Source organism: Trichomycterus rosablanca, chromosome 9 (genome assembly GCF_030014385.1).
Source record: "Trichomycterus rosablanca isolate fTriRos1 chromosome 9, fTriRos1.hap1, whole genome shotgun sequence".
NCBI lineage: Eukaryota > Metazoa > Chordata > Actinopteri > Siluriformes > Trichomycteridae > Trichomycterus > Trichomycterus rosablanca.
This window is the reverse complement of record NC_085996.1, coordinates 5,076,911-5,148,999: the sequence shown is the minus strand read 5'-3', so window position 1 is coordinate 5,148,999 and position 72,089 is coordinate 5,076,911. Positions and strand designations below refer to the sequence as shown.

General features: G+C 43.4%; 3 protein-coding genes across 3 annotated transcripts in view; 2 read left to right on the top strand and 1 right to left on the bottom strand.

Moving 5' to 3' along the window:
• Positions 1 to 2,197, top strand: part of crnkl1 (crooked neck pre-mRNA splicing factor 1) — a 10,141-nt gene extending 7,944 nt beyond the window's left edge. Inside the window, exons 13-14 of the mRNA XM_063001717.1 lie at positions 1,445 to 1,693; positions 1,787 to 2,197. Coding sequence (XP_062857787.1) covers positions 1,445 to 1,693; positions 1,787 to 2,116 — 579 coding nt within the window. The 3' untranslated portion in view covers positions 2,117 to 2,197. The remainder of the gene's footprint in view (positions 1 to 1,444; positions 1,694 to 1,786) is intronic.
• On the bottom strand, positions 2,194 to 37,996 carry naa20 (N-alpha-acetyltransferase 20, NatB catalytic subunit). Its single transcript, XM_063001718.1, has 6 exons — positions 37,888 to 37,996; positions 4,646 to 4,670; positions 3,968 to 4,058; positions 3,515 to 3,650; positions 2,535 to 2,680; positions 2,194 to 2,443 (listed from the first exon to the last, which is right to left on the bottom strand). Exons 1-6 carry the CDS (start codon positions 37,938 to 37,940, stop codon positions 2,358 to 2,360), a joined length of 537 nt encoding a protein of 178 aa, XP_062857788.1. The 5' UTR covers positions 37,941 to 37,996; the 3' UTR covers positions 2,194 to 2,357.
• A 5,935-nt stretch (positions 37,997 to 43,931) lies between these two features.
• cd109 (CD109 molecule) lies at positions 43,932 to 71,469 on the top strand. Its single transcript, XM_063001879.1, has 33 exons — positions 43,932 to 43,987; positions 44,816 to 44,982; positions 45,123 to 45,151; positions 47,724 to 47,960; positions 48,077 to 48,202; positions 48,551 to 48,590; positions 48,690 to 48,771; positions 49,409 to 49,499; positions 50,195 to 50,324; positions 50,795 to 50,904; positions 51,771 to 52,058; positions 52,992 to 53,090; positions 53,171 to 53,233; positions 53,452 to 53,628; positions 54,307 to 54,459; positions 54,921 to 54,998; positions 55,791 to 55,863; positions 56,923 to 57,040; positions 58,041 to 58,155; positions 58,415 to 58,528; positions 59,316 to 59,534; positions 61,085 to 61,226; positions 61,339 to 61,515; positions 62,294 to 62,375; positions 62,594 to 62,822; positions 63,407 to 63,578; positions 64,459 to 64,649; positions 65,307 to 65,459; positions 66,114 to 66,179; positions 68,008 to 68,144; positions 68,660 to 68,816; positions 70,369 to 70,471; positions 71,091 to 71,469. Exons 1-33 carry the CDS (start codon positions 43,935 to 43,937, stop codon positions 71,285 to 71,287), a joined length of 4,368 nt encoding a protein of 1,455 aa, XP_062857949.1. The 5' UTR covers positions 43,932 to 43,934; the 3' UTR covers positions 71,288 to 71,469.
• The last annotated feature ends 620 nt before the right edge of the window (positions 71,470 to 72,089 follow it).

The window sequence follows — 72,089 nt, the reverse complement described above, 5'->3', positions numbered from 1 at the left end:
GCCGGTTCAAGCCCCACCACTACCAGGTTGCCACTGTTGGGCCCTTGAGCAAGGCCCTTAACCCTTAGTTGCTTAGATTGCATACTGTCACAACTGTAAGTCGCTTTGGATAAAAGCGTCTGCTAAATGCCGAAAATGTAAATGTGTCTGTCTGTCTGTCTATCTAATCTGTCTATCTAATATACCTATTTTATGTCTTATCTAATCTATCTATCTAATCTGTCTGTGTCTGTCTGTCTATCTAATCTATCTATCTGTCTATCTAATCTGTCTGTCTCTGTCTATCTAATCTGTCTGTCTCTGTCTATCTAATCTGTCTGTCTGTCTATCTATCTAATCTATCTGTCTATCTAATCTATCTGTCTATCTAATCTGTCTGTCTCTGTCTATCTAATCTGTCTGTCTGTCTATCTATCTAATCTATCTGTCTATCTAATCTGTCTATCTATCTAATCTGTCTGTCTGTCTATCTAATCTATCTGTCTGTCTATCTAGTCTGTCTGTCTATCTAATCTATCTGTCTATCTAATCTGTCTGTCTATCTAATCTATCTATCTGTCTATCTAATCTGTCTGTCTCTGTCTATCTAATCTGTCTGTCTCTGTCTATCTAATCTGTCTGTCTGTCTATCGAATCTATCTGTCTATCTAATCTGTCTATCTATCTAATCTGTCTGTCTATCTAATCTATCTGTCTATCTTATCTGTCTATCTAATCTATCTGTCTCTGTCTATCTAATCTATCTGTCTGTCTATCTAATCTGTCTGTATCTAATCTATCTGTCTATCTTATCTGTCTATCTAATCTATCTGTCTCTGTCTATCTAATCTGTCTGTCTCTGTCTATCTAATCTATCTGTCTGTCTATCTAATCTGTCTGTCTATCTAATCTATCTGTCTGTCTATCTAATCTATCTGTCTATCTTATCTGTCTATCTAATCTATCTAATCTGTCTGTCTATCTATCTGTCTATCTAATCTATCTGTGTGTCTATCTAATCTGTGTGTCTATCTAATCTATCTGTCTATCTAATCTATCTGTCTATCTAATCTATCTGTCTGTCTGTCTATCTAATTTGTCTGTCTCTATCTATCTATCTATCTATCTATCTATCTATCTATCTATCTATCTATCTATCTATCTATCTATCTATCTATCTAATCTGTCTGTTTTTCTAATCTATCTGTCTAATCTGTCTATCTCTCTATCTAATCTAATCTGTCTATCTCTCTATCTAATCGGTCTATCTATCTAATCTGTCTACCTGTCTGTCTATCTAATCTACATATCTAATTTATCTGTCTGTCTGTCTATCTAATCTGTCTACCTATCTGTCCGTCCATCCATCCATCCATCCATCAGTTGTCCACATACTTTTGGTTATATAGTGTGAATAATTCCACCACCGTTCAGCAGCAGCAGCATCTTCGTCTGTTGTGTGCAGGTATGGATCAGTTACGCGCAGTTCGAGTTCTCTACGGAGGGCGAGGAGCGGCTGCAGCGGTGCAGGCAGGTGTACGAGGAGGCGAACCACGGCCTGCGTACCTGCGAGGAGAAGGAGGAGAGGCTGATGCTGCTCGAGGCCTGGAGAGACTTCGAGCAGGAGTTCGGAACCTCCGCCAACAAGGAACGAGTGAAGAAGCTCATGCCGGAGAAGGTGAAGAAGAGGAGGAAGCTCACGGCCGAGGACGGGGTAAGAAACCGTGTCACACGCCGAGCTGTCTGACCCCTCCCAGAGTGCGGCGGTATGAAGCTGTTCGTTTTAACGTTTCCCTTTTTTCCCCAGTCGGACGCCGGATGGGAGGAATATTACGACTACATCTTTCCTGAGGACGCCGCCAATCAGCCCAACCTCAAACTGCTGGCCATGGCCAAGATGTGGAAGAAACAGCAGCAGCAAGATGAACCGGAGGAACCGGAGACCGAATCGGGTGAAACTGAACAGCCCGAAGCAGAGGAGGCAAACAGTGCAGGAGCTCAGGAGCCCAAAGAGGGCGTGGACGACGATCGGGACGACAGTACGAGCAGCAGCAGCAGCAGCAGTGAGAGTAAAAGTGAGAGTGGAAGCGATAGTGACCATGATGAGAAGAAAACAGACGCCGCAAAGAAGGACTGATCTGTTAGCGATGGATTTTTGTGGACCTAAACCTGTTCTGAGGATCATTTTGTAACAAAATAAAAGAAAAACGTGAATAAATGTTGCATCCGTGTCTTTAATGGTTGATGAATTTACATCATGTTTATTTAGCAGACCTTAAATCTTGCAGCTCTTCGCATGATTACAGCTTATTTAAATATATTTACAAAACCGTGACCCCCTGACTATGACCGAAAGGCCAGGCAGTCACTCCTGACTGTTATTCTATATCTTCAGGTCGAACCGGGTGTGGCAGCGGGATGATAGATTTCTTCTCCGTGTCTCTGGACAAGGCTTTCCTCATATCTGCGAAGGAAGCAAAACCATCATCGTGATTTTAAACAATTACTTATTCTGTTAAATAGGTGTTGAGATGTGAAAGCGGAGCATTATTCACCGTAAGCGTCTTCGTCCGGCTCCCCGTTGCTGGCCGAGTAGTACTCGATGACCGTCCTGTAGACGCTGTAGCCCAGCTGCTTGTACATGTTCACGGCTACTTGGTTGGAGACGCGGACGAAAAGATCAACGAAGAATCCTCCTTTCCTACAGAGCAGAGATACGAAAAACATCCACAGTGAGCCAAAGTGTATTGAAGTATGTGGACACCAGACCACGAGCTTGTTGGACATCTTATTCCAAATCTGTAGGCATCAATTCTTCCTCTGCTCTGCTCTAAGGGCGTGGCACAAGGTTTTTAAGTGTGTCTGTTGGAATTTGTACCCACTCAAAGAGCGTTTATGAGGTCAGGATGAAGGGGTTAGTTGGGTCAGCACTATTTTTTTTTCCTTTATATTTATTTATGCTTTTTCTCCAGATTTAGCATAGCCAATTATTCTTCCGCTGCTGGGGATGCTGATAGCGTTTAAGGAGGGTATATTTGCCTGCTCCACACCCCCTCCGCCCCTCCGCCCCTCGACCCCTTCTTATTCGCCCGTACTTCAGTAGATTTGCACATGAGGCTCCTTCACTTCTGCACAGGTCTCGGCCTGCTAACCAGAGTCCTTACACAGCGTTTGAAGACCCCGCCCACTTGGCCAATCTTGTCTGCTTCAGGCACTGTCAATTGTGCCCGCTAGATGGTGCCCAGCCAACCGGTAGCAGAGCCGAGATTCAAACAGGGGGTGTTCCCGCTGCGCCACCTGGGTGCCTTGGCAGCACTCTAGTTTGATATCTCGGCTGTGCTATAGACCAGCAGGGTGGTGCAAGCGGCATGGTTCCACTGGGAGCAAATAGGGGGAAAAATAAATAAATGGAAATTAAATTGGCCTGATTTTGCTGTCAAGAACATAGAACCTAAAATCCAAAACACCAAACTGCTCACAAAAACAATAAATAGGTTAACAGACCACAGCTGAGTGAAGTGTAAATAAGCCGTACCTTTCTGAGATCTCCTCCAGCATGTCCATCAGTTTGGCCGCCAGACCCAGTCGTCTGAACTCGGGAGCCACCGAGAGGGCCGTGACGTGACCGTGCCACTCCTCCCTCGCCACTGAACCCTCGGCCTTTCCCATGACTGCACAGAGAGGAGGAACGGGGATCGAAATCGAATCATCCACCAGACATTTAGGATCAAGTGTCTGACCGACAGCCCAAACAACAAAGCACCCCCCCCCCCCCCCCCCCCAACAATATCTCAAAGATCTTCTCCCCCACCTTTCCCCTGCATTTGACCTTACATTACTTTTATTTTACTTCATTTTCTCTAGCTGTATTCACTCTGTGCTGGAGCTGCGGTAACACTCCCATGAGGATCAATGAAGGAATCTTATCCAATTCTAAGTTTAAACTTCGACATTAAAATTAAAAGCTGAAATAAATAAATAGACTCACTGTAGCCCATCAGCTCTCCGCCGGGCGCCTCTGCCACGATGAAGTACTCCGGCCAGTGCGCCAGGTACTGCAGGTAAAAGGGAATCCCATACTGTACGGTTCATGCTTAAGGACAAACACGTTCTGTTTCATTTTATTTATTTTAGAACTGGCTGTGTAATCCCAGAGCCCAGGTACCAAACCAGAGAAAACTTCTCGTCCAGTGACGACGTTTAGTGGTTTTTTTATTATTATTATTTCAGGGAAAGAACTACACAGATTTATTACTCATGAATAACACATCTTCTGGTTCATGCTGCCACATTGATACTGTGGAGTTTGGTTCTATAACCTGTATGATACAGACAGAATGGCGTAACTGGTCAGGTTTTCTGGGCGTTTGGGTGGCACATTACTACTGGAATCCAGGGTTCAAATCCCCAGCGGTGCTATAGGCCGGTCGGGTGTCTACATACAAACTCGATTGGCTATGTGATTCCAGGCAAGCCGGATTTACTGCAACCCTGACCAGGATAAAGCAGTGGTAAAAGATGAAACTGATGGTTTTAAATTACAAAATAATATATCACAGAGCCTTTTTGACACTAAAAATGAAACAAACGTGACTGATTAATTAGCACTTAGTTCCACAGTATAAACACATATCTCAAACAAGTAGGTGGATCATGAAAAGGATACAGTCTCTGTCAACGGGTCCAAATTTCTGTAAAAAAACAGAAGAATAATAGAAGTGTAAGTATAATAATAACTAGAGATGTGCATTTCCGGAGAAAATGCGAGTGTGATTGCCGTGTGCCGGTCGGGCGGGCGCGCGTAACCCAATGCTTTATCCAAGTTGGGGTGTCATCAGTGGGCTTTACGATTTAAAATTGGAACGGCGTCGATATCTCGAACTTTCAAAAAATGAATGGAAGTGAATGAGACCAAAAACGGGCGTGGCAGATGGGCGTGGGTTCGAATCCCCATGCTGTACCTGAGTCGGGGTTACATCAGGGGGCTTTACGATTTAGAGTTGGAACGGCGTTGATATCTCGAACTTTCAAAAAATGAATGGAAGTGAATGGGACCAAAAACCGGGCGTGGCAGGTGGGTGTGGGTTCGAATCCCCATGCTGTACCTGAGTCGGGGTTACATCAGTGGGCTTTACGATTTAGAGTTGGAACGGCGTCGATATCTCAAACTTTAAAAAAATGAATGGAAGTGAATGAAGCCGAAAATCGGGCGTGGCAGGTGGGTGTGGGTTCGAATCCCCATGCTGTACCTGAGTCGGGGTTACATCAGGGGGCTTTACGATTTAGAGTTGGAACGGTGTTGATATCTCGAACTTTCAAAAAATGAATGGAAGTGAATGAGACCAAAAACGGGCGTGGCAGATGGGCGTGGGTTCGAATCCCCATGCTGTACCTGAGTCGGGGTTACATCAGGGGGCTTTACGATTTAGAGTTGGAACGGCGTTGATATCTCGAACTTTCAAAAAATGAATGGAAGTGAATGGGACCAAAAACCGGGCGTGGCAGGTGGGTGTGGGTTCGAATCCCCATGCTGTACCCAAGTCGGGGTTACATCAGTGGGCTTTACGATTTAGAGTTGGAACGGCGTTGATATCTCGAACTTTCAAAAAATGAATGGAAGTGAATAGGACCAAAAACCGGGCGTGGCAGGTGGGTGTGGGTTCGAATCCCCATGCTGTACCCAAGTCGGGGTTACATCAGTGGGCTTTACGATTTAGAGTTGGAACGGCGTTGATATCTCGAACTTTCAAAAAATGAATGGAAGTGAATGGGGACAAAAACCGGGCGTGGCAGGTGGGTGTGGGTTCGAATCCCCATGCTGTACCTGAGTCGGGGTTACATCAGTGGGCTTTACAATTCAGAGTTGGAACGGTGTTGATATCTCGAACTTTCAAAAAATGAATGGAAGTGAATGGGGACAAAAACCGGGCGTGGCAGGTGGGTGTGGGTTCGAATCCCCATTCTGTACCCAAGTCGGGGTTACATCAGGGGGCTTTACAATTTAGAGTTGGAACGGCGTCGATATCTCAAACTTTCAAAAAATGAATGGAAGTGAATAGGACCAAAAACCGGGCGTGGCAGGTGGGTGTGGGTTCGAATCCCCATGCTGTACCTGAGTCGGGGTTACATCAGTGGGCTTTACAATTCAGAGTTGGAACGGTGTTGATATCTCGAACTTTCAAAAAATGAATGGAAGTGAATGGGACCAAAAACCGGGCGTGGCAGGTGGGTGTGGGTTCGAATCCCCATGCTGTATCTGAGTCGGGGTTACATCAGGGGGCTTTACAATTTAGAGTTGGAACGGCGTCGATATCTCGAACTTTCAAAAAATGAATGGAAGTGAATGGGACCAAAAACCGGGCGTGGCAGGTGGGTGTGGGTTCGAATCCCCATGCTGTACCCAAGTCGGGGTTACATCAGTGAGCTTTACGATTTAGAGTTGGAACGGCGTTGATATCTCAAACTTTCAAAAAATGAATGGAAGTGAATGGGACCAAAAACCGGGCGTGGCAGTTGGGCGTGGGTTCGAATCCCGATGCTGTACCCAAGTCGGGGTTACATCAGTGGGCTTTACGATTTAGAGTTGGAACGGCGTTGATATCTCAAACTTTCAAAAAATGAATGGAAGTGAATGGGACCAAAAACCGGGCGTGGCAGGTGGGTGTGGGTTCGAATCCCCATGCTGTACCCAAGTCGGGGTTACATCAGTGGGCTTTACGATTTAGAGTTGGAACGGCGTTGATATCTCAAACTTTCAAAAAATGAATGGAAGTGAATGGGACCAAAAACCGGGCGTGGCAGGTGGGTGTGGGTTCGAATCCCCATGCTGTACCCAAGTCGGGGTTACATCAGGGGGCTTTACTATTTAGAGTTGGAACGGCGTTGATATCTCGAACGTTCAAAAAATGAATGGAAGTGAATGGGGACAAAAACCGGGCGTGGCAGGTGGGTGTGGGTTCGAATCCCCATGCTGTACCCAAGTCGGGGTTACATCAGTGGGCTTTACGATATAGAGTTGGAACGGTGTTGATATCTCGAACTTTCAAAAAATGAATGGAAGTGAATGGGGACAAAAACCGGGCGTGGCAGGTGGGCGTGGGTTCGAATCCCCATGCTGTATCTGAGTCGGGGTTACATCAGGGGGCTTTACAATTTAGAGTTGGAACGGCGTCGATATCTCAAACTTTCAAAAAATGAATGGAAGTGAATGGAGCTGAAAAATGGGCGTGGCAGGTGGGTGTGGGTTCGAATCCCCATGCTCAGGGGGAAGTGAGCGTATCTAAATGCTGTATGTGAGTGGGGTTACATCAGTGGGAAGTGAGCGTATCTAAATGCTGTATAGAAGAGGTACAGTGTGTGTTTGGGGGATGGGGGGGTAAATACTTTATCTTTAAATCCTAGCTCTCGATTTGAGTCGAGGGCGGGTATAGGAAAATCCCATTCTAAAAAATGAATGGAAGTCAATGGGACCAAAAAACGCTACAAAAGCGGGCGTGGCTGGCGAACGGGCGGGCGGATCGAAAACCTGTATACAAGCAGTTGATTCCCGTATGGGCCGGACGATTTGGCGCTGGAACGGGGTCGATATCTCGAAAACTGCGGACGAAGAAAGGGAGACAAAAAACGGGTGGAATAATAATAATAACTAGAGAGTGCATTTCCGGAGAAAATGCGAGTGTGATTGCCGTGTGCCGGTCGGCAAGCGTGCGCAGGTCGGGGGTGCGCATGCGTTTAGAAGTGGTGCGGTGCGTGGGGTGTGAATACTTTCTCTCAGACAGGCCACTGTATCTGTGCACAAGCTGTGGTGTGAGCACAAGTTCACTCTGGGTGTGTTTGAAAAGCCAAACCTGTAAAAAAATGCATTTCTGCACGTTTGTACTGCTTACAAATCAGTACTCATTCATTTACATATGATTATCACTGCAGGGGCCATGGTATTGCGCAATCTATGATCGGCTGTGTCTCATTTACATCTTTCAGGCATAGTGCACTCAGACTTCGGTCCCTCTTTTAGCATTTAGCAATTCCCATTGATTTCAATGCATCCGTTAGCCTTGAAGCTAACGGATATAAATATCTTTGTTTCTGTTGCAGCGCGAACGATATGACGCTCACTGCCAAGTCTAACTGCACTATAATTTCATTCTGTGCAGCGTTTTCATCTTAAAAATCACTAATACTTTAGTTACAGACCAAAATAAGTCAGATTTTTTGGCGGCCGCCATTTTCTATTCTCAGAACGGCCTGAAGATGCCGCCTACGTCATCACGTTGACGTTCTGTGGAAAGCCAAAGGTGTCAAGATTTTTGTCCAAAAATTCGGGCAAAAACGGGCATAAATGCCACACGGATGGGCGTATCCGGATGATTTTTTGGATTTGGGCGCTAATTAATGACCCGGTCGATCAAGGGTTGGAACGGCGTTGATAGCTCGAAATTCATTTCAAAATGAATGGGAGTCAATGGGGAAAAACGGGCACCTTAAAACGGGCACTGTGCCCACAGTGTTGGTTCGATCCAAAAGCTGTATACAAGCGCTCTATTCCCGTATGGGCCGGACGATTTGGCGCTGGAACGGGGTCGATATCTCGAAAACTGCGGGAGAAGAAGCACGGACAAAAAACCGGCAGAATAAGAATAATATATTGAAAACGAAAATAACAATAACAATAGTGTGCTTGCATTCTGCAATCACACTAACTAGAGAGTGCATTTCCGGAGAAAATGCGAGTGTGATTGCCGTGTGCCGGTCGGCGGGCGTGTGCAGGTCGGGGGCGCGCATGCGTTTAGAAGTGGTGGGTGCGTGGGGTGTGAATACTTTCTCCCAGACAGGCCACTGTATCTGTGCACAAGCTGTGGTGTGAGCACAAGTTCACTCTGGGTGTGTTTGAAAAGCCAAACCTGTAAAAAAATGCATTTCTGCACGTTTGTACTGCTTACAAATCAGTACTCATTCATTTACATATGATTATCACTGCAGGGGCCATGGTATTGCGCAATCTATGATCGGCTGTGTCTCATTTACAGCTTTCAAGCATAGTGCACTCAGACTTCGGTCCCTCTTTTAGCATTTAGCAATTCCCATTGATTTTAATGCATCCGTTAGCCTTGAAGCTAACGGATATAAATATCTTCTTTTCTGTTGCAACGCGAACGATATGACGCTCACTGCTAAGTCTAACTGCACTATAATTTCATTCTGTGCAGCGTTTTCATCTTAAAAATCACTAATACTTTAGTTACAGACCAAAATAAGTCAGATTTTTTGGCGGCCGCCATTTTCTATTCTCAGAACGGGCTGAAGATGCCGCCTACGTCATCACGTTGACGTTCTGTGGAAAGCCAAAGGTGTCAAGATTTTTGTCCAAAAATTCGGGCGAAAACGGGCATAAATGCCACACGGATGGGCGTATCCAGATGATTTTTTGGATTTGGGCGCTAATTAATGACCCGGTCGATCAAGGGTTGGAACGGCGTTGATAGCTCGAAATTTTTTTCAAAATGAATGGGAGTCAATGGGGCAAAACGGGCACCTTAAAACGGGCACTGTGCCCACAGTGTTGGTTCGATCCAAAAGCTGTATACAAGCAGTCCATTCCCGTATGGGCCGGACGATTTGGCACTGGAATGGGGTCGATATCTCGAAAATTGCGGACGAAGAAAGGGAGACAAAAAACGGGCGGAATGGCAATAATATATTGAAAACGAAAATAACAATAACAATAGTGTGCTTGCATTCTGCAATCACACTAATAACTAGAGAGTGCATTTCCGGAGAAAATGCGAGTGTGATTGCCGTGTGCCGGTCGGCGGGCGTGCGCAGGTCGGGGGCGCGCATGCGTTTAGAAGTGGTGCGGTGCGTGGGGTGTGAATACTTTCTCCCAGACAGGCCACTGTATCTGTGCACAAGCTGTGGTGTGAGCACAAGTTTACTCTGGGTGTGTTTGAAAAGCCAAACCTGTAAAAAAATGCATTTCTGCACGTTTGTACTGCTTACAAATCAGTACTCATTCATTTATATGTGATTATCACTGCAGGGGCCATGGTATTGCGCAATCTATGATCGGCTGTGTGTCATTTACAGCTTTCAAGCATAGTGCACTCAGACTTCGGTCCCTCTTTTAGCATTTAGCAATTCCCATTGATTTTAATGCATCCGTTAGCCTTGAAGCTAACGGATATAAATATCTTTTTTTCTGTTGCAACGCGAATGATATGACGCTCCCTGCTAAGTGTAACTGCAGTATAATTTCATTCTGTGCAGCGTTTTCATCTTAAAAATCACTAATACCTTAGTTACAGACCAAAATAAGTCAGCTTTTTTGGCGGCCGCCATTTTCTATTCTCAGAACGGGCTGAAGATGCCGCCTACGTCATCACGTTGACGTTCTGTGGAAAGCCAAAGGTGTCAAGATTTTTGTCCAAAAATTCGGGCAAAAACGGGCATAAATGCCACACGGATGGGCGTATCCGGATGATTTTTTGGATTTGGGCGCTAATTAATGACCCGGTCGATCAAGGGTTGGAACGGCGTTGATAGCTCGAAATTCATTTCAAAATGAATGGGAGTCAATGGGGAAAAACGGGCACCTTAAAACGGGCACTGTGCCCACAGTGTTGGTTCGATCAAAAAGTTGTATACAAGCGCTCTATTCCCGTATGGGCCGGACGATTTGGCGCTGGAACGGGGTCGATATCTCGAAAACTGCGGGAGAAGAAGCACGGACAAAAAACGGGCAGAATAATAATAATATATTGAAAACGAAAATAACAATAACAATAGTGTGCTTGCATTCTGCAATCACACTAATAACTAGAGAGTGCATTTCCGGAGAAAATGCGAGTGTGATTGCCGTGTGCCGGTCGGCGGGCGTGCGCAGGTCGGGGGCGCGCATGCGTTTAGAAGTGGTGCGGTGCGTGGGGTGTGAATACTTTCTCTCAGACAGGCCACTGTATCTGTGCACAAGCTGTGGTGTGAGCACAAGTTCACTCTGGGTGTGTTTGAAAAGCCAAACCTGTAAAAAAATGCATTTCTGCACGTTTGTACTGCTTACAAATCAGTACTCATTCATTTACATGTGATTATCACTGCAGGGGCCATGGTATTGCGCAATCTATGATCGGCTGTGTGTCATTTACAGCTTTCAAGCATAGTGCACTCAGACTTCGGTCCCTCTTTTAGCATTTAGCAATTCCCATTGATTTTAATGCATCCGTTAGCCTTGAAGCTAACGGATATAAATATCTTTTTTTCTGTTGCAACGCGAATGATATGACGCTCACTGCTAAGTGTAACTGCACTATAATTTCATTCTGTGCAGCGTTTTCATCTTAAAAATCACTAATACCTTAGTTACAGACCAAAATAAGTCAGCTTTTTTGGCGGCCGCCATTTTCTATTCTCAGAACGGGCTGAAGATGCCGCCTACGTCATCACGTTGACGTTCTGTGGAAAGCCAAAGGTGTCAAGATTTTTGTCCAAAAATTCGGGCAAAAACGGGCATAAATGCCACACGGATGGGCGTATCCGGATGATTTTTTGGATTTGGGCGCTAATTAATGACCCGGTAAATCAAGGGTTGGAACGGCGTTGATAGCTCGAAATTTTTTTCAAAATGAATGGGAGTCAATGGGGCAAAACGGGCACCTTAAAACGGGCACTGTGCCCACAGTGTTGGTTCGATCCAAAAGCTGTATACAAGCAGTCCATTCCCGTATGGGCCGGACGATTTGGCACTGGAACGGGGTCGATATCTCGAAAATTGCGGACGAAGAAAGGGAGACAAAAAACGGGCGGAATGGCAATAATATATTGAAAACGAAAATAACAATAACAATAGTGTGCTTGCATTCTGCAATCACACTAATAATAATAACTAGAGATGTGCATTTCCGGAGAAAATGCGAGTGTGATTGCCGTGTGCCGGTCGGGCGGGCGCGCGTAACCCAATGCTTTATCCAAGTTGGGGTGTCATCAGTGGGCTTTACGATTTAAAATTGGAACGGCGTCGATATCTCGAACTTTCAAAAAATTAATGGAAGTGAATGAGACCAAAAACGGGCGTGGCAGATGGGCGTGGGTTCGAATCCCCATGCTGTACCTGAGTCGGGGTTACATCAGGGGGCTTTACGATTTAGAGTTGGAACGGCGTTGATATCTCGAACTTTCAAAAAATGAATGGAAGTGAATGGGACCAAAAACCGGGCGTGGCAGGTGGGTGTGGGTTCGAATCCCCATGCTGTACCTGAGTCGGGGTTACATCAGTGGGCTTTACGATTTAGAGTTGGAACGGCGTCGATATCTCAAACTTTAAAAAAATGAATGGAAGTGAATGAAGCCGAAAATCGGGCGTGGCAGGTGGGTGTGGGTTCGAATCCCCATGCTGTACCTGAGTCGGGGTTACATCAGGGGGCTTTACGATTTAGAGTTGGAACGGTGTTGATATCTCGAACTTTCAAAAAATGAATGGAAGTGAATGAGACCAAAAACGGGCGTGGCAGATGGGCGTGGGTTCGAATCCCCATGCTGTACCTGAGTCGGGGTTACATCAGGGGGCTTTACGATTTAGAGTTGGAACGGCGTTGATATCTCGAACTTTCAAAAAATGAATGGAAGTGAATGGGACCAAAAACCGGGCGTGGCAGGTGGGTGTGGGTTCGAATCCCCATGCTGTACCCAAGTCGGGGTTACATCAGTGGGCTTTACGATTTAGAGTTGGAACGGCGTTGATATCTCGAACTTTCAAAAAATGAATGGAAGTGAATAGGACCAAAAACCGGGCGTGGCAGGTGGGTGTGGGTTCGAATCCCCATGCTGTACCCAAGTCGGGGTTACATCAGTGGGCTTTACGATTTAGAGTTGGAACGGCGTTGATATCTCGAACTTTCAAAAAATGAATGGAAGTGAATGGGGACAAAAACCGGGCGTGGCAGGTGGGTGTGGGTTCGAATCCCCATGCTGTACCTGAGTCGGGGTTACATCAGTGGGCTTTACAATTCAGAGTTGGAACGGTGTTGATATCTCGAACTTTCAAAAAATGAATGGAAGTGAATGGGGACAAAAACCGGGCGTGGCAGGTGGGTGTGGGTTCGAATCCCCATTCTGTACCCAAGTCGGGGTTACATCAGGGGGCTTTACAATTTAGAGTTGGAACGGCGTCGATATCTCAAACTTTCAAAAAATGAATGGAAGTGAATAGGACCAAAAACCGGGCGTGGCAGGTGGGTGTGGGTTCGAATCCCCATGCTGTACCTGAGTCGGGGTTACATCAGTGGGCTTTACAATTCAGAGTTGGAACGGTGTTGATATCTCGAACTTTCAAAAAATGAATGGAAGTGAATGGGACCAAAAACCGGGCGTGGCAGGTGGGTGTGGGTTCGAATCCCCATGCTGTATCTGAGTCGGGGTTACATCAGGGGGCTTTACAATTTAGAGTTGGAACGGCGTCGATATCTCGAACTTTCAAAAAATGAATGGAAGTGAATGGGACCAAAAACCGGGCGTGGCAGGTGGGTGTGGGTTCGAATCCCCATGCTGTACCCAAGTCGGGGTTACATCAGTGAGCTTTACGATTTAGAGTTGGAACGGCGTTGATATCTCAAACTTTCAAAAAATGAATGGAAGTGAATGGGACCAAAAACCGGGCGTGGCAGGTGGGCGTGGGTTCGAATCCCGATGCTGTACCCAAGTCGGGGTTACATCAGTGGGCTTTACGATTTAGAGTTGGAACGGCGTTGATATCTCAAACTTTCAAAAAATGAATGGAAGTGAATGGGACCAAAAACCGGGCGTGGCAGGTGGGTGTGGGTTCGAATCCCCATGCTGTATCTGAGTCGGGGTTACATCAGTGGGCTTTACGATTTAGAGTTGGAACGGCGTTGATATCTCAAACTTTCAAAAAATGAATGGAAGTGAATGGGACCAAAAACCGGGCGTGGCAGGTGGGTGTGGGTTCGAATCCCCATGCTGTACCCAAGTCGGGGTTACATCAGGGGGCTTTACTATTTAGAGTTGGAACGGCGTTGATATCTCGAACGTTCAAAAAATGAATGGAAGTGAATGGGACCAAAAACCGGGCGTGGCAGGTGGGTGTGGGTTCGAATCCCCATGCTGTACCCAAGTCGGGGTTACATCAGTGGGCTTTACGATATAGAGTTGGAACGGTGTTGATATCTCGAACTTTCAAAAAATGAATGGAAGTGAATGGGGACAAAAACCGGGCGTGGCAGGTGGGCGTGGGTTCGAATCCCCATGCTGTACCTATGTCGGGGTTACATCAGGGGGCTTTACGATTTAGAGTTGGAACGGCGTCGATATCTCAAACTTTCAAAAAATGAATGGAAGTGAATGGAGCTGAAAAATGGGCGTGGCAGGTGGGTGTGGGTTCGAATCCCCATGCTCAGTGGGAAGTGAGCGTATCTAAATGCTGTATGTGAGTGGGGTTACATCAGTGGGAAGTGAGCATATCTAAATGCTGTATAGAAGAGGTACAGTGTGTGTTTGGGGGATGGGGGGGTAAATACTTTATCTTTAAATCCTAGCTCTCGATTTGAGTCGAGGGCGGGTATAGGAAAATCCCATTCTAAAAAATGAATGGAAGTCAATGGGACCAAAAAACGCTACAAAAGCGGGCGTGGCTGGCGAACGGGCGGGCGGATCGAAAACCTGTATACAAGCAGTTGATTCCCGTATGGGCCGGACGATTTGGCGCTGGAACGGGGTCGATATCTCGAAAACTGCGGACGAAGAAAGGGAGACAAAAAACGGGTGGAATAATAATAATAATAATAATAATAACTAGAGAGTGCATTTCCGGAGAAAATGCGAGTGTGATTGCCGTGTGCCGGTCGGGCGGGCGTGCGTATTCCAATGCTTTATCCAACTCGGGGTGTCGTAAGTCGGCTTTACGATTTAGAGTTGAAAGGGCGACATTATCTCAAACTTTCAAAAAATGAATGGAAGTGAATAAAGTCAAAAACCGGGCGTGGCAGGTGGGCGTGGGTTCGAATTCCCATGCTGTATCTGAGTCGGGGTTACATCAGTGAGCTTTACAATATAGAGTTGGAACGGCGTCGATATCTCGAACTTTCAAAAAATGAATGGAAGTGAATGGGGACAAAAACCGGGCGTGGCAGGTGGGCGTGGGTTCGAATCCCCATACTGTACCTAAGTCGGGGTTACATCAGTGGGCTTTACGATATAGAGTTGGAACGGCGTTGATATCTCGAACTTTCAAAAACTGAATGGAAGTGAATGGAGCTGAAAAATGGGCGTGGCAGGTGGGCATGGGTTCGAATCCCCATACTGTACCTAAGTCGGGGTTACATCAGTGGGCTTTACGATATAGAGTTGGAACGGCGTTGATATCTCGAACTTTCAAAAAATGAATGGAAGTGAATGGGGACAAAAACCGGGCGTGGCAGGTGGGTGTGGGTTCGAATCCCCATGCTGTACCCAAGTCGGGGTTACATCAGTGGGCTTTACGATTTAGAGTTGGAACGGCGTTGATATCTCAAACTTTCAAAAAATGAATGGAAGTGAATGGAACCAAAAACCGGGCGTGGCAGGTGGGTGTGGGTTCGAATCCCCATGCTGTACCCAAGTCGGGGTTACATCAGTGGGCTTTACAATTTAGAGTTGGAACGGCGTTGATATCTCAAACTTTCAAAAAATGAATGGAAGTGAATGGAACCAAAAACCGGGCGTGGCAGGTGGGTGTGGGTTCGAATCCCCATGCTGTATCTGAGTCGGGGTTACATCAGGGGGCTTTATGATATAGAGTTGGAACGGCGTTGATATCTCAAACTTTCAAAAAATGAATGGAAGTGAATGGAACCAAAAACCGGGCGTGGCAGGTGGGTGTGGGTTCGAATCCCCATGCTGTACCCAAGTCGGGGTTACATCAGTGGGCTTTGCGATTTAGAGTTGGAACGGCGTTGATATCTCAAACTTTCAAAAAATGAATGGAAGTGAATGGAACCAAAAACCGGGCGTGGCAGGTGGGTGTGGGTTCGAATCCCCATGCTGTACCCAAGTCGGGGTTACATCAGTGGGCTTTACAATTTAGAGTTGGAACGGCGTTGATATCTCAAACTTTCAAAAAATGAATGGAAGTGAATGGAACCAAAAACCGGGCGTGGCAGGTGGGTGTGGGTTCGAATCCCCATGCTGTATCTGAGTCGGGGTTACATCAGGGGGCTTTATGATATAGAGTTGGAACGGCGTTGATATCTCAAACTTTCAAAAAATGAATGGAAGTGAATGGAACCAAAAACCGGGCGTGGCAGGTGGGTGTGGGTTCGAATCCCCATGCTGTACCCAAGTCGGGGTTACATCAGTGGGCTTTACGATTTAGAGTTGGAACGGCGTCGATATCTCAAACTTTCAAAAAATGAATGGAAGTGAATGGGACCAAAAACCGGGCGTGGCAGGTGGGTGTGGGTTCGAATCCCCAGGCTGTACCCAAGTCGGGGTTACATCAGTGGGCTTTACAATTTAGAGTTGGAACGGCGTTGATATCTCAAACTTTAAAAAAATGAATGGAAGTGAATGGGACCAAAAACCGGGCGTGGCAGGTGGGTGTGGGTTCGAATCCCCATGCTGTATCTGAGTCGGGGTTACATCAGTGAGCTTTACGATATAGAGTTGGAACGGCGTCGATATCTCGAACTTTCAAAAAATGAATGGAAGTGAATGGGGACAAAAACCGGGCGTGGCAGGTGGGCGTGGGTTCGAATCCCCATGCTGTAGCTGAGTCGGGGTTACATCAGTGAGCTTTACGATATAGAGTTGGAACGGCGTCGATATCTCGAACTTTCAAAAAATGAATGGAAGTGAATGGGGACAAAAACCGGGCGTGGCAGGTGGGTGTGGGTTCGAATCCCCATGCTGTACCCAAGTTGGGGTTACATCAGTGGGCTTTACGATATAGAGTTGGAACGGCGTCGATATCTCGAACTTTCAAAAAATGAATGGAAGTGAATGGGGACAAAAACCGGGCGTGGCAGGTGGGCGTGGGTTCGAATCCCCATGCTGTACCCAAGTTGGGGTTACATCAGTGGGCTTTACGATATAGAGTTGGAACGGCGTCGATATCTCGAACTTTCAAAAAATGAATGGAAGTGAATGGGGACAAAAACCGGGCGTGGCAGGTGGGTGTGGGTTCGAATCCCCATGCTGTATCTGAGTCGGGGTTACATCAGTGGGCTTTACGATATAGAGTTGGAACGGCATCGATATCTCGAACTTTCAAAAAATGAATGGAAGTGAATGGGACCAAAAACCGGGCGTGGCAGGTGGGCGTGGGTTCGAATCCCCATGCTGTATGTTAGTGGGGTTACATCAGTGGGAAGTGAGCGTGTCTAAATGCTGTATAGAAGAGCTGTAATGTGGGGTGTCGGGTGGGTGAAGACTCACAGGCGTCTCTATCTGAATCCTAGCTCTCGATTTGAGCCGAAGGCCGGTATAGGAACATGCCATTCTAAAAATGAATGGAAGTCAATGGGACCAAAAAACGCTACAAAAGCGGGCGTGGCACGTGAACGGGCGAGCGGATCGAAAACCTGTATACAAGCAGTCCATTCCCGTATGGGCCGGACGATTTGGCGCTGGAACGGGGTCGATATCTCGAAAACTGCGGACGAAGAAAGGGAGACAAAAAACGGGTGGAATAATAATAATAACTAGAGATGTGCATTTCCGGAGAAAATGCGAGTGTGATTGCCGTGTGCCGGTCGGGCGGGCGCGCGTAACCCAATGCTTTATCCAAGTTGGGGTGTCATCAGTGGGCTTTACGATTTAAAATTGGAACGGCGTCGATATCTCGAACTTTCAAAAAATGAATGGAAGTGAATGAGACCAAAAACGGGCGTGGCAGATGGGCGTGGGTTCGAATCCCCATGCTGTACCTGAGTCGGGGTTACATCAGGGGGCTTTACGATTTAGAGTTGGAACGACGTTGATATCTCGAACTTTCAAAAAATGAATGGAAGTGAATGGGGACAAAAACCGGGCGTGGCAGGTGGGTGTGGGTTCGAATCCCCATGCTGTACCTGAGTCGGGGTTACATCAGTGGGCTTTACAATTCAGAGTTGGAACGGTGTTGATATCTCGAACTTTCAAAAAATGAATGGAAGTGAATGGGGACAAAAACCGGGCGTGGCAGGTGGGTGTGGGTTCGAATCCCCATTCTGTACCCAAGTCGGGGTTACATCAGGGGGCTTTACAATTTAGAGTTGGAACGGCGTCGATATCTCAAACTTTCAAAAAATGAATGGAAGTGAATAGGACCAAAAACCGGGCGTGGCAGGTGGGTGTGGGTTCGAATCCCCATGCTGTACCTGAGTCGGGGTTACATCAGTGGGCTTTACAATTCAGAGTTGGAACGGTGTTGATATCTCGAACTTTCAAAAAATGAATGGAAGTGAATGGGACCAAAAACCGGGCGTGGCAGGTGGGTGTGGGTTCGAATCCCCATGCTGTATCTGAGTCGGGGTTACATCAGGGGGCTTTACAATTTAGAGTTGGAACGGCGTCGATATCTCGAACTTTCAAAAAATGAATGGAAGTGAATGGGACCAAAAACCGGGCGTGGCAGGTGGGTGTGGGTTCGAATCCCCATGCTGTACCCAAGTCGGGGTTACATCAGTGAGCTTTACGATTTAGAGTTGGAACGGCGTTGATATCTCAAACTTTCAAAAAATGAATGGAAGTGAATGGGACCAAAAACCGGGCGTGGCAGGTGGGCGTGGGTTCGAATCCCGATGCGGTACCCAAGTCGGGGTTACATCAGTGGGCTTTACGATTTAGAGTTGGAACGGCGTTGATATCTCAAACTTTCAAAAAATGAATGGAAGTGAATGGGACCAAAAACCGGGCGTGGCAGGTGGGTGTGGGTTCGAATCCCCATGCTGTACCCAAGTCGGGGTTACATCAGTGGGCTTTACGATTTAGAGTTGGAACGGCGTTGATATCTCAAACTTTCAAAAAATGAATGGAAGTGAATGGGACCAAAAACCGGGCGTGGCAGGTGGGTGTGGGTTCGAATCCCCATGCTGTACCCAAGTCGGGGTTACATCAGGGGGCTTTACTATTTAGAGTTGGAACGGCGTTGATATCTCGAACGTTCAAAAAATGAATGGAAGTGAATGGGACCAAAAACCGGGCGTGGCAGGTGGGTGTGGGTTCGAATCCCCATGCTGTACCCAAGTCGGGGTTACATCAGTGGGCTTTACGATATAGAGTTGGAACGGTGTTGATATCTCGAACTTTCAAAAAATGAATGGAAGTGAATGGGGACAAAAACCGGGCGTGGCAGGTGGGCGTGGGTTCGAATCCCCATGCTGTATCTGAGTCGGGGTTACATCAGGGGGCTTTACAATTTAGAGTTGGAACGGCGTCGATATCTCAAACTTTCAAAAAATGAATGGAAGTGAATGGAGCTGAAAAATGGGCGTGGCAGGTGGGTGTGGGTTCGAATCCCCATGCTCAGTGGGAAGTGAGCGTATCTAAATGCTGTATGTGAGTGGGGTTACATCAGTGGGAAGTGAGCATATCTAAATGCTGTATAGAAGAGGTACAGTGTGTGTTTGGGGGATGGGGGGGTAAATACTTTATCTTTAAATCCTAGCTCTCGATTTGAGTCGAGGGCGGGTATAGGAAAATCCCATTCTAAAAAATGAATGGAAGTCAATGGGACCAAAAAACGCTACAAAAGCGGGCGTGGCTGGCGAACGGGCGGGCGGATCGAAAACCTGTATACAAGCAGTTGATTCCCGTATGGGCCGGACGATTTGGCGCTGGAACGGGGTCGATATCTCGAAAACTGCGGACGAAGAAAGGGAGACAAAAAACGGGTGGAATAATAATAATAACTAGAGAGTGCATTTCCGGAGAAAATGCGAGTGTGATTGCCGTGTGCCGGTCGGCGGGCGTGCGCAGGTCGGGGGCGCGCATGCGTTTAGAAGTGGTGCGGTGCGTGGGGTGTGAATACTTTCTCTCAGACAGGCCACTGTATCTGTGCACAAGCTGTGGTGTGAGCACAAGTTCACTCTGGGTGTGTTTGAAAAGCCAAACCTGTAAAAAAATGCATTTCTGCACGTTTGTACTGCTTACAAATCAGTACTCATTCATTTACATGTGATTATCACTGCAGGGGCCATGGTATTGCGCAATCTATGATCGGCTGTGTCTCATTTACAGCTTTCAGGCATAGTGCACTCAGACTTCGGTCCCTCTTTTAGCATTTAGCAATTCCCATTGATTTCAATGCATCCGTTAGCCTTGAAGCTAACGGATATAAATATCTTTGTTTCTGTTGCAGCGTGAACGATATGACGCTCACTGCAAAGTCTAACTGCACTATAATTTCATTCTGTGCAGCGTTTTCATCTTAAAAATCACTAATACTTTAGTTACAGACCAAAATAAGTCAGATTTTTTGGCGGCCGCCATTTTCTATTCTCAGAACGGCCTGAAGATGCCGTCTACGTCATCACGTTGACGTTCTGTGGAAAGCCAAAGTTGTCAAGATTTTTGTCCAAAAATTCGGGCAAAAACGGGCATAAATGCCACACGGATGGGCGTATCCGGATGATTTTTTGGATTTGGGCGCTAATTAATGACCCGGTCCATCAAGAGTTGGAACGGCATTTATAGCTCGAAATTTTTTTCAAAATGAATGGGAGTCAATGGGGCAAAACGGGCACCTTAAAACGGGCACTGTGCCCACAGTGTTGGTTCGATCCAAAAGCTGTATACAAGCAGTCCATTCCCGTATGGGCCGGACGATTTGGCACTGGAACGGGGTCGATATCTCGAAAATTGCGGACGAAGAAAGGGAGACAAAAAACGGGCGGAATGGCAATAATATATTGAAAACGAAAATAACAACTAGAGAGTGCATTTCCGGAGAAAATGCGAGTGTGATTGCCGTGTGCCGGTCGGCAAGCGTGCGCAGGTTTGGGGTGCGCATGCGTTTAGAAGTGGTGCGGTGCGTGGGGTGTGAATACTTTCTCCCAGACAGGCCACTGTATCTGTGCACAAGCTGTGGTGTGAGCACAAGTTCACTCTGGGTGTGTTTGAAACGCCAAACCTGTAAAAAAATGCATTTCTGCACGTTTCTACTGCCTACAAATCAGTACTCATTCATTTACATGTGATTATCACTGCAGGGGCCATGGTATTGCGCAATCTATGATCGGCTGTGTCTCATTTACAGCTTTCAGGCATAGTGCACTCAGACTTCGGTCCCTCTTTTAGCATTTAGCAATTCCCATTGATTTTAATGCATCCGTTAGCCTTGAAGCTAACGGATATAAATATCTTTTTTTCTGTTGCAACGCGAACGATATGACGCTCCCTGCTAAGTGTAACTGCAGTATAATTTCATTCTGTGCAGCGTTTTCATCTTAAAAATCACTAATACTTTAGTTACAGACCAAAATAAGTCAGCTTTTTTGGCGGCCGCCATTTTCTATTCTCAGAACGGGCTGAAGATGCCGCCTACGTCATCACGTTGACGTTCTGTGGAGAGCCAAAGGTGTCAAGATTTTTGTCCAAAAATTCGGGCAAAAACGGGCATAAATGCCACACGGATGGGCGTATCCGGATGATTTTTTGGATTTGGGCGCTAATTAATGACCCGGTCGATCAAGGGTTGGAACGGCGTTGATAGCTCGAAATTTTTTTCAAAATGAATGGGAGTCAATGGGGCAAAACGGGCACCTTAAAACGGGCACTGTGCCCACAGTGTTGGTTCGATCCAAAAGCTGTATACAAGCAGTCCATTCCCGTATGGGCCGGACGATTTGGCACTGGAACGGGGTCGATATCTCGAAAATTGCGGACGAAGAAAGGGAGACAAAAAACAGGCGGAATGGCAATAATATATTGAAAACGAAAATAACAATAACAATAGTGTGCTTGCATTCTGCAATCACACTAACTAGAGAGTGCATTTCCGGAGAAAATGCGAGTGTGATTGCCGTGTGCCGGTCGGCGGGCGTGCGCAGGTCGGGGGCGCGCATGCGTTTAGAAGTGGTGCGGTGCGTGGGGTGTGAATACTTTCTCCCAGACAGGCCACTGTATCTGTGCACAAGCTGTGGTGTGAGCACAAGTTCACTCTGTGTGTGTTTGAAAAGCCAAACCTGTAAAAAAATGCATTTCTGCACGTTTGTACTGCTTACAAATCAGTACTCATTCATTTACATATGATTATCACTGCAGGGGCCATGGTATTGCGCAATCTATGATCGGCTGTGTCTCATTTACAGCTTTCAAGCATAGTGCACTCAGACTTCGGTCCCTCTTTTAGCATTTAGCAATTCCCATTGATTTTAATGCATCCGTTAGCCTTGAAGCTAACGGATATAAATATATTTTTTTCTGTTGCAACGCGAACGATATGACGCTCACTGCTAAGTCTAACTGCACTATAATTTCATTCTGTGCAGCGTTTTCATCTTAAAAATCACTAATACTTTAGTTACAGACCAAAATAAGTCAGATTTTTTGGCGGCCGCCATTTTCTATTCTCAGAACGGCCTGAAGATGCCGCCTACGTCATCACGTTGACGTTCTGTGGAAAGCCAAAGGTGTCAAGATTTTTGTCCAAAAATTCGGGCGAAAACGGGCATAAATGCCACACGGATGGGCGTATCCAGATGATTTTTTGGATTTGGGCGCTAATTAATGACCCGGTCGATCAAGGGTTGGAACGGCGTTGATAGCTCGAAATTTTTTTCAAAATGAATGGGAGTCAATGGGGCAAAACGGGCACCTTAAAACGGGCACTGTGCCCACAGTGTTGGTTCGATCCAAAAGCTGTATACAAGCAGTCCATTCCCGTATGGGCCGGACGATTTGGCACTGGAACGGGGTCGATATCTCGAAAATTGCGGACGAAGAAAGGGAGACAAAAAACGGGCGGAATGGCAATAATATATTGAAAACGAAAATAACAATAACAATAGTGTGCTTGCATTCTGCAATCACACTAATAATAATAACTAGAGATGTGCATTTCCGGAGAAAATGCGAGTGTGATTGCCGTGTGCCGGTCGGGCGGGCGCGCGTAACCCAATGCTTTATCCAAGTTGGGGTGTCATCAGTGGGCTTTACGATTTAAAATTGGAACGGCGTCGATATCTCGAACTTTCAAAAAATGAATGGAAGTGAATGAGACCAAAAACGGGCGTGGCAGATGGGCGTGGGTTCGAATCCCCATGCTGTACCTGAGTCGGGGTTACATCAGGGGGCTTTACGATTTAGAGTTGGAACGGCGTTGATATCTCGAACTTTCAAAAAATGAATGGAAGTGAATGGGACCAAAAACCGGGCGTGGCAGGTGGGTGTGGGTTCGAATCCCCATGCTGTACCTGAGTCGGGGTTACATCAGTGGGCTTTACGATTTAGAGTTGGAACGGCGTCGATATCTCAAACTTTAAAAAAATGAATGGAAGTGAATGAAGCCGAAAATCGGGCGTGGCAGGTGGGTGTGGGTTCGAATCCCCATGCTGTACCTGAGTCGGGGTTACATCAGGGGGCTTTACGATTTAGAGTTGGAACGGTGTTGATATCTCGAACTTTCAAAAAATGAATGGAAGTGAATGAGACCAAAAACGGGCGTGGCAGATGGGCGTGGGTTCGAATCCCCATGCTGTACCTGAGTCGGGGTTACATCAGGGGGCTTTACGATTTAGAGTTGGAACGGCGTTGATATCTCGAACTTTCAAAAAATGAATGGAAGTGAATGGGACCAAAAACCGGGCGTGGCAGGTGGGTGTGGGTTCGAATCCCCATGCTGTACCCAAGTCGGGGTTACATCAGTGGGCTTTACGATTTAGAGTTGGAACGGCGTTGATATCTCGAACTTTCAAAAAATGAATGGAAGTGAATAGGACCAAAAACCGGGCGTGGCAGGTGGGTGTGGGTTCGAATCCCCATGCTGTACCCAAGTCGGGGTTACATCAGTGGGCTTTACGATTTAGAGTTGGAACGGCGTTGATATCTCGAACTTTCAAAAAATGAATGGAAGTGAATGGGGACAAAAACCGGGCGTGGCAGGTGGGTGTGGGTTCGAATCCCCATGCTGTACCTGAGTCGGGGTTACATCAGTGGGCTTTACAATTCAGAGTTGGAACGGTGTTGATATCTCGAACTTTCAAAAAATGAATGGAAGTGAATGGGGACAAAAACCGGGCGTGGCAGGTGGGTGTGGGTTCGAATCCCCATTCTGTACCCAAGTCGGGGTTACATCAGGGGGCTTTACAATTTAGAGTTGGAACGGCGTCGATATCTCAAACTTTCAAAAAATGAATGGAAGTGAATAGGACCAAAAACCGGGCGTGGCAGGTGGGTGTGGGTTCGAATCCCCATGCTGTACCTGAGTCGGGGTTACATCAGTGGGCTTTACAATTCAGAGTTGGAACGGTGTTGATATCTCGAACTTTCAAAAAATGAATGGAAGTGAATGGGACCAAAAACCGGGCGTGGCAGGTGGGTGTGGGTTCGAATCCCCATGCTGTATCTGAGTCGGGGTTACATCAGGGGGCTTTACAATTTAGAGTTGGAACGGCGTCGATATCTCGAACTTTCAAAAAATGAATGGAAGTGAATGGGACCAAAAACCGGGCGTGGCAGGTGGGTGTGGGTTCGAATCCCCATGCTGTACCCAAGTCGGGGTTACATCAGTGAGCTTTACGATTTAGAGTTGGAACGGCGTTGATATCTCAAACTTTCAAAAAATGAATGGAAGTGAATGGGACCAAAAACCGGGCGTGGCAGTTGGGCGTGGGTTCGAATCCCGATGCTGTACCCAAGTCGGGGTTACATCAGTGGGCTTTACGATTTAGAGTTGGAACGGCGTTGATATCTCAAACTTTCAAAAAATGAATGGAAGTGAATGGGACCAAAAACCGGGCGTGGCAGGTGGGTGTGGGTTCGAATCCCCATGCTGTACCCAAGTCGGGGTTACATCAGTGGGCTTTACGATTTAGAGTTGGAACGGCGTTGATATCTCAAACTTTCAAAAAATGAATGGAAGTGAATGGGACCAAAAACCGGGCGTGGCAGGTGGGTGTGGGTTCGAATCCCCATGCTGTACCCAAGTCGGGGTTACATCAGGGGGCTTTACTATTTAGAGTTGGAACGGCGTTGATATCTCGAACGTTCAAAAAATGAATGGAAGTGAATGGGGACAAAAACCGGGCGTGGCAGGTGGGTGTGGGTTCGAATCCCCATGCTGTACCCAAGTCGGGGTTACATCAGTGGGCTTTACGATATAGAGTTGGAACGGTGTTGATATCTCGAACTTTCAAAAAATGAATGGAAGTGAATGGGGACAAAAACCGGGCGTGGCAGGTGGGCGTGGGTTCGAATCCCCATGCTGTATCTGAGTCGGGGTTACATCAGGGGGCTTTACAATTTAGAGTTGGAACGGCGTCGATATCTCAAACTTTCAAAAAATGAATGGAAGTGAATGGAGCTGAAAAATGGGCGTGGCAGGTGGGTGTGGGTTCGAATCCCCATGCTCAGGGGGAAGTGAGCGTATCTAAATGCTGTATGTGAGTGGGGTTACATCAGTGGGAAGTGAGCGTATCTAAATGCTGTATAGAAGAGGTACAGTGTGTGTTTGGGGGATGGGGGGGTAAATACTTTATCTTTAAATCCTAGCTCTCGATTTGAGTCGAGGGCGGGTATAGGAAAATCCCATTCTAAAAAATGAATGGAAGTCAATGGGACCAAAAAACGCTACAAAAGCGGGCGTGGCTGGCGAACGGGCGGGCGGATCGAAAACCTGTATACAAGCAGTTGATTCCCGTATGGGCCGGACGATTTGGCGCTGGAACGGGGTCGATATCTCGAAAACTGCGGACGAAGAAAGGGAGACAAAAAACGGGTGGAATAATAATAATAACTAGAGAGTGCATTTCCGGAGAAAATGCGAGTGTGATTGCCGTGTGCCGGTCGGCGGGCGTGCGCAGGTCGGGGGCGCGCATGCGTTTAGAAGTGGTGCGGTGCGTGGGGTGTGAATACTTTCTCCCAGACAGGCCACTGTATCTGTGCACAAGCTGTGGTGTGAGCACAAGTTCACTCTGGGTGTGTTTGAAAAGCCAAACCTGTAAAAAAATGCATTTCTGCACGTTTGTACTGCTTACAAATCAGTACTCATTCATTTACATGTGATTATCACTGCAGGGGCCATGGTATTGCGCAATCTATGATCGGCTGTGTCTCATTTACAGATTTCAGGCATAGTGCACTCAGACTTCGGTCCCTCTTTTAGCATTTAGCAATTCCCATTGATTTCAATGCATCCGTTAGCCTTGAAGCTAACGGATATAAATATCTTTGTTTCTGTTGCAGCGCGAACGATATGACGCTCACTGCAAAGTCTAACTGCACTATAATTTCATTCTGTGCAGCGTTTTCATCTTAAAAATCACTAATACTTTAGTTACAGACCAAAATAAGTCAGATTTTTTGGCGGCCGCCATTTTCTATTCTCAGAACGGCCTGAAGATGCCGTCTACGTCATCACGTTGACGTTCTGTGGAAAGCCAAAGGTGTCAAGATTTTTGTCCAAAAATTCGGGCAAAAACGGGCATAAATGCCACACGGATGGGCGTATCCGGATGATTTTTTGGATTTGGGCGCTAATTAATGACCCGGTCGATCAAGGGTTGGAACGGCGTTGATAGCTCGAAATTCATTTCAAAATGAATGGGAGTCAATGGGGAAAAACGGGCACCTTAAAACGGGCACTGTGCCCACAGTGTTGGTTCGATCAAAAAGTTGTATACAAGCGCTCTATTCCCGTATGGGCCGGACGATTTGGCGCTGGAACGGGGTCGATATCTCGAAAACTGCGGGAGAAGAAGCACGGACAAAAAACGGGCAGAATAATAATAATATATTGAAAACGAAAATAACAATAACAATAGTGTGCTTGCATTCTGCAATCACACTAACTAGAGAGTGCATTTCCGGAGAAAATGCGAGTGTGATTGCCGTGTGCCGGTCGGCGTGCGTGCGCGCTTATCCGAACGCCGTATCTAAGCTGAGAACAGCGTCGACGTCCGGACGTCTCAGAAACGGGCGTGGCAGACAGGCGGGGCTGCGTATGACCATGCTGTATCCAAGTCGGGGTGTCAGCAGTGGGGTAAACAAATTAGAGTTGGAACGGCGTTGATATCTCGAAATATTAAAAAAGTGGGCGTGGCAGGTGGGCGGGGCTGCGTATGACCATGCTGTATCCAAGTTGGGGTGTCATTAACTGGCCAGATGATTTACAGTTGGAACGGTGTTGATATCTCGAAATATAAAAAAATGGGCGTGGCAGGTGGGCGGGGCTGCGTATGACCATGCTGTATCCAAGTCGGGGTGTCATTAACTGCCCGGATGATTTACAGTTGGAACGGCGTTGATATCTTGAAATTTCCAAAAAATGAATGGAAGTGAATGGGGCTGAAAACCGGGCGTGGCAGGTGGGTTTGGGTTCGAGTCCCCATGCTGTATCTGAGTCGGGGTTACATCAGTGGGCTGTACAATTTAGAGTTGGAACGGCGTTGATATCTCGAACTTTCAAAAAACTGAATGGAAGTAAATGGGGCTCTTATAGGTTAAATAAAGGTTATAGAAATAACCATTAAATAACCATTCAAAAAAAATGAATGGAAGTCAATGGTATTGCGCAATCTATGATCGGCTGTGTCTTATTTACAGCTTTCATTCATAGTGCACTTACACAGTGCTCACACTTCGGTCCCTCCTTTAGCATGTAGCCATTGGCATTGATTTGAATGCATTTGTTAGCCTTGAAGCTAACGGATATAAATATCTTCTTTTCTGTTGCAACGCGAACGATTTGACGCTCACTGCTAAGTGTTACTGGTTTATAATTTCATTCTGTGCAGCGTTTTCACCTTAAAAATCACTAATACTTTAGTTACAGACCAAAATAAGTCAGATTTTTTGGCGGCCGCCATTTTCTATTCTCAGAACGGCCTGAAGATGCCGTCTACGTCATCACGTTGACGTTCTGTGGAAAGCCAAAGGTGTCAAGATTTTTGTCCAAAAATTCGGGCAAAAACGGGCATAAATGCCACACGGATGGGCGTATCCGGATGATTTTTTGGATTTGGGCGCTAATTAATGACCCGGTCGATCAAGGGTTGGAACGGCGTTGATAGCTCGAAATTCATTTCAAAATGAATGGGAGTCAATGGGGAAAAACGGGCACCTTAAAACGGGCACTGTGCCCACAGTGTTGGATCGATCAAAAAGTTGTATACAAGCGCTCTATTCCCGTATGGGCCGGACGATTTGGCGCTGGAACGGGGTCGATATCTCGAAAACTGCGGGAGAAGAAGCACGGACAAAAAACGGGCAGAATAATAATAATATATTGAAAACGAAAATAACAATAACAACTAGAGAGTGCATTTCCGGAGAAAATGCGAGTGTGATTGCCGTGTGCCGGTCGGCGGGCGTGCGCAGGTCGGGGGCGCGCATGCGTTTAGAAGTGGTGCGGTGCGTGGGGTGTGAATACTTTCTCCCAGACAGGCCACTGTATCTGTGCACAAGCTGTGGTGTGAGCACAAGTTCACTCTGGGTGTGTTTGAAAAGCCAAACCTGTAAAAAAATGCATTTCTGCACGTTTGTACTGCTTACAAATCAGTACTCATTCATTTACATGTGATTATCACTGCAGGGGCCATGGTATTGCGCAATCTATGATCGGCTGTGTCTCATTTACAGCTTTCAGGCATAGTGCACTCAGACTTCGGTCCCTCTTTTAGCATTTAGCAATTCCCATTGATTTCAATGCATCCGTTAGCCTTGAAGCTAACGGATATAAATATCTTTGTTTCTGTTGCAGCGCGAACGATATGACGCTCACTGCAAAGTCTAACTGCACTATAATTTCATTCTGTGCAGCGTTTTCATCTTAAAAATCACTAATACTTTAGTTACAGACCAAAATAAGTCAGATTTTTTGGCGGCCGCCATTTTCTATTCTCAGAACGGCCTGAAGATGCCGTCTACGTCATCACGTTGACGTTCTGTGGAAAGCCAAAGTTGTCAAGATTTTTGTCCAAAAATTCGGGCAAAAACGGGCATAAATGCCACACGGATGGGCGTATCCGGATGATTTTTTGGATTTGGGCGCTAATTAATGACCCGGTCGATCAAGGGTTGGAACGGCGTTGATAGCTCGAAATTCATTTCAAAATGAATGGGAGTCAATGGGGAAAAACGGGCACCTTAAAACGGGCACTGTGCCCACAGTGTTGGTTCGATCAAAAAGTTGTATACAAGCGCTCTATTCCCGTATGGGCCGGACGATTTGGCGCTGGAACGGGGTCGATATCTCGAAAACTGCGGGAGAAGAAGCACGGACAAAAAACGGGCAGAATAATAATAATATATTGAAAACGAAAATAACAATAACAATAGTGTGCTTGCATTCTGCAATCACACTAACTAGAGAGTGCATTTCCGGAGAAAATGCGAGTGTGATTGCCGTGTGCCGGTCGGCGGGCGTGCGCAGGTCGGGGGCGCGCATGCGTTTAGAAGTGGTGCGGTGCGTGGGGTGTGAATACTTTCTCCCAGACAGGCCACTGTATCTGTGCACAAGCTGTGGTGTGAGCACAAGTTCACTCTGGGTGTGTTTGAAAAGCCAAACCTGTAAAAAAATGCATTTCTGCACGTTTGTACTGCTTACAAATCAGTACTCATTCATTTACATGTGATTATCACTGCAGGGGCCATGGTATTGCGCAATCTATGATCGGCTGTGTCTCATTTACAGATTTCAGGCATAGTGCACTCAGACTTCGGTCCCTCTTTTAGCATTTAGCAATTCCCATTGATTTCAATGCATCCGTTAGCCTTGAAGCTAACGGATATAAATATCTTTGTTTCTGTTGCAGCGCGAACGATATGACGCTCACTGCAAAGTCTAACTGCACTATAATTTCATTCTGTGCAGCGTTTTCATCTTAAAAATCACTAATACTTTAGTTACAGACCAAAATAAGTCAGATTTTTTGGCGGCCGCCATTTTCTATTCTCAGAACGGCCTGAAGATGCCGTCTACGTCATCACGTTGACGTTCTGTGGAAAGCCAAAGGTGTCAAGATTTTTGTCCAAAAATTCGGGCAAAAACGGGCATAAATGCCACACGGATGGGCGTATCCGGATGATTTTTTGGATTTGGGCGCTAATTAATGACCCGGTCGATCAAGGGTTGGAACGGCGTTGATAGCTCGAAATTCATTTCAAAATGAATGGGAGTCAATGGGGAAAAACGGGCACCTTAAAACGGGCACTGTGCCCACAGTGTTGGTTCGATCAAAAAGTTGTATACAAGCGCTCTATTCCCGTATGGGCCGGACGATTTGGCGCTGGAACGGGGTCGATATCTCGAAAACTGCGGGAGAAGAAGCACGGACAAAAAACGGGCAGAATAATAATAATATATTGAAAACGAAAATAACAATAACAATAGTGTGCTTGCATTCTGCAATCACACTAACTAGAGAGTGCATTTCCGGAGAAAATGCGAGTGTGATTGCCGTGTGCCGGTCGGCGGGCGTGCGCAGGTCGGGGGCGCGCATGCGTTTAGAAGTGGTGCGGTGCGTGGGGTGTGAATACTTTCTCCCAGACAGGCCACTGTATCTGTGCACAAGCTGTGGTGTGAGCACAAGTTCACTCTGGGTGTGTTTGAAAAGCCAAACCTGTAAAAAAATGCATTTCTGCACGTTTGTACTGCTTACAAATCAGTACTCATTCATTTACATGTGATTATCACTGCAGGGGCCATGGTATTGCGCAATCTATGATCGGCTGTGTCTCATTTACAGATTTCAGGCATAGTGCACTCAGACTTCGGTCCCTCTTTTAGCATTTAGCAATTCCCATTGATTTCAATGCATCCGTTAGCCTTGAAGCTAACGGATATAAATATCTTTGTTTCTGTTGCAGCGCGAACGATATGACGCTCACTGCAAAGTCTAACTGCACTATAATTTCATTCTGTGCAGCGTTTTCATCTTAAAAATCACTAATACTTTAGTTACAGACCAAAATAAGTCAGATTTTTTGGCGGCCGCCATTTTCTATTCTCAGAACGGCCTGAAGATGCCGTCTACGTCATCACGTTGACGTTCTGTGGAAAGCCAAAGGTGTCAAGATTTTTGTCCAAAAATTCGGGCAAAAACGGGCATAAATGCCACACGGATGGGCGTATCCGGATGATTTTTTGGATTTGGGCGCTAATTAATGACCCGGTCGATCAAGGGTTGGAACGGCGTTGATAGCTCGAAATTCATTTCAAAATGAATGGGAGTCAATGGGGAAAAACGGGCACCTTAAAACGGGCACTGTGCCCACAGTGTTGTTTCGATCAAAAAGTTGTATACAAGCGCTCTATTCCCGTATGGGCCGGACGATTTGGCGCTGGAACGGGGTCGATATCTCGAAAACTGCGGGAGAAGAAGCACGGACAAAAAACGGGCAGAATAATAATAATATATTGAAAACGAAAATAACAATAACAATAGTGTGCTTGCATTCTGCAATCACACTAACTAGAGAGTGCATTTCCGGAGAAAATGCGAGTGTGATTGCCGTGTGCCGGTCGGCGGGCGTGCGCAGGTCGGGGGCGCGCATGCGTTTAGAAGTGGTGCGGTGCGTGGGGTGTGAATACTTTCTCCCAGACAGGCCACTGTATCTGTGCACAAGCTGTGGTGTGAGCACAAGTTCACTCTGGGTGTGTTTGAAAAGCCAAACCTGTAAAAAAATGCATTTCTGCACGTTTGTACTGCTTACAAATCAGTACTCATTCATTTACATGTGATTATCACTGCAGGGGCCATGGTATTGCGCAATCTATGATCGGCTGTGTCTCATTTACAGATTTCAGGCATAGTGCACTCAGACTTCGGTCCCTCTTTTAGCATTTAGCAATTCCCATTGATTTCAATGCATCCGTTAGCCTTGAAGCTAACGGATATAAATATCTTTGTTTCTGTTGCAGCGCGAACGATATGACGCTCACTGCAAAGTCTAACTGCACTATAATTTCATTCTGTGCAGCGTTTTCATCTTAAAAATCACTAATACTTTAGTTACAGACCAAAATAAGTCAGATTTTTTGGCGGCCGCCATTTTCTATTCTCAGAACGGCCTGAAGATGCCGTCTACGTCATCACGTTGACGTTCTGTGGAAAGCCAAAGGTGTCAAGATTTTTGTCCAAAAATTCGGGCAAAAACGGGCATAAATGCCACACGGATGGGCGTATCCGGATGATTTTTTGGATTTGGGCGCTAATTAATGACCCGGTCGATCAAGGGTTGGAACGGCGTTGATAGCTCGAAATTCATTTCAAAATGAATGGGAGTCAATGGGGAAAAACGGGCACCTTAAAACGGGCACTGTGCCCACAGTGTTGGTTCGATCAAAAAGTTGTATACAAGCGCTCTATTCCCGTATGGGCCGGACGATTTGGCGCTGGAACGGGGTCGATATCTCGAAAACTGCGGGAGAAGAAGCACGGACAAAAAACGGGCAGAATAATAATAATATATTGAAAACGAAAATAACAATAACAATAGTGTGCTTGCATTCTGCAATCACACTAATAGTGTGCTTGCATTCTGCAATCACACTAATAGTGTGCTTGCATTCTGCAATCACACTAACTAGAGAGTGCATTTCCGGAGAAAATGCGAGTGTGATTGCCGTGTGCCGGTCGGCGGGCGTGCGCAGGTCGGGGGCGCGCATGCGTTTAGAAGTGGTGCGGTGCGTGGGGTGTGAATACTTTCTCCCAGACAGGCCACTGTATCTGTGCACAAGCTGTGGTGTGAGCACAAGTTCACTCTGGGTGTGTTTGAAAAGCCAAACCTGTAAAAAAATGCATTTCTGCACGTTTGTACTGCTTACAAATCAGTACTCATTCATTTACATGTGATTATCACTGCAGGGGCCATGGTATTGCGCAATCTATGATCGGCTGTGTCTCATTTACAGATTTCAGGCATAGTGCACTCAGACTTCGGTCCCTCTTTTAGCATTTAGCAATTCCCATTGATTTCAATGCATCCGTTAGCCTTGAAGCTAACGGATATAAATATCTTTGTTTCTGTTGCAGCGCGAACGATATGACGCTCACTGCAAAGTCTAACTGCACTATAATTTCATTCTGTGCAGCGTTTTCATCTTAAAAATCACTAATACTTTAGTTACAGACCAAAATAAGTCAGATTTTTTGGCGGCCGCCATTTTCTATTCTCAGAACGGCCTGAAGATGCCGTCTACGTCATCACGTTGACGTTCTGTGGAAAGCCAAAGGTGTCAAGATTTTTGTCCAAAAATTCGGGCAAAAACGGGCATAAATGCCACACGGATGGGCGTATCCGGATGATTTTTTGGATTTGGGCGCTAATTAATGACCCGGTCGATCAAGGGTTGGAACGGCGTTGATAGCTCGAAATTCATTTCAAAATGAATGGGAGTCAATGGGGAAAAACGGGCACCTTAAAACGGGCACTGTGCCCACAGTGTTGGTTCGATCAAAAAGTTGTATACAAGCGCTCTATTCCCGTATGGGCCGGACGATTTGGCGCTGGAACGGGGTCGATATCTCGAAAACTGCGGGAGAAGAAGCACGGACAAAAAACGGGCAGAATAATAATAATATATTGAAAACGAAAATAACAATAACAATAGTGTGCTTGCATTCTGCAATCACACTAACTAGAGAGTGCATTTCCGGAGAAAATGCGAGTGTGATTGCCGTGTGCCGGTCGGCGTGCGTGCGCGCATTCTGCAATCACACTAATATGACTAACGGATAACAATAGTGTGCTTGCCTACAGCAATCACACTAATAACTAGAGTGCATTTCCGGAGAAAATGCGAGTGTGATTGCCGTGTGCCGGTCGGCGTGCGTGCGCGCTTATCCGAACGCCGTATCGAAGCTGGGAGCAGCGTCGACGGGCCGGACGGCTCAGAGTCGGAACAGCGTCGACGTCCAGACGTCTCAGAAACGGGCGTGGCAGACGGGCGGGGCTGCGTATGACCGTGCTGTATCCAAGTCGGGGTGTCATCAGTGGGCTAAACAAATTAGAGTTGGAACGGCGTTGATATCTCGAAATATTCAAAAAGTGGGCGTGGCAGGCGGGCGGGGCTGCGTATGACAATGCTGTATCCAAGTTGGGGTGTCATTAACTGGCCAGATGATTTACAGTTGGAACGGTGTTGATATCTCGAAATATAAAAAAATGGGCGTGGCAGGTGGGCGGGGCTGCGTATGACCATGCTGTATCCAAGTCGGGGTGTCAACAGTGGGCTAAACAAATTAGAGTTGGAACGGCGCTGATATCTCGAAATATTAAAAAGTGGGCGTGGCAGGCGGGCGGGGCTGCGTATGACCATGCTGTATCCAGGTTGGGGTGTCATTAACTGCCCGGATGATTTACAGTTGGAACGGCGTTGATATCTTGAAATTTCCAAAAAATGAATGGAAGTGAATGGGGCTGAAAACCGGGCGTGGCAGGTGGGCGTGGGTTCGAATCCCCATGCTGTATCTGAGTCGGGGTTACATCAGTGGGCTGTACAATTTAGAGTTGGAACGGCGTTGATATCTCGAACTTTCAAAAAACTGAATGGAAGTAAATGGGGCTCTTATAGGTTAAATAAAGGTTATAGAAATAACCATTAAATAACCATTCAAAAAAAATGAATGGAAGTCAATGGTATTGCGCAATCTATGATCGGCTGTGTCTCATTTACAGCTTTCATTCATAGTGCACTTACACAGTGCTCACACTTCGGTCCCTCCTTTAGCATGTAGCCATTGCCATTGATTTGAATGCATTTGTTAGCCTTGAAGCTAACGGATATAAATATCTTCTTTTCTGTTGCAACGCGAACGATATGACGCTCACTGCTAAGTGTTACTGGCTTATAATTTCATTCTGTGCAGCGTTTTCACCTTAAAAATCACTAATACTTTAGTTACAGACCAAAATAAGTCAGATTTTTTGGCGGCGGCCATTTTCTGTTCTCAGAACGGACTGAAGATGCCGCCTACGTCATCACGTTGACGTTCTGTGGAAAGCCAAAGGTGTCAAGATTTTAGTCCAAAAATTCGGGCAAATACGGGCATAAATGCCACACGGATGGGCATATCCGGATGATTTTTTGGATTTGGGCGCTAATTAATGACCCGGTCGATCAAGGGTTGGAACGGCGTTGATAGCTCGACATTTTTTTCAAAATGAATGGGAGTCAATGGGGCAAAACGGGCACCTTAAAACGGGCACTGTGCCCACAGTGTTGGTTCGATCCAAAAGCTGTATACAAGCAGTCCATTCCCGTATGGGCCGGATGATTTGGCACTGGAACGGGGTCGATATCTCGAAAATTGCGGACGAAGAAAGGGAGACAAAAAACGGGCGGAATGGCAATAATATATTGAAAACGAAAATAACAATAACAATAGTGTGCTTGCATTCTGCAATCACACTAATAATAACTAGAGAGTGCATTTCCGGAGAAAATGCGAGTGTGATTGCCGTGTGCCGGTCGGCGGGCGTGCGCAGGTCGGGGGCGCGCATGCGTTTAGAAGTGGTGCGGTGCGTGGGGTGTGAATACTTTCTCTCAGACAGGCCACTGTATCTGTGCACAAGCTGTGGTGTGAGCACAAGTTCACTCTGGGTGTGTTTGAAAAGCCAAACCTGTAAAAAAATGCATTTCTGCACGTTTGTACTGCTTACAAATCAGTACTCATTCATTTACATGTGATTATCACTGCAGGGGCCATGGTATTGCGCAATCTATGATCGGCTGTGTGTCATTTACAGCTTTCAAGCATAGTGCACTCAGACTTCGGTCCCTCTTTTAGCATTTAGCAATTCCCATTGATTTTAATGCATCCGTTAGCCTTGAAGCTAACGGATATAAATATCTTTTTTTCTGTTGCAACGCGAATGATATGACGCTCACTGCTAAGTGTAACTGCACTATAATTTCATTCTGTGCAGCGTTTTCACCTTAAAAATCACTAATACTTTAGTTACAGACCAAAATAAGTCAGCTTTTTTGGCGGCCGCCATTTTCTATTCTCAGAACGGGCTGAAGATGCCGCCTACGTCATCACGTTGACGTTCTGTGGAAAGCCAAAGGTGTCAAGATTTTTGTCCAAAAATTCGGGCAAAAACGGGCATAAATGCCACACGGATGGGCGTATCCGGATGATTTTTTGGATTTGGGCGCTAATTAATGACCCGGTAAATCAAGGGTTGGAACGGCGTTGATAGCTCGAAATTTTTTTCAAAATGAATGGGAGTCAATGGGGCAAAACGGGCACCTTAAAACGGGCACTGTGCCCACAGTGTTGGTTCGATCCAAAAGCTGTATACAAGCAGTCCATTCCCGTATGGGCCGGACGATTTGGCACTGGAACGGGGTCGATATCTCGAAAATTGCGGACGAAGAAAGGGAGACAAAAAACGGGCGGAATGGCAATAATATATTGAAAACGAAAATAACAATAACAATAGTGTGCTTGCATTCTGCAATCACACTAATAATATGACTTTCGGATAACAATAGTGTGCTTGCCTACAGCAATCACACTAATAATAATATGACTTTCGGATAACAATAGTGTGCTTGCCTACAGCAATCACACTAATAATCCCAGATGGTATTATTAGAAGTACACAAGGTTGGGTGTATATTCATTCTACAAACAAAAGTATTGGGACATTATGTGTTTCAGACACAACAGTTCCTAACAGGTGTAATAAATCAGTTATAAAAAGAAAATGATTTGCTTCCAAATGCAGCAACAGTTTAGGGAAGGCCCTTTCCTGTCCCAGCATAACTGTACCCCTCCAGTGTCCTGCACAGAGCCCTGACCTGAGCCTCACTCAACAGCTCTGGAATGAACCAGAACATCAACTGAGGCTTTATTTACCAACATCATTGCCCAACGCGGAAATGCTCTTTTGACCGAATGGGCACAAATTCTCACAGACATACTCTCAAGTCTCGTGCAAAGCCTTTTTAGAAGAGATCGCATAAGGGGTCACTATTTTTGACCACATTTATTTTATTTATTTATTTATTAGGATCGAAACGTCATGTTTTACACACTGGTTACATTCATGACTGTACAGGTAGTTACTCATTACACAAGATTCATCAGTTCAAGTTCAATGTCAAACACAGTCATGGACAATTTTGTGTCTCCAATTCACCTCACTTGCACGTCTTTGGACTGTGGGAGGAAACCCACGCAGACACGGGGAGAACATGCAAACTCCACACAGGAAGGCTTCAGACAGATCCACCTGGGGATCGAACCCAGGACCTCCTTGCTGTAAGGAGACAGTGCTACTCACTTAGTGTGGCACAGTATATGTGGCCAGGACGTTTAAACAGCATTTAAATATCCCAACAACACTACTGCACCTGCTACACTCGTACCAGAAACACACACACTACCGTGTTACTACCATTGCAATCCATAAAGTCCCAAATCCCTCTCAAAATCATATATAATCAGTTGGGGTCTTATGGGGTCTACCATTATGGTAAATGAAGGTCATAAATAACCAATGAATGAAAGGATTGAACCCAGGAAAGTGGCTGGTGAGAGTATGCATGGTGCAGCCCTGATCCCACTGTAAACAGTGCTTTACTGATCAATATAAAGTGTTTATTTAATATATATAATATATATAATGTATATAATATTTAATGCGAAACCCGATGCAAATCTGAATGCTAGCATTAGTTAGCATTAGCATTAAGCTAATATCATTCAGTTAGATTTATGAATAAATACAGAATAATAACAGCGCTTTTCCGACACAGAAACATCACATACTCACATGTTATTAAATTTAAATAAATCATCGCAGGTAAACGCACGTAAACTCGTCATGTTATCCGATTATTCTCCAAAATGTAAACACACCGAGGCGAGATCACTTCTTCTTCTTGTGGTCAATGGAGGTTAGGAAACCAAAACACTGCATTACTGCCACCAAGCGGATGTGCTAATATACTGCCACCAAGCGGATGTGCTAATATACTGCCACCAAGGGGATGTACTAATATACTGCCACCAAGGGGATGTACTAACATGCTGCCACCAAGGGGATGTACTAATATACTGCCACCAAGGGGATGTACTAATATACTGCCACCAAGGGGATGTGCTAATATACTGCCACCAAGCGGATGTACTAACATGCTGCCACCAAGGGGATGTACTAATATACTGCCACCAAGTGGATGTACTAACATGCTGCCACCAAGGGGATGTGCTAATATACTGCCACCAAGCGGATGTACTAACATGCTGCCACCAAGGGGATGTACTAATATACTGCCACCAAGTGGATGTGCTAATATACTGCCACCAAGGGGATGTGCTAATATACTGCCACCAAGCGGATGTACTAACATGCTGCCACCAAGGGGATGTGCTAATATACTGCCACCAAGGGGATGTACTAATATACTGCCACCAAGGGGATGTACTAACATGCTGCCACCAAGGGGATGTACTAATATACTGCCACCAAGGGGATGTGCTAATATACTGCCACCAAGCGGATGTACTAACATGCTGCCACCAAGGGGATGTGCTAATATACTGCCACCAAGGGGATGTACTAACATGCTGCCACCAAGGGGATGTGCTAATATACTGCCACCAAGGGGATGTACTAACATGCTGCCACCAAGGGGATGTACTAACATGCTGCCACCAAGGGGATGTACTAATATACTGCCACCAAGGGGATGTACTAACATGCTGCCACCAAGGGGATGTGCTAATATACTGCCACCAAGCGGATGTACTAACATGCTGCCACCAAGCGGATGTGCTAATATACTGCCACCAAGGGGATGTACTAACATGCTGCCACCAAGGGGATGTACTAACATGCTGCCACCAAGGGGATGTACTAACATGCTGCCACCAAGGGGATGTGCTAATATACTGCCACCAAGCGGATGTACTAATATACTGCCACCAAGTGGATGTGCTAATATACTGCCACCAAGGGGATGTACTAACATGCTGCCACCAAGGGGATGTACTAACATGCTGCCACCAAGGGGATGTACTAACATGCTGCCACCAAGGGGATGTACTAACATGCTGCCACCAAGGGGATGTACTAACATGCTGCCACCAAGGGGATGTGCTAATATACTGCCACCAAGCGGATGTACTAATATAGTGCGTCGAGTTTGGATCACTACTATTGGCACCTTGTACCCGTTTGATTTAGTTACCATTCTTAGCCAGAGATAAACCTCATAATAGGTAGGTACCTTGTACCCATGCTAAATTTAGTTACCATTCTGTTTCTGACTGCATATAACTGGAACAGACTGCCAGAAGATATTAGATGTTCCTCAAATGTAGAAATCTTTAAATCCAGGTTAAAAACTTTTCTTTTTTCTTGTGCTTAAGATTGAGCTTGAAATTTTTGCTATTACCCTTATTTAACCATATATTTGTTTTAGTTTTTCATGCTCTTAATAATTTTTTATAGAGTAGTATATGAGTGTTTGTTGCTTGTTTTAATTTTATATTCTCTAAATTGTAGGGTATAATTTACTATATTTTCTTTTAATTTTTCATGTTCTTAATTTTTATCTCTCTTGTTTGAATTTCATGTTCTTAATTGTAACTAAATGTTTGCAAGAAGTCTTTCTGAGGTTCTAGATCTCAGGAATGTTTTACTGCTTTTAATTTTTCCTTATGTAAAGCACTTTGAATTGCCACTGTGTATGAAAGGTGCTATACAAATAAACTTGCCTTGCCTTGCCTAAATCTAGCTGGGGTACAAGGTGCAAGTAGTCGCTATCCAAAATCGACGCAGCATATTAGTACATCCACTTGGCGACAGAATATTAGTACATCCATGGGGTGGCAGCATATTGGTACATCAATTTGGTGGCAGCATATTGGTACATCCACTTGGTGGCAGCATATTAGTACATCCACTTGGCGACAGAATATTAGTACATCCATGGGGTGGCAGCATATTGGTACATCAATTTGGTGGCAGCATATTGGTACATCCACTTGGTGGCAGCATATTAGTACATTCACTTGGTGGCAGCATATTAGTACATTCACTTGGTGGCAGCATATTAGTACATTCACTTGGTGGCAGCATATTAGTACATCCACTTGGTGGCAGCTTATTAGTACATCCACTTGGTGACAGAATTTTAGTACATCCATGGGGTGGCAGCATATTGGTGCTGGTATGAGTGGATCAGACACAGCAGCGCTGCTGGAGTTTTTAAATACCGTGTCCACTCACTGTCCACTCTATTAGACACTCCTACCTAGTCGGTCCACCTTGTAGATGTAAAGTCAGAGACGATCGCTCATCTATTGCTGCTGTTTGAGTTGGTCATCTTCTAGACCTTCATAAGTGGTCACAGGACGCTGCCCACGGGGCGCTGTTGGCTGGATATTTTTGGTTGGTGGACTATTGCAGTGACATTTAGGTGTTGTGTCTGATCCACTCATACCAGCACAACACACACTAACACACCACCACCATGTCAGTGTCACTGCAGTGCTGAGAATGATCCACCACCTAAATAATACCTGCTCTGTGGGGGTCCTGTGGGGGGTCCTGACCATTGAAGAACAGCATGAAAGGGGGTAACAAAGCATGCAGAGAAACAGATGGACTACAGTCAGTAATTGTAGAACTACAAAGTGCTTCTATATGGTAAGTGGAGCTGATAAAATGGACAGTGAGTGTAGAAACAAGGAGGTGGTTTTAATGTTATGGCTGATCAGTGTACTATGTTGGTCTATGTTTATTTGTATTTAGTGTTTTTGTGAGACCCACAAGTTCAATACAAATAGCATTTATTCACTTCATCTGCCAGTGAGTTTAAAGATGCCTTAACAGTGTATGTACTTAATCATGATCAGGGTCAAAGAGAGCTCTGAACCACCCAGAAACTCTGGGCACAAGTCATGCAGTACAACACACACCCAACATTTACTTACTTACTCATTTACACAGTCAATTTAAAGCAGCTCCCAATTTAGATTCCCAGTTTGCATGGTTCATTAGTTGTGTAATTAATGATGTGGAGCTTAGATACGATATGATCTCCTAAAAAGAAACAGAACAAGGGTTGATTTATGGATCCTGGTGCTCTTTCAGGTCTTCTGTCTGATGTTTATGACACCTTCCCAGCATCAGTTCCTTGCAGTATTTGGGGTTTTCTATCAAATTTAGCTCTTAGGAAAGCATTTAGATTTGTTTATGTGGGTTAAAATCGTGCAAGCAGTGAAAGGAGTAAAACACAAATCTATCATTACACAGGTATGCCGCTTACTGGAACTGGAACATGTCATCAGTAGGGGAGAAGCTCTTGAGAAATTACCTGCTGTTTCACAATCAGGGTGCAGCTATAGAGGAAGAATGATTGAATGGAGGTACTGCCCAGATTACTCATTACAGTATTATTCATTATTTGTTTTTAATAACCGCTTTCATTCTGGTCAGGATTGTGGCGGGTTCAAGAGGCAGGTTAAACCCTGGGCAAATTATCTTACTTTATACTGGGCTCATCTATTTGTTCCTGTGGTGAATCTTGTGTCGGGGGTGTAGGACTTGTGTCGGTAAGTGTAGGACTAACGTATAAACAAAAAAAATATATATGTATATATGCTTGTTTATTATATTTATTTATTATTTATTAGGATTTTAAAGTCTTTGGTTACTTTCATGACAGGAACGGTAGTTACTTCTTACACAAGATTCATCAGTTACTTGCACGTCTTCATACTGTGGCAGGAAACCCACACAGACATGGGGAGAACATGCAAACTCTACACAGAAAGGACCCGGACCGCTCCACCTGGGAATCGAACCCAGGACCTTCTTGCTGTAAGGCAAAAGCGCTACCCACAGAGCCACCGTGCCGCCCTATATGATTGTTTATAAAAGAGCATGTAGGAAAGATCTAGCCCTTTATAAGGGACCAAAACGTACACAGTGTGACATTAAATCAGGTTGTCTTAATGCCTATGGCATAGGATTTTGGAATATGTCTGATGGAATCTGTGTCAATTCAATCAAGAAAGCATGTGTAAGCTGAGGAACTGATGATGGATGAAAAGTCCCAGCTTCTTACAATGCAGTGTTCCAATTCATTTACATTTTTTAGCATTTATTAGATGCTTTTATCCAAAGTGACGTACAGCACTGTGACAGTATGTTACCTAAGCAATTGAGGGTTAAGGGCCTTGTTCAAGGGCCCAACAGTGGCAACATGGCAGTGGTGGGGCTTGAACCAGAGACCTTTTAATTACTACTACAGTATCTTAACCACTAAGCTACAACTGTTTTAGAGCGTTTTAAAGGTGTTTTTTGCTGAGCGTTGGATTTGTACACAGGGGTTCCATCAGGCACAGTCAAAATTCTCAGCATTCACCCATTCGTTGTCTGTTTTCTCATCACTTTATCTTGGTCACCGGTTCATCGGTTGGTCTGATTCACTGGGCGAGAGGCAGGAAACGCCCCGGACAGGTTGCCAATCCATCACAAGCACACACACACACACACACACACACACTTAGGGCAAATTTGAGGCACAGCTTCAATCGGCCTGACTGCATGTATGATAGGGCAGTTGTAGCCTAGTGGTTAAGGTACTGGACTGGTTATCAAAAGGTCGCTGGTTTAGACCTCACTACTGCCAGGTTGTCACTGTTGGGCCCTCGAGCGAGGCCCTTAACCCTCAATTGCTTAGACTTTATACTGTCACAGTACTGTATTTCACTTTGGATAGAAGCATCTGCTAAATGCATGTCTTTGGACTTGTGAGGACAAACTCCAAACAGAAAAGACCCAGGGAATTGAACCCAGACCCTTCTTGCTGTGAGGCAACAGTGCTACCCATAGTTTCATAATAAGGTTTAATAATAATAATAATAATAATAATAGTTATAATACTTTGAGCTGCTGCTATTATTTGAAATTATGCACTTTTGATCCACATAAAGCTGCTGTAGTTCTTGTGCAATATTTGTAAATGTAAATATTTAAAATATCTTATCTTAGTTATAAAGTGTTATCTTATCTTATTTCTTCCAGTTTTTTAAGTCTTAAGTTTTATTTTATACTTAACAGTTATTCATATTTTATTATGTTACACACACCGAGACCTGAGTAACTGCATTTCGTTCTAATCATGTACATGGTTTGAATGACAATAAAGCTGAGTCTGAGTCTGAATCTGAGGTTTTTACATAATGTTGGTTATTTAGCCTAAAATATAATTAATATAGCTCACTTTCTTAACCGCTTATCCAATCTAGGGTCACACACACACACACACACACACACACCTATTTACCTATAGGGCAATTCAGTGTCTCCAATTAACCTGGCTGCATGTTTTTGGACTGTGGGAGGAAACCGGAGCTTCTGGAGGAAACCCACACAGACACGGGGAGAACATGCAAACTCCGCACAGAGAGGACCCGGACCGCCCCACCTGGGGAACCCAGGACCTTCTTGCTGTGAGCCACCGTGCCGCCTATAATTTAATTATTTTATTATGAATATTTTAAGATATCTAGATAAACATAAGTCATGTCAGTAATAAACCTGTGTGCTGTTTCTGTCTCATACACGAGTACAGAAATGTCTGGTGTATTCTGTACCCTATTCTTCTGGTTATTGTTCTTGTGTATTAAATAACAGAAGCTTTGTTGATCTGGTAGGACTGGTTGATCTTCTTACCTCTGGATCAGGGAGGTGGAGAAAGAGATCAGGTGTGTGAAGCTTTTTAACCTGATTCATGTTGTCCTTCATCAACACAAAGTTCACATGCGCTGAGGTTACAGATGGAGCGACTTTGTGTTTTGGTCATGTTGGGATTTTTGGCCGTTTATGGTGAAGCGCAAGAGAATTCAACAAAGAGGTACTGAACTTTTAATTTTGCTTTATTTAAGTGTAATATTTGATTATTAAATTACTACATAAATAAATTAATATATAGGTCAATAGTTTAGATCCATTTGTACAAGATTGGAATCACATTTTTCATTTTTATTTATTTACAAGGATTTAAAAGTGACATTTTCCACTTTTTTATCCAAAGTACTGTGACAGTATACAATCTAAGCAATTGATGGTTAAGGGCCGTGCTCAAGGGCCCAACAGTGGTTCCCTGGCAACCTTCTGATTACTAGTCCAGTGGTAGCTCAGTGGTTAAGGTACTGGACTAGTAAACAGACGGTTGCCGGTTCAAGCCCCGCCACCACCGAGTTGCCACTGTTGGGTCCCTGAGCAAGGCCCTTAACCCTCAATTGCTCATCGTGTTCCGCTCATTGTGTAAGTCGCTTTGGATAAAAGCGTCTGCTAAATGCTGAAAATGTAAATGTAAATGTAGTCCAGCACCTTAACCACTAGGCTACAACTGTCCCTAACAGGAGACCTGATATGTGAAAGTACGCAATTAATCACAGTGATTGTGGTCTAGATTTGAGTAGATTAGATTACATTAGATTAGATTCAGAGTACAAGTACAGAGCCAATAATATGCAGAAGCATCTACCAGAAGTGCAAGATAGAGATTATTTACATATAATACAATTAAAGTGCAGAAGTGACTAGTTAAGTATTGAAGTAACACATGTACAGAGTACAGACAGATATTACAGTGTTTATGTACAGACTGAGATTATTATTTAAAAAGGTAAAAATGCTTTGGTTTTTTTTTTCTTATAAATATTGTTCTTTCTTCCAGTCCTACTTCAGACCCGACCCATCTGATCTCAGTTCCCAGAGTGGTTCATCCTGGTGTTCCAGTTACCATCTCCGTCACCATTCTCACCAAATCACCTGTACTGGTCGTGTCTGAGATCGTCAAGAATAATGCCAGCCTGAGCCGAACTGAGAGCACCATCACAGCAGGTAAAACTCTTAATAAAATAGTTTAAAATCAGCAACATTGTTCTGTTCATACAACAACAAAAGCTTTTAATGATCATAATTAAACTATCAGAGTTGGAGATGCGGTTTCAGTAATCTGTCTTTTTGCTTTGTTTTTAAAGGCTCCACTGAACTTCAAGTGCTTCCTCCAGTAAGTTTATTTATTTAGTAATATATATGTAAGCTATGGAAGCGTATTGCTGCCACACAGATAAAAAAAATGCCGTCAGTATGTCGTTATAACGAGAAAAAGATGTCGTTATAACCAGAAAGTATGTCGTTATAACCAGATATTCGGCATTCCGATCTAAATAAGTGGTTGAAAAACACCTAAGTCCTTCTTATTTTATGATTTCTTACACGAATGAAAATAGTCAACATACTACAAAAACAATTTTATGTTAATTTTAAGATAAATCCATTTAAATCTTGTATGATTTGTATTTTTTGAAATATAATATGTATATTTGAAATAAATTTATTACAGATTTATTGATTTTTTTAAAAATGTAATGTAAAATAAATACTATGTTATTTCAAAAATTAAGGTTTGTGTAGTAGGTGAGAAACATTGATGTGTTTGTGTAAAAATTGTTTGACATTAATTCATCAAATCATACAAGATTTAAATGTATTTATTAGTCTGGATAAGTGCAGAGTAAATGTCTCCTACGTTTCTCAGTTAGTTTTATGACGGTCCCTAACTCTTAGATGAAGTGGGAGCTTGATAAACGGTGTCATTATAACCTTTCTTTAGATAAATAAACGTAATCTTAAAATTAACATAAAATAGTTTTTGTAGTATGTTGACTATTTTTATTCGTGTAAGAAATCATAAAATAAGAAGGTATTAGATCGGAATGCCGAATGTCAGACAGATGTTGAATATTAAAGTAAGTTTAGACATTGTTGCTCCTAAAGGAGAATCTTGATCGGTACAACAAGCTGTAAGGTTACACAAGCTACAGCATCATGCATCATGCATGTGTGCAAACTGTCTCTCCATCAGCAGATAAGCTTCCATCAGCTATGCAGCATTTAAGGTAATGAACTTTTCTCGTTATAACGACATCATTTTCTCATTATAACGACATCATTTTCTCATTATAACGACATCATTTTCTCATTATAACGACATCATTTTCTCATTATAACGACATCATTTTCTCGTTATGACGACATACTTTCTCGTTATAACGACATCCTTTTCTCGTTATAACGACATACTGACGGCTTTTTTTTATGTGTGGCAGCAATACGCTTCCGTAGTAAGTAGTATAATTGATCAACAAATAATTTAAGTCATTTGGTAGCTCAGTGAAAAATCAGTCTAATAACGCAATCAAGAGGTTTGTTAATAAAACAGGCAGCAGTGATTTTAAAATCATTTTCACTTATTCATAATTACAAACAGCAGCCTAAATCGTATTAAAAGTCTTACTTTAAATTTAATTCTATTTTGTACTTTACATTTTCCTTTTTTCCCTGTGTTATTTGGTTAATGTTAATGTGACCGGGCAGTTGTAAAAAGCATTTCACTGCCACTGTTCACATAAGTGTAACCTATTATTATTATTATTATTTAGAAAAGTAGAAAAAATAAAGATAAAAGAACAGACGTAATGACTGAAATTTCACAACTCAGCTACTCAGTCCAACAGTAAGTAAAAGTGAGAAGAGTTTAGTACGCTGACCAGCAGTAAAAGAACATAGAGCAGCCAATCCATCACCTGCAGTGTGGATTCATCTGTGTGGCTCCATTTAAAACAATGTGGTCTCCAAAAGGTGGTTAATTGATGGCAGCAAAAGAGTACCACAATACCTCGAAAACCAATGTGCCAATAAGCAAAATCCCAGTAAGAACTAAAGGGCTCTTACTTTTTTAACAATATTTATACGGAAACTAACAAATCGATATTAAAAACTACAATTATTACTGTTAAACGCTGAGAAGAAACCAAACATAAGTTACTGTGTCTGTATTCAAAGCTTCTACTGTACAGACGACAGAGCAGTAAAACTACAGTGCAGTTTGTGCAGTAGAAATAAAAATGATTGATAGCGTAATTATAAAAACAAGAACAGAAACATGCAGACTATTTGGAAATTAGCTAGTGTGAGATTCCTCTAAACTGGTTTGAAGCCACATTCCTAAAAGAGCAGGTTCATCATGACTGTAATCACAAATGATGATCTTATATAACCAAACAATGCCAACCTTCATACCTCAACAGTGTTTATTATGAAAGATGAATCCAGAACACACATGGACACAGGGAGAACATGCAAACTCTACCCAACACCTTCTTTGTAGCTCATTACCACTTAGATTTAGAGATTAACCCCCTAGCTGTGTTACTAGCCAGTCAGGCATCTACATACAAACATGATTGGCTATGTTTGGGGGAGGTGGGGTGGATGCCCCGCCATGGATTGGTATCCTGTATGGAGTGTGTTGCACTGGATCCAATGCAACCCTGAACAGAATAAAACAGTGATAATACACCAACTGACTGTTTTATTTTAATACCTTGTTTTGCCAGACTACCCCACAACATTTGCCATACTGGGCCAGTTGGTACAAGAACACAAATACAATGTTTATAGAAGGTTTATAGAATTAATAAATCTTAATTAATAAATAATTCTGACCGCTATCATGCTACTAAAATACAATTACTACTAAAATACAATCATAATGCCACCTCTCCGTCTTTCTGCAGGTCCCTGAAGATGATCAGAGCTCAGGGAGCCCATATGAGCTGGTCGTGAAAGGCTACATCAGTGGCGTCTTGCTCTTCTCCAACTCTGCCCAGCTTCAGTACATGAGCAAGAGTGTCTCCATCCTCCTCCAGACCGACAAACCCAGATACAAACCGGGCCAGGATGTAAAAATCCGAGCTCTCCTGATAAACCGTGATGGAAAACCGTACAACAAACCCGTGGATATTTTCATCAGGGTGGGTGTAAGAAAATGATGTCCTGGGAACGAAAATGGCACCAATTTGGCGGAACGGTTGCTTTATTAAAATGTTATAACAGGGTGGTTTTTCTTTTTCTTTTCTTTTTTTGACAGGATCCTAAAGACAATCTGATCCATCAGTGGCTGAATGTGAGCACGACCGTCGGCCTTGTATCTAAAGAATTCCAGCTGACTGAGAATCCTTCTCTCGGCTTTTGGAAAATTCAAGCAACAATGAATGTGAGTTACATTTTTACATAAGTCAAGTGGCATTTATATATATAAGCCTCATGTCATTTTAAAATGCAATAAAAACAAGAATATGTGATTTCTTTATTTGTTTGACTCTTTTTACTGACAATTTTTATAGTATTTATTTTGTTAATTTAAATACAGTTAGAACTTGATGTCTGCAAGGGATTTAAAGAAAGAAAGCAGGGAAGAAACCAGTGCTAGTCAAACACACACACACACACACACACACATATATATATATATACAGTATATATATACAGTATATATATATATATATACTGTATATATATAATACACAATTATAATAAATACGCCAATTTTTCTCGCTTGCAGAAATACACACAGGAAAAGTTCTTCGACGTGAGTCACTACGGTAAGCGTCCTTAAAACACAAAATGCCAGATTACCATTATAGAATTACCTTTCTTTTTTAATACTTGTTTATTTACTGTTTTATTATTTGTGATTGCAGTGCTTCCTAAATTTGAGGTGCTGCTGGATGTTCCTAACATTGTGTACTATACAGACAACCTAACATACACCGTAACAGCCAGGTAACACTGTTAGGCTTCCATACCCAAATAAACATAAATCAAATAAATACATACAGTGTGGGCCAAAAGTCTGAGACCTCTAGATAAAATGTATTTATTTATTTATTCTGTGCCTGTTTGTTTATTAGGATTGTAACGTCATGTTTTACACTTTGGTTACATTCATGACAGGAACGGTAGTTACTCATTACACAAGATTCATCAGTTCACAAGATTATATCAAACACAGTCATGGACAATTTTGTATCTCCAGTGTACCTCATTTACATGTCTTTGGACGGTGGGAGGAAACTGGAGCACCCGGAAGAAACCCACTCAGAAAGGACCTGGAAGGCCCCACTTGGGGATCGAACCCAGGACCTTCTTGCTGTGAGGTGACAGTGCTAGACTTAGCCACCATGCCACCCCAGTGCCTGTTTTACCACCACTTTATCCTAATAAGGGTCGCGGTGGGTACGTTTCATTGGGCGAAAGGTTGTAAACACTCCGGATAGGTTGGCAGTCCACACACACCTAAGACAATCTAGTAGCTTCAATTAACCTGACTGCATATGTTTGGACTGTGGGATGAAAGCGAAGGACAGACACAGGGAGAACATGCAAACTCCACATATGAATATGTTTGATTTTTCTTTAGATATCTCAATGGAAAGCCCGTTGTTGGAGACGTGTCTGTCATTTACAACCATGGCTACTACTATGGCATGATGACATATGAAAAATTTAAGGTATTTTGGCATTTGTGTTTGCTGCTTTAACATAACTCTCTAGTGCACGATAGTTTTAATACTAGCTCAATTATTAAGGGACTTTTTAGTATTGTGTGTCATTGACAATCTGTCCAATAGTTGAATGTTTGGAACACGTATGAAGAAACTAGAACACAGATTATGGGACACTAGTGCATAGAACCAAAATCCAACAATATAACCAAACACAGTTAGAAGAGATACTAAAAATAAGCCAGCAGCCTTCACTATCCAAGTGCATCAGTGAGCCTTGGCCACCCATGACCCTGTTGCCAGTTTACCACTGTTCCTTCCTTGGAGCACTTTTGATAGATACTGACCACTGCAGACCGGGACACACCCCACAAGAGCTGCAGTTTTGGAGATGCTCTGACCCAGTCGTCTAGCCATCACAATCTGGCCCTCAGATCCTCACGCTCGCCCATTTTTCCTGCTTCTAACATCAACTCTGAGGATAAAATGTTCACTTGCTGCCTAATATATCCCCCCCACTAACAGGTGCCGTGATGAAGAGATAATCAGTGTTATTCACTTCACCTGTCAGCGGTCATAATGTTATGCCTGGTCGGTGTATATGTAGAAAACAAGCACGCCTCACATACCCGTGTCCTTCACAAATTTATGTAAATAAATATTTGACTTTATCTCTAAATGTAAGCTGATCTGTTCCACAGATTAACGGACAGGCTGATCTCAGCTTCAACTTTTCAGCTACTGACAGGTTTAATCGGTCTGGAGGCTACTGGGACTACTGGTACTACGATTATATCACCGTCGATGTGACGGTCACAGAGCTTCTGACTGGTAAAGATTACTCAACTGATCACAGTGTTCTCAATGGGTAAACACATTATAGGAACAAAAGTACTGGGACAGCCATTCTAATTTCTGAATTCTCGTCTTTCAGCCACAACAAGAATATATGCTTCTTACTGAGGCAACAGTTTAGGGAAGGTCCTTCTGTTCTGCACAGAGCCCTGACTTCAACTCCACTCAACAGCTCTGAAATGAACCGGAACATTTATTGAGCTGTACAAATAATCTTTTGACTAAAATTGGCACAAATTCCCACGAACATAGTTTAAAGTCTTGTGAGAAGCCTTCTCAGAAGAGTGGCTGTTGTTATAGCTAAAAAATTTTTTTAATACCATTCGTTTATGATATGGCATGTCCAACAAGCTCACAGTCAGGTGTCCAAATACTTTTGGCTATATAGTGTAATTATCAAGAAAGAGTGATTGTTTTTGACCTAATTATGTTGTTGTTTTTCTTAGGTGTAAACTATAGTAGCAGTGCACAGGTTTCCATTACACCGTCCAGATATAATCTGCAGTTCCAGGATGATTCTTCCACCTTAAAGCCGTTCATGAACTTCTCCACCCAGGTCAGTGTTGCTTCATCATTCAATATTATAATACACTACACTGATCAGCCATAACTTTAAAACCACCTCCTTGTTTCTACACTCACTGTCCTTTTTATCAGCTCCACTTACCATATATACCAGCACTGCTGGAGTTTTTAAATACCGTGTCCACTCACTGTCCACTCTATTAGACACTCCTACCTAGTTGGTTCACCTTGTAGATGTAAAGTCAGAGACGATCGCTCATCTATTGCTGCTGTTTGAGTCGGTCATCTTCTAGACCTTCATCAGTGGTCACAGGATGCTGCCCACGGGGTGCTGTTGGCTGGATATTTTTTTGGTTGATGGACTATTCTCAGTCCAGCAGTGACAGTGAGGTGTTTAAAAACTCCAGCAGCGCCGCTGTGTCTGATCCACTCATACCAGCACAACACACACTAACACACCACCACCATGTCAGTGTCACTGCAGTGCTGAGAATCATCCACCACCTAAATAACACCTGCTCTGTGGTGGTCCTGTGGGGGTCCTGACCATTGAAGAACAGCATGAAAGGGGGCCAACAAAGCATGTAGAGAAACATATGGACTACAGTTAGTAATTGTAGAACTACAAAGTGCTTCTATATGGTAAGTGGAGCTGATAAAATGGACAGTGAGTGTAGAAACAAGGAGGTGGTTTTAATGTTATGGCTGATCGGTGTATATCGACAAAAGTATTTGGACACCTGAGCATGGGCTTGTTGGAAAATCTATTTAAAAAAGAGATCATATTAAAATGACTTGGCTCAGATGGTACAAAGCACTGTTATAATACATGACATTAACTATTATGACCCCTCATGACAGTCGGCCATAACAGGTTCATATTTTTCTATGTTGCAGCTGAAAGTTTCCACCCTCAGCGGCCGCCCCCTAACCACAGAGGAACAGAAGCACAATGTGACTTTCACCATAACCCAGCAGACTTACAGATCATGGATGCCAGTCAGGGTGGACAACTTTAAACCTGTGGAGTTTGTTTCCCCCGGGCCGGAGTCTGTACCACCACAGACCGCTTCTTATTACGATCCGAATATTTCAGTCATGAAATTACAGCTTCCGGTTCCTGCTGATGGAGTCGTGCCCCTGCAGTTTGGGCTGTCGGAAAAAGTCGATTCGCTGACGATAGAGGTAAATTGACATTAGTTACATGTGCCGTCTTAACCTGCAACGCACACAATGGGAAAATGTTCCAGCCAGCTTCCAGCGTAGTGATGAAGTGTCGCTCTCTACTTAAAATGGTGGAATACCCCATGTAGTTCACTTCACAGTAACAGATAATGTGAATGGAACGCCTTTTACAGAATTGGCGCTAATGATTGTAAGAGCCGCTTTCTGAACCAATCAGATCTTCTGATTGTAATTGTTAGTAAGAAACGCTGTTATTTGCATTTATTCAGTTTGCGCCACACAGATGACGTGGGAATGAAACGCTCGATCGGCTTTCTAACGACTTCCTGTTTTACTTCACAACCGGGAAAAGTTTGGAGGTTTTTAATTATAAGCACATTTACAAAATAACGGATTCTATTCCTAATGGGACACACGCTTATAAATGTAATAGCATCTGGAAGATTTTGTTATTGCTGTGTTTGGGATTTTGGCCGCTGTGCCGTGATTTGCAATGAAAACAAAACATCAGTTGAAGCTTTTAACTGGTAACTAGGAAAGTAAAGGCACGAAGTAAAACAGCAAAATACACTCGCTAATCTGTTGTTTTTATCTGAACTTACAGATTATTATTTCATATTTCTATGCTACATTTCCAATATATGTTTTGTGTTTATTATACTGACTCGTGACTTGACTCGAACTCTAGCCTAAAGACTCGTGACTCGACTCGGACTCGTATTTTCTGACTTGTGAACATCTCTGGTTCTTCCTATCGCCAATCACTGAGTTTGAACCCCAGATTCCTGGATTTCAGCAGTAGTGCTCCACCTGAGCACCATCAACTCATCCCAGACTGATATATTAAAAAAATATTCAAGATATGAATGAATTAAGTGGGACATGCAAAAATAGAAGAAATCTGAACATGCTGCTATCTGGTGTGGGTTTCAGGCGAAGTATGAGGACCAGCGCACCTACCTCTACAAGTACAAAGACTTTACTTCTCCCAGTGAATCATACATGACGCTCAGGAGGACGAGCTCTCCACAGGTGATCCTGATCTTCATTTGTATTTTTATTATATACTGGATTCGATACTAGATTAACGTTTATTTATGTCATACCAACAGATCGGACAACCTCTTCACATGAGCGTGCAAAGTAGTTTCCCCTTAACTGAATTCCATTACATGGTGAGTTTATTTATTTAAAAACATAATGAGCTTTTATCTTGGGAATAGTTGTCCAACCTACTCTGTGCCCTGACCTCAGAATCTAAAAGACGGTTTAATAAAGTAATAATGTGGTCATAAATAAATGTACTAAAATAATCATTAGAGGTGTAATTATGTTATTTTGAAAGCTTAACAGTGTCTGGAGTTTTATTTGATAACACTCTGTGTTATTACAGGTGATATCTCGAGATCAGCTGGTGGCTGTGGGGACTTTGACGTCGCCTGATTTTACTTTGACCCCCGATATTTCCTGGGTTCCTCTGGCGACTGTCTTTGTGTACTGCGTCCGACCCAGTGGAGAAGTCGTCAACGATGCACTGGGGGTTTCCTTCACACAAGTCCTGAAAAACAATGTAAATATAACTTTTAATTTACTTATTAGTATTCAGTAATAGCATGTAGTCTATAATTACATTCAAGAGTAGCTTAAAAAACAAGAAGCTGGATTGAGTTGGAAACCACCCTCAGCCGATCAGGCGTCTTTTCTGTTGTGCTAGTATGAGTGGATCAGACACAGCAGTGCTGCTGGAGTTTTTAAACACCTCACTGTCACTGCTGGACTGAGAATCGTCCACCAACCAAAAACATCCACTCAACAGCGCCCCGTGGGCAGCGTCCTGTGACCACTGATGAAGGTCTAGAAGATGACCGACTCAAACAGCAGCAATAGATGAGCGATCGTCTCTGACTTTACATCTACAAGGTGGATCGATTAGGTGGGAGTGTCTAATAGAGAGGACAGTGAGTGGACATGGAGTGTGTATTTGGGATAAGCCTAAAATGTGAGGTTTATAGATATAAAATTTCCAGCATTTTAATTTAATTACACCATCTTTACACTATCATGTGTCATAAATCTTTTAAGGTCTGAGTCCTACTAGTGTTTTACTCTCTGCTCCGTGAATCATGCTGGAACTGTATAACGTTCCATTTGTATAATATCAGGTTATTTCCTTATTTAAATCATTCAGCATGACAATAATGCAAAGCAATAATACTAATAAATAAAAATGCTGTTTTCTTTTTTGCAGGTATCTCTGAAATGGCAGAGGGAGACAGCAGAGCCGGCGGAGAACCTTTCTCTTTCCATCTCTGTATCTGAGCCTGGATCTCTGGTGGGACTTTTGGTGGTGGACAAGGCCAACCAGGACTCAGATCGGAGCAATGACATCACGGAGCAGAGGGTAAAACATTTATGATACATGATAGTGCATAGACGGGACGATTTTTAAATCTAAAGGTCTTTGATTTCTTCCTTTCTACATATTATGGCTTATTACAAAGACCCTAAGGTATTAGTGTTTGTGTATCAGGGTTGGGTTTGGTGTTAGGTTCCCACATTGTATAACGTATAATAATAAACACAATAATAACACAATAACCTCACGCACAAACCGAAAGCCTGTCACCTAGTCCCGTGGTAAAATAATAGTTCATCTTACATTTCAGACAATTCAGGACAAACTGTAACTGTTTTGATGCTACACACCTTTGTGTTATTGAATGATTTCCTGAAATGTAAGCTTTGGGGTCACTGAGATTTCTCTTTACAAATAGAGTTCTAAGGCGGCTCAGAACTGAAAAGATCTCGTATTACAGGAAAAAGTGTTTTTTTGCTGAACGTTTCCTTTTGTTTGTGTTACAGGTCATCCAGGAGCTGGCTGCCTACAGTGCCTCAGGGTTTTGGTACTGGTGGGGGAATGACCCGTCCTCAGTATTCATGGTACAGTGCACAGATTGTTAGATATTGATGAATTGTCCCTGTCCATATACTTGTGGTTTTTTTCATTATTGTTTCACTGTGTACAGCTTTGAACTGAGTGTACTATTCTACAAAGACACACCCTTGTATTGTAACCCTGGGCTAATCACAGAACTAGTTGTTTCTTTTTACCATAGCGCCACTCCCTGCTGAAAGGTGCAATCTGAATAGATAGATAGACAGATAGATAGACAGACAGAAATATAGATAGATAGACAGATAGATAGACAGACAGACAGTCAGACAGAAATATAGATAGATAGATAGATAGATAGATAGATAGATAGATAGATAGATAGATAGATAGATAGATAGATAGATAGATAGACAGACAGACAGACAGTCAGACAGAAATATAGATAGATAGATAGATAGATAGATAGATAGATAGATAGATAGATAGATAGATAGACAGACAGACAGACAGACAGACAGACAGACAGACAGACAGACAGACAGACAGACAGATAGATAGGCTCAACATTGGCATGTTGGCTCAGTTACAGAATCATAGGTTGCTGGCTATAGTCAACCCTAATCACTACTATGCAACAAAGTTAAATAACATAAGAGAACTTTTTACACCACCTTAATTTATTTTTATATACTGTATAAACATATGTGCTAAATTATTGTCATAGAAAATAAACAATTGCAGACATGCCAGGGGTGCCATGATGTACATGTTCCAAATATTTGATCTTAACTCTCCATCCACTAAGATTTTCATTGATCTTCTGTTTTGTGTTCTAGAGGGGCGGCGTCATGGTCATCACTGATGCCAATTTGGAATCCATGAACATATATCCTGAAGCCTTTAGACCAAGTAAGTATATTAAAGAAGGTCACTACCAGCTGGTCATTCAGATGCTGTGCAGAAACTGTACCGTGGTTAAACGATGCACACGTGCCCGTCCGTACACATGATCCTGGAGAAAGTAGGATTCACCCGACTAGTCGACCTTCTTCCTGTCTGGTTCTGGTGTCTGCATGCCCACTGTAGGTGCCTCAATCGGTACCCAGAAGTTAACATGAGCACTTTTACTACCCTGTGACAACAGAGCTTTAATCACTGAAGGGTTCAATGCATGATATGTTGTGACACATTTATTTTATAATAATTATTAAAATAATCTGCGGTTTGAGCCACAGTAGATCTTCTGTTGGTCCAAACCAGACGTCAGAGACTTCATATTCTTTAGTATCCGTCTGTCCGTCTGTCTGTCTGTCTGTCTATCTGTCTGTGTCTATCTATCTATCTATCTGTCTGTCTGTCTGTCTGTCTGTCTGTCTGTCTGTCTGTCTATCTATCTTTCTACAGTATCTATCAATTTGTCTATCTGTCTGTGTCTATCTATTTATCTGTCTGTCTGTGTCTATCTATCTATCTGTCTGTCTATCTATCTCTGTCTATCTATCTATCTATCTATCTATCTATCTATCTATCTATCTATCTATCTATCTATCTATCTATCTATCTATCTATCTATCTATCTATCTATATTTCTGTCTGTCTGTCTGTCTGTCTGTCTGTCTGTCTATCCATCTATCATTTACAGTGTCTGTCTGTCTGTCTGTCTGTCTATCCATCCATCCATCTTACTACCATCAGCCAAATATCTAACAGATATATTTGCATAGTTGTTATGAAATTGGCATTATCATGCTCGGGTGGCATAGTAGTAAACTCCACTAACCCACTCGAATCCCCAGCGATGGTCAGTCATCCACATACAACATTATTGGCTATGTTTTTGGGTGGGGTGGGTGGTTGATGCCCACCAGGTTTGGCATCCTGTCTGGAGTGTGTTACTGCATTGCATCCAGTGATTCAGTGACCACCTGACTCTGTGTCACGTGTTTGTTCTTTATGTTTTTGTAACAGTGATGATGAATGATATGGTTGCCATGGATAGTGCAGCATCAACATCAATGTCGGGGGCAGATCCTCGTCAGCGTAGGAATTTCCCTGAAACCTGGCTGTGGCTTGATGTTGACATGAGGTAGGTATCGAAATACTTTGTTTTTCAGTCTGTAACTTAAGCCCCTGTTATACGTGCTTTTACCTGGGTATTTACTTATTAAATTAAATGTTATTTTAATTAAATAAATTCTCATCTCTCGGCCAAGCACAAACAGTTTTTAATGATAGTGTTTACTGTTACTGTGGTGTGTTGGTACGTCAGTAAACCACAAAACGCTTTGTACAAAAAATTATTTACAGAGAACAAATGGGGGGAGTTAAGACATAAGGGGTTTCAATATAGACATTAGCACTGACATAGTATATATATATATGCGCTTGGAGGGGCAGTGAGAAAATCGGTGGCTCCTAGCGCCGACCTTGGTTTCATTCAAGTTTAATTTTATATATATCAGTTTTCATTCCATATATATCGAGTTTCATTTTATGTATATTGAGTTTCATTTTATATATATCAGTTTTCATTCCATATATATAATTTTCATTCCATATACGTATATCAGTGTTTGCTATATATTTCCTGTTTGGCTTGCCATACATACAATATATATTGCTTTATAAAAAACACTTTAGACACTCAGTGAAACTGTCACAATCACACATCACAGTCAGGCTTGTTGGCTAAAAACACTTGGTCTAATGTCATTGACACCAATCTCAGTTCCTGCCCCAAATCATGGTTTTGTTTTCAATTTAATTTTCATTGTATTAATAACCTGCAGTTTTATTCACTTAATGTATTTTGATTTTATTCTTATTAAAAAGTATAAAAAGCATAATAGAGGATTTTAAAACCACAGGTCTGTCAGGTGTATACATCTAAAATTATTGATGCGCTGGAAGTATATTAAATAAAAGCATTTTTTTCAGTTCAATCTCACTGTAGGCCAGTGAACGAAGAGTGCAAACGCACCTCATTATTCCCTGGAATCCTTTTAGTCTAAAAGCTGATGCTTCCTAAAATCTGTTTATCTACTAGCCTGCAAATTATCCTTCTGATAGTGATGTTTGTATTTTAGAGAATCTACCACGTCAGCACTTACGGTCACCGTGCCGGACAGCATGACCTCCTGGGTGGCGACGGCCTTCGTTATATCTGAGAATCTGGGTTTGGGGATCAGCTCCCCTGCAGAGGTAACGTTATAAACATCATGTTCATTCAAAAAAGATGGTAGACTTTTATAAGCTTTTATAAGCTGTTACTGACTGGGCTACAATCCTTTGGGGGAGTCCCTAACCAGGGTTATCCATTATAAGGCGGGGCAATTTAAAGTAGCCAACCCATCTACCTCCATGTTTAAGGAGGTACAGGGAACAATAACACCTACACACACTGTTTGATTTTTTTGATTGTGAATAAATGAACGTGAGATGATTTGTGAATCTCCTGTAGCTGAGCGTATCTCAAGACTTCTTCATATCGCTGACGCTCCCGGTGTATCTGATCCGAGGTGAGCTTCTCCTGCTCCAGGTCAGCCTCTTCAACTACATGGACCAGGATCAGGAGGTGGGTCGTCTTCAACACACGTTATATAACAATATATGCTTTTACTTATTCAAATGTATATCATTTTACTTGAACCATTGCAGAAAACCAAACAAAAAATAGCTTTGTACGTAAAAGTAAATAGAAATACTTTTCTACAAACATCTCAGAAATACTTTGACCATTAACGCTGCTGGCCGCTGCATCCACGAATACCTGCACAGTGGAACTGTGTTTAAGGGCTTGACCAGTCAACCTTTCATGATTTGTTGTATAATTATTATTTGTTTGACCTTGTTAGGAAATACTTTTCTACAGACATCTCAGAAATACTTGACCATAAATGACCGTACACGCGGCTGACCGCTGCATCCACAAATGCAAAAGTTTAAACTGTACTACATACAGCAGAAGCGATAGGTCAACAATGTCCAGAAACGCCAACAGCATCTCTGGGCCTCAGCTTACCCGCACAGTGGAACTGTGTTTAAGGGTTTGACCAGTCAACCTTTCATGTTGTTGCTAAAAATGCTTCTGTTTAACAATTTTTTGGTATCAAAAATAAAAATAACAATCTGAAGAATTCTCATCCTTCCTCTGCACGTGCCCAAACCATCTCAGTGATTCCTTCCTAACTTTACGGCAAATAAATATATCAAATTGAGCACTTATGTCTCAGCTTTACACTCATGGTGCTTCTGAGTATTTCCATCCAGTCCGCATTATTATTTTAGAAATATGCTTGAATTATTTAATAAATCGAATTAAAAGTGTCTATTTTTATATTCGCTGTTTTTCTCTTTTGCAGGTGGTGGTGAAAGTTGCTGAAAGCGACAGGTTTGACTTCGTGACCTCGGCTGGTGATGGTTCTGCATTAGACGGCGTGCAGACGGTGACTGTGGCGGGTCAGAGTAGTGTGATGGTGCCCTTCGCCATCAGAGCCACCAAGCTTGGTCAGATGCCAATCTCCGTCAAAGCCCTGGGATCCTCCGCCTCCGATGCCGTCTATCAAACCATCCTAGTTAAGGTAACGTGAGGAGTCATGTGTAGTTTCTCCTCGGGTTTATAGTCATGAGATGAGAAATAATCACGCAGACTGTGATTTCAGATCATCAACATAAATCAAAACATAAATACGCTATATGGACAAAAGTATTGGGACACCCCTTCTAATTATTAAACTGAGATCTGGAACTGTGAAGTTCGAATCTTAGCTTCGCTGGGCGCCGAACACAGACGTGATTGGCTGTGCCCGGGGGAGGGCAGGCCTCAGATATTTCTCATTTCTGCTGCAATTACAACCTCTGCTAACTAGTCTGAGTCACCTGCACAAAGATGGTGATACTGATCACTGTGTGAACTGGGGGAAGGGGTTGGCTACTACACACATGTTGAAGGGACTGTGTGTTGGGTACCGCCCTTGTTGGTCGGGGTCTGCAGATAATGGGAAATTGGATACAACTAGATTAGGAAAGAAAGGGATAATTCACAAATACATAAATAAATAAATAATTCATAAATAAATAAGTAAATTACTGCATACAAGTAAATAAATAAATGCTTGAATAAATAAATAATAAAATGCTTGAATAAATACATGCACAAATAAAAGATACATGCATAAATATATACATGTACAAATTAAAATAAATGCATTAATAAATAAATAATGAAATAATTAAATGCATAAATAAATACATGAACAAATAAATAAATAAATGCATTAATAAATAAATAATTTGATGCATAAATAAATGCATGTACAAATAAATAAATAAATACATGTACAAATAAATAAATAAATAAATGCATTAATAAATACATGTACACATAAATAAATAAATGCATTAATAAATAAATAATTTAATGCATAAATAAATACGTACACATAAATAAATAAATGCATTAATAAATAAATAATTTAATGCATAAATAAATACATGTACAAATAAATAAATAAATACATGTACAAATAAATAAATAAATGCATTAATAAATACAAACTAAATACATTAATAAATACATGCACCAATAAATAAATAAATGCAATAAGAAATATAAAATAAATGCCTAAATAAATAAATAATTAAATGCAGAAATAAATACATGGACAAATAAAAAATAAATGCACAAATAAATAAATAAATTTACGCTCCATACTAAGGAGTCTAAATGACCAGTTTTTGGTTTTCTTAACTGGCCCGATATTAATATCAATAAATTCATGTTAAAATATTCCTAGTACCTTATAATTAAAAAAAAAACTAACTAAATAAATCAAAAACACACAGACTTTAAAACAAATCCCTTGTTTATACAGCTGTAACCTCCTGTCATTACTGAGAATAACTTCACTAATGAAGACCAGCTCTGCGTTAGATCATCTCCGGGTTCTGCACGTCTCTTAAATAAACTCACCCATTTGTCTCTGACCACATGAAACCGCCCAGTGATTTATTATATCCTAAACACTGGACATGCCTGTGAATCTGATCCTTGTGTTTGAGGAAGTTTGAGGAAGTTTGAGGAGTCCTCGACGATGATCTGACTGGATTGTTTGTGTATTTGTGGTTGCAGGCGGAGGGAAGGGAGCAGTCGTTTACCCAGACGCTGTTTCTAGAGTTTTCTCCAGGCACGACTTCAGTGTCCCGAGAGCTGAAGTTTGAGTTTCCTCAGGCGGCAGTGCCAGGAAGCCTTAGTGCCCGGGTCACTGCGGTCGGTACGTCACCGTAACCAGTAACTTCCTGTCCAGTCATGAATGTAACCAAAGTGTGTAAAACATGACGTTCAAATCCTAATAAATAAATAAGTACATTTCTTGATTGTACCAGGTGACCTTCTGGGACCGTCCATCAACGGTCTGGAGTCTCTGATCGAGATGCCGTACGGCTGCGGTGAGCAGAACATGATCAACTTCGCTCCGAACGTTTATGTGCTGCAGTATCTGAACAAGACGGGCAAAGTTAACGAGGAGACGAGATCCAAAGCTCTGAAGTACATGAAGCAAGGTGGGTGGTTTTCACTGTGCATTATAGGTTATTGCACATAATAGTCCCATGACTCCCAATCACCAGATTTAAACATCATTAAAGCTTTATGGAAATTTTATTTTTAATGCATTAAAAGATTTCCTTCTTTGAAAACACCCCAACATCCCTCCAGAAGGATTGGAGACTTATAAAAGCATTCAGAAAGGATTAAAGCTGCTGTAATGACAAAGCTGGACTTTCTCCATATCAGCGTCTTTAAAAGGAAAGCAGTAATTAAAAATAAAAGGCTGCTCAGGTGGCACAGCGGTAAAATACGCTAGAACACCAGAGCTGGGATTTCGAACACATCATATCGAATCTCAGCTCTGTCATCCGGCTGGGCTGGGCGGCTACATGAACAACGTTTGGCTGCTGTTTATCCAGGGAGGGAGCCGGATAGGGACTTCATAAGTGATGCAATTACGACCTCTGCTGGCTGGTTGATGGTGCCTGCACAGAGTTGAGGAATAATGTGACAAACCACTACAGAGGGTAAAAATTGGACATGCTAAAAGTGAGGAGAATACAGGAGAGAATGCATAAAATAAATAAATGAATAAATCGCTGTATATAAATGATGTACCAGTTTCTGAGGAATGTTGGTCTAAATTGCAGTATAAGTTAATAATGTGTTAAGTATTAAGGTCATCTCATCCACAGGTTTTGATTAGTTTTTAGTTTTAGTTTTTTTATTGTTTAGTAGATAGCATTATAATATATAAATAATACTGTTTTTGTTTGTTTGTTGGATTAACAGGTTATGAGGGTGAGTTGTCGTACCAGAGGTTTGATGACTCTTTTAGTGCTTTCGGAGAAAGTGATCCTTCTGGTAGCACATGGTGAGAGCCTGGAGATCTTTATCTTAATCTTTATCCCGCTGACACACAAAGCTGATCCGCATATGAACTCGCCTCGTGCAGGTGAAAAGATGCAGTCGGATACTGCACGTGTGCCAGAGGGGGCGTGTGTCAGTCTCGCTCTCCTCAGTCAGGAGTGAAGGTCAGCATCAGTACAGAGGAAGAAACTAAACTATCTGTCATCATGCTTCCATCTGCAGGTTATCAGCGTTTGTGCTGAGGTGCTTCCTTCAGGCTCGGCCGTTCATCTACATCGACGACGGCGTGCTGAGTAAGACGGTGAGCTGGCTGAGTGCGCAGCAGAATCCCGACGGCTCCTTTAACGAGACTGGACGGGTCATTCACACTGAGCTGCAGGGAGGACTGGATGGTCCGGTGTCCCTCACGTCCTACGTCCTCATGGCTCTCCTGGAGGACAGTGATTACAGCGTAAGGGTCATTTGTCACGTCTCATTTGAAGTTGGTGTGTTGGTGCTGCACAGCTTTAACAACCTAGACTCAATCCCCAGTAGTGCTGTTTGTGTAGAGTTTGGCTTGGCTTGGTAAGGTACTGGACTAGCAATCAGAAGGTCACTGGTTCAAGCCCCATCACCACCAAATTGACATGGTTGGGCCCCTGAGCAAGGGCCTTCACCCTTAATTGCTTGCACTGTTCAATAATTTCCCTCGGGATAAATGAAGTATCTGTCTATCTATCTGTCTGTCTGTCTGTCTGTCTGTCTATCAGTCTATTTGTCTGTCTATCTATCTGTCTGTCTGTCTATCTGTAATTAGCTACAACTTTTGAAGCTATTTACACTTTGTCCATGTTTTTTTACAACACAAACAACGCATCTTATGCTCTCTGTACAATCCGGTCCCACTGTGGTTTACAAGATATAACATAAAGCCTCCACAAGGGAGCGTTCATGTACAAGTTTATTTATTTATTATTATTTTTCATTATGTATATGTACTATGTGATGAATATTGGGGGAAAGTAATCATGCTTCGTATCGGTTTGTATTGGTCAGAGCCAGCATGCTGACGCGGTGTCTGCGGCGGTGAAATATCTGACGTCCAGGCTGAATCAGGGAATCTCTAGTAACTACAGTCTGTGTCTGGTGACGTACGCCCTGTCTCTCGCCCGGAGTCCTGCGGCTAACTCTGCTTTAACTCAGCTGATGAACAGAGCCGACATGAACGGTGGGTAAAAACTGAACTTGGATATTATTTATTGTGCTTTATAGATTTTCTAAAATACAAAGCCCATGGGTGCTCAGGTGGCACAGTGGTAAAACCACCATAACTCGTTGGTTAGATTCTCAGCTCTGCACCCGGCAGGCTGGGCGCCTACAAGAACAATGATTGGCTCATTCACAGGGAGGGTACTGGAGCCAGGACCTCATAACTGATGCAATTATGACCTCTACTGGCTGATTAATGGTGCTGCACAGAGTCGGCGGATAATGTAAATCTCCGTACACAAAGCTGATCCACATATGAACTCGCCTTGTGCAGGTGAAAAGAAGCAATCGGTACTGCACACGTGTCGGACGGGGTGTGGGTGTCAGTCACAGCTCTCCACAGTCAGAGTGGGGGTCAACATCAGTCAAGCGGAAGAATTATACAATAGAGTGATTGGATATGACTAAATTGGAAGGAAAATTGGGAAAAAACTACAGTTGGGTTTGGGTGTGTGTTATTACTGTAGACAGGATGCTGATGCTGATTATTATGACTTGAATAAAGGTCATTTCACGAACACACGGGTTCACAAACGTAGCGTCAGTATTTTTTAGACTGGATGCAGCTTTTAAAGTAATAAATGAAGTGCCCAACCTGAAAATAAATTATCTCTGGTTCTGTTATTGTTGTTTGGGTGCTAAAATGTGATCAGCTGTCGTATGTTTTGGACGCTGTTTACCCAGCTGTTCTCTGCTTTTTCTGATAGTTAAGATAATAACATCTGTAAAAATGTCATGTGCCGTGCAGCTGTTTAGTAAAACGTACTCTCCAGAGCTGATACGAAGCACCTGGGTCGTGTTTATCGGCTCGTAAAACCCCTCTCGGCCTTCGTTTTCAGATGGCGTGCCCATGTGGAGCGCCGGTGGAGGCCTGGTATCGAACTCGTGGCAGCCGCGCTCGTCCGATATCGAGATGGTTTCCTACACCATGCTCTCTCTGTACACGCTGGGAAGTGTGGAGCAGGGACTGGGACTCATGAAGTGGCTCAGCCAGCAGAGGAACCACCTCGGAGGATACGGTTCCACACAGGTAAGCAGTGACGTGTTGCGAGACTGGTTTACTGTGGTTAGTTTCTTTAGAGCAGGGGTGACCAGTACGTCGATCTCACAGTGCACGCTGGTAGATCACGCCTCATTTAAAGAGGCCAACGTGATTGACATGAAATGCGGCCACTGTTTCTTTCATTTGAGCTTTGTTACCAAAGCTACGCCTCAGCCCACCTAAAGCACTGCTAATCTAGAAAGTTCTCATTCATTAGTAGCCAGTTTGCGCCATTTTTGCTTTTTCTATTTGTAACCTGCACTGTTTGTGAAGATGAGGGCACAACCAAGCACAAAGTGAAAGAAGCTGATGGAGAAAATATTTAACCCAACAATCTGGGATTCAAATGAAGTCAAGCACTTCTGCTGGACAATTTTGGAACTTGCTGGCTGAGGAAAAATATCCAAACGTAAGAAAATGTGCCGCATATTTGATTATGACAGCATTTTTGGATCGACCTACTCGTGTGAATCAGCCTTTTCCCACATGAAAATATTAAATCTAATTATGGGTCCATCCTTACCGATGAACACTTGGAAGCTGTTTGAGAATCAGCATCAGCAGCTCCTGTCCAGACTACATAAACCTGGATAGAATACTTAAATTAATTAAGATATTAAAATGTACTTGATCTCTTTGTTTCAGGACACAATCATTGCACTGCAGGCTTTATCGGCGTACGCTTCGATGGGCAGCACCGAGCAGATCAACCTTCAGATCACAGTGACATCACCAGCGTCCACTCTGGCCACGTTCACCATTGACAGCACCAATTATCTGATTTACCAGAACAAAGAGGTATACCATTACCAGTCAGACGTTTGGACACACCAGATTCAAGTACATTTAAGTCATTTCACCCATTGGAGTTGGGAAATTAGAGTGCTTGGGTGGCCCAGTGGTAAAACACGCTAGCTTACCAGTGCTGACATTTCAAGTCCACAAGTTTGACTCTCAGCTCTAGTGGGAGAAGGCATTAGGGGTTGTTCATAACTGCTGAAGTTACGATCTCACAATGACACGGAAGATGTGTGTCTGTGCGCCATACAGATCTCTGTGTGAACCGGCCTTGTACAGGTGAAAAGAAGTGGTCAACCACCTCACACCTGTTTAATACAACTAGATTGGGAAGAAATTGGGGGGGCGGGCATTTTGGATGTACTTAATTCCACATTTTGGCGGCCTCTGCTGGGTGCACAACACTTTTGCTGGTCAGAGCGTGCTAAATGCATCTTTACACCCACCAGTGGTGGATTTCTAGAGAGCCGCAGCACATATGCAGGACCATGTAAAACCATTTTAAAAAGGTCTGATATATTAAAGGCCTTTTATTTTAATTTAAAAAGGTAAAAATACTTAAAATAATCAGGTGTGTCCAAACTTTTCACTGGTTTGTACATAAAAAGTGTAAATACTGCATTATATATAATCATTGTGGATGTAATTTAACAGATTGAAGCTGAAAATCCACTCAATCTTCAAGTGTCCGCAACAGGAAATGGATTTGCACTGGTCCAGGTATGTTTTCTCTTAAGTAACTTTTTACATGACTAGACAGGTTCTGTTTAAATACATTTTAGATTGAACAGGTCTGGCTGTGATCATGCCCGGGTGTGGCTAATGAAACTGAACCCAGTTGTCTATTGAATTTGGTTAACTGGTTGATTCAGTAGCTTGGTGTGGTTACTTTTACACAGGGTGATATAAATCTTAAAAAAGTTCAATTTCTTGTTTACTTGTGTTGTTGCTTCTAATTAAAATTACGCTGGTAACTTTAAACTCAACTTTTCCCTTAAACTCAACGTGTTCAGTTTGTTTATTTAATTTCAACAGTCGCTTTGTTCGGTGCTCGGCTTGAGCGGTGCAGTAAAATGTCAAGACGATTTTGCATTAGTGTGGACTAACAATCAGATCCAGGGTTACAGCTCCACATGTGTCTGTGTTTATCTAAATGTTCCTCCCTGTTTCACTTTTAAACTTCTGTTACAGCTCGAGCTTCTGAGAAATTGTGAGAATCAGAATCAGATTTTTATTTCAGTGTGTTTAAATTATATTTATATTATTTTCAGTGTATAAGTGTCAGAAACAACCTCATTATATGCAAGTCTCGGGACCATGGAACGCATTAACAGGTTTCCCAAACATCCTTATGGGGAATTAAACCTTAAAACTCAATGCCAGTCCCAGAAGCAATTGACGTCGAGTTTTAAGGTACCGCTGTAGTTGGAGGATTTGAAACACATAAACGTGACAAATTAGCAGACATAGGAGAAAATGGGACAGGGGCAAATCTTGTATGTGCACAGAAAAGTCACCCCCTGGGGTCATTTATAATAACTAACAGAGTTAGGCCTTGCCTTAAAATTTGACATGACATTATGGAACTTCTGACACCATCGAATTACTCGTCTAAGTCAGGGCTTTTCAAACCCTGGGTCGCGACTCTTGGGTGGGTCACAAAGAAAAAAACTATCATTAGATCAACAAATGGGGCGGCACGTTGGCTCGGTGGGTAGCACTGTCTCCTCACAGCAAGAAGGTTCTGGCTTTGATCCCCAGGCGAGGCGGTACAGGTCCTTTCTTTGTGGAGTTTGCATGTTCTCCCCGTGTGTGGGTTTCCTCCGGGAGCTCCGGTTTCCTCCCACAGTCCAAAAACATGCAGTCAGGTGACCCTGATTAGATAAGCGGTTAAGAAAGTGAGTGAGTGAGTGAGTGAGCGAGTAAATCAACAAATTATAACAGGCACAAACCCAAAATGAACTTGTACACGAATGCCCCCTTGTGGGGAGACATTACGTTACACCTTGTAAACCACAGTGGGACCAGATCGCCACTATTTTTATTAATTCAGTATATTTCGCTTTGTGTTTTGTTTTGATCCTGGTCTAAGTCAGTCTAAATTTTGTACCCAAGAGATTTTCTCATGACAGAACCCATAATACTGATCACTCTCTTCATCTTGATTAATTCTTTCACCATCACTAACTTTTTTTCTACCAAGAATTCAAACCATCCTGTAATGGAATTTGTGCTGCGTATTTGAGGCAGGGTGACTTCATGCCCAGGCAGATTGATATCTCGTGCCCGTGCCCGAGAGATTCCACTTTACCAGCTGTGAACGTTTCTGATGATCCATCAATGTCAGTGTGCCACATCATCACAGTAATTACACTGTTAGCCTGGCGTGATGCTCTCTGTACCCTGCGTCTCTTTAATAACGACCCGGAAACATCTTGAGCTGTTTCGAAGTAGTTTTGAAGACAAAATAAAGAACTTATATGATATTTTATGTGTTTATCTTGGGGATGAGACGTTATTCAGAGATTTATGGATGTGTTTTATACAGCTCACCACGTTCTACAACATACTGACTCAGGAGCCGTCACGTAAACGCCGTGATGCCAGTTTGTGTGAGGGGTTCGATCTGAACGTGAACGTGATGGACAGTGGGTCGAACAACATGGACATTGAAATATGCTTCAGGTAGGTTATTCCAGGTCACATGATCATGCTAACACTATTGTTTACACTGTATGGCTAAAAGTATATGGACACCCCTTTAAATGATTGACGGTGCAATTTCCAGTAGCTCCAATTAGCCCGACTGCACGTCTTTGTACTGTGAGAGTACTGGAGCACCCAAATCAAAGGGAGAACATGCAAAAAATCCACACAAAAACATGTTCTCAGTCAAGCAAGTTTTACATTGCCAGGGTACTGTATTTGTAACCAGAAGGTAGCAGGTTCGGGCCCCAAGTGTACTCTCAAGTCCTTTATCTGCTGAGATTCAGGTTTGAATCGTCTACACAAGCCTCTTTGATTGGTTGTGTCTGATTGGATGGCTGAAGCCCTGCAATTAATTGGCACCTTGTCCAGGGTTTCCAGATGAAACCGCACCCACTGCAGCCCTGACCAGGATAAAGGAATTAATAAAAATAAATGCAATAAATAATAAACATGTGAAAATGGTTGAAAAGTATGTTCCTCTTCTCTTTCAGTCTGTGTGAGAACCAGGAGGTGAATCAGACCGGCATGGCTATTCTGGACGTCGGGCTGCTGACCGGATTCAGTTTAAGTGAAAGCGGCGTCCCAACGGACGAGCTGGTCAGAAAGGTTGATCCGGCACCAGGAAAAGTCATCATCTACCTGGACTCTGTAAGCTTTTCATTTTTATTTCCTTGTTCAGGCTGCAGATATTGGCTGGTTAGTGCTGCTCTGTGAAGCTTAAAGTATGTGAACACCTGATCATATACCTGTGACACATCCCAATCCAAATCAGTGGAGTCTAATCCCAATCCAAAATCATCCCACTGAGTCCAGTCCCAATCCAAATCAGTGGAGTCTAATCCCAATCCAAAATCATCCCACTGAGTCCATCCAAATCAATGGAGTCTAATCCCAATCCAAAATCATCCCACTGAGTCCATCCCAATCCAAATCAGTGGAGTCTAATCCCAATCCAAAATCATCACACTGAGTCCATCCCAATCCAAATCAGTGGAGTCTAATCCCAATCCAAAATCATCCCACTGAGTCCATCCCAATCCAAATCAATGGAGTCTAATCCCAATCCAAAATCATCCCACTGAGTCCATCCCAATCCAAATCAGTGGAGTCTAATCCCAATCCAAAATCATCACACTGAGTCCATCCCAATCCAAATCAGTGGAGTCTAATCCCAATCCAACATCATCCCACTGAGTCCATCCCAATCCAAATCAGTGGAGTCCAATCCCAATCCAAAATCATCCCACTGAGTCCATCCCAATCCAAATCAATGGAGTCTAATCCCAATCCAAAATCATCCCACTGAGTCCATCCCAATCCAAATCAGTGGAGTCTAATCCCAATCCAAAATCATCCCACTGAGTCCGGTCCCAATCCAAATCAGTGGAGTCCAATCCCAATCCAAAATCATCCCACTGAGTCCATCCCAATCCAAATCAGTGGAGTCTAATCCCAATCCAAAATCATCCCACTGAGTCCGGTCCCAATCCAAATCAGTGGAGTCTAATCCCAATCCAAAATCATCCCATTGAGTCCATCCCAATAAAAATCAGTGGAGTCTAATCCCAATCCAAAATCAAATAGAGAGAAAATCAATCATCCCTCTGAGTCTAATCCCAATCCAAAATCATCCCACTGAGTCCATCCCAATCCAAAATCAGTGGAGTCTAATCCCAATCCAAAATCATCCCACTGAGTCCAGTCCCAATCCAAATCAGTGGAGTCCAATCCCAATCCAAATCAAATGGAGAGAAAATCAATCATCCCTCTGAGTCTAATCCCAATCCAAAATCATCCCACTGAGTCCATCCCAATCCAAAATCAGTGGAGTCCAATCCCAATCCAAATCAATGGAGTCCAATCCCAATCCAAAATCATCCCATTGAGTCCAATCCCAATCCAAATCAATGGAGTCCAATCCCAATCCAAAATCATCCCATTGAGTCAAATGCCAATCCAAAATCAATGAAGTCCAATCCCAATCAGGGTTGCGCATGCTAGCCCACTACAGCTGAGATCTGGGGATCCGGGGTTCGAATCTGGGGGGCGCTATCGGCAGGTCGGGCGTCCACACAGACATGACACTGATGTCCAAAAATGGCATAATCATGGCATCAAAAATCATCAAAAATCATCAAAAGTCATGGCATTGTTTTATTAAAGTTCCTGATAAAAACGAGTTCCTTTGTTCTCCACACAGGTAACCAAGAAAGAGAGCTGTGTTCGAGTTCCATCCTCGGTGGAGTTTCAGGTGGCCGGTGTTCAGGATGCTGCGGTGACGATTTACGATTACTACGAGCCGAGTAAGCACCTCAGACTATCCTCCAATTAGACAAACTCTCCAGGACTCCAAGTCCTTTCTGTGTGGAGTTTGCATGTTCTCCCCGTGTCTTTGTGGGTTTCCTCCGGGAGCTCCGGTTTCCTCCCACAGTCCAAAACATGCACTCAGGTTAATTGGAGACACTGTAGAGCCCTATAGGTGAATGGGTGTGTGTATGTGTGCCCTGCGATGGACTGGCGTCCCGTCCAGGGTGTTACTGTGTGTGCCTTGCGCCCATTGAAAAGCTGGAATAGGCTCCAGCACCCCCCGCGACCCTAATTCTATAAGTGGTTAATAAAGTGAGTGAGTGAGTAAATGGTCTAGGGGCATGTTGGCACCTACACTGCCCAAAAGCCTAAATGTAATACACCACTTCAACTGGCAGCAACACAACCCCAGATAATAACACTACCTCCACCATGCTTCACAGTGAGTGCAGTGCTTCTTGGTCAGATATTATAAGCAATACAGTCAGAAAATCCACACCGAAGTCATGAATGTGTGCACGCTCGTTTTGGGTGACGTTGTTTAGAGTTTTGAGTTTGTTTAGTGAGTGTCAGCGGCGTCTCTGCTTCATCCTCGCTCGTCCTTGTTCCTGACAGGGAGGAAGACGGTGAGGACTTACACATCCATGACCAGGAAAGAAGTGTCGACTTGTTTCTTCTGTGGAGGGGACTGCTCGCTGTGTGAAGTCCCAGAACCGTCGGTGTTCGACGGTGTCGTCTCCTCTCACCAGAAGCAGAGTCTGGTTCTGAGCCTGGCATTGGCGCTCCTCATCATCCTGGCACTTCGCTTCTAAATAAGAGCAGGCCGAAGGTCCATGTGGTATTTATGTTTATTAAAATCCAGTCTCCCTCTAGTGGAGCCAGGACTTTTTAAATAAGTTTTCTTCTGTTTTTTTTGGGGGGCTGAATCTCAAATCATGTTCTATTTAAAGTGAAGTGATAAAACGTCACTGTGGGGAAATAACAAATACAAATCTAAAGCAATAAAGTATAAAAATAAAGTATATGATGTTGCCTGCTTGTGGTTTCCTTTTTGCTAATGAACCAGACATTTTAACTTTTAATTTTTTAATTAGCAACAATTTAGGGAAGACTCTTTCCTGTTCCAGCAAAGCAAGCTCTATAAAGACGTGTAGAAAATATCAGTTTACAGAAAAGTACTGACCTCAGTCCCACTCAACAGCTCTGCTGGAGTTTTTAAACACCGTGTCCACTCACTGTCCACTCTATTAGACACTCCTACCTAGTCGGTCCACCTTGTAGATGTAAAGTCAGAGACGATCGCTCATCTATTGCTGCTGTTTGAGTCGCTCATCTTCTAGACCTTCATCAGTGGTCACAGGACGCTGCCCACGGGGCACTGTTGGCTGGATGTTTTTTGTTGGTGGACTATTCTCAGTCCAGCAGTGACAGTGAGGTGTTTAAAAACTCCAGCAGCGCTGCTGTGTCTGATCCACTCATACCAGCACAACACACACTAACACACCACCACCATGTCAGTGTCACTGCGGTGCTGAGAATGATCCACCACCTAAATAATACCTGCTCTGTAGTGGTCCTGTGGGGGTCCTGACCATTGAAGAACAGGGTGAAAGG

Coding starts and splice junctions, on each gene's coding strand:
- naa20 (XM_063001718.1), bottom strand. CDS start 37,940: ATGACGAGTTTACGTGCGTTTACCTGCGATGATTTATTTAAATTTAAT. Junction 3,651..3,967: donor CGGAGAGCTGATGGGCTACA/GTGAGTCTATTT, acceptor CTCTCTGTGCAG/TCATGGGAAAGGCCGAGGGT. Junction 2,681..3,514: donor CTGGAGGAGATCTCAGAAAG/GTACGGCTTATT, acceptor TCTGCTCTGTAG/GAAAGGAGGATTCTTCGTTG.
- cd109 (XM_063001879.1), top strand. CDS start 43,935: ATGTTGGGATTTTTGGCCGTTTATGGTGAAGCGCAAGAGAATTCAACA. Junction 55,864..56,922: donor TCCTGAAGCCTTTAGACCAA/GTAAGTATATTA, acceptor TTTTTGTAACAG/TGATGATGAATGATATGGTT. Junction 61,516..62,293: donor TCTGAAGTACATGAAGCAAG/GTGGGTGGTTTT, acceptor TTGGATTAACAG/GTTATGAGGGTGAGTTGTCG.